This window comes from Conger conger, chromosome 1 (genome assembly GCF_963514075.1).
Source record: "Conger conger chromosome 1, fConCon1.1, whole genome shotgun sequence".
Lineage (NCBI taxonomy): Eukaryota > Metazoa > Chordata > Actinopteri > Anguilliformes > Congridae > Conger > Conger conger.
This window is the reverse complement of record NC_083760.1, coordinates 59,328,950-59,401,038: the sequence shown is the minus strand read 5'-3', so window position 1 is coordinate 59,401,038 and position 72,089 is coordinate 59,328,950. Positions and strand designations below refer to the sequence as shown.

Genomic DNA, 72,089 nt, shown 5'->3' with positions numbered 1-72,089 from the left:
TAGCTGGGGGTGCTACTAGCATCCTACCCTTGCAAGGCAGTTACTATATCGCTCCAGTAAACGAATATGGACAAATGAGTTGTATGCAAAAGAACGTATGTTGTTTAAGTCACTGTAGATGAGGGCCTCCGCACAGAAAATAAATAATGCAGGTCTCGTGTCATGTATGTGTTCTGCCGTGAGCTCACATGACAAACAGCAAGACATTGAGATACCGCAGGTGTGCCGTATCCATCATAACTCCTCTGGCATTTCTTCAACGTCTGTGACTCTAAACTTAAGAGAACGGAGGCTTTTCCCAACTGGTTTAGATTAGTAGAATCCCAGATCTGTCCCAGTATCTGGCTTCCTGCTTCCTGATGTCTATATGCTCAAAATAGCGGTATAACACAGCGAAAGGAAGAGCAAGGCAGGAGTGAAAGCAGATTTTTACACTTACAGACTTTTACACAACACTTTTACAGCAGGGATCCCCAACACTTTTCACCATTAGTCAGCACTTAGTCATCAATTAAAGCAGTCAACTACCCAGTACATCTTTTTTTGGGGATTTTAACATGAAAGCAAAAACCAGCAGACCCTGTGGCTCTCAAGGACCCTGGAGGACAGTCTTTCAGACAGTCATTCACAATCTGGGATTATTTCTCCTATATATATATATATATATATATATATATATATATGCGCGCTCATAATATTTTTATACGTGGCTATGAATCTCATGCCTTCAGAATGACTGATGATAATAATGAGGACCAGGATCTTGCTCCATGCCGGTGGGGGACTGGATAAGGGCAGACATTTTGGCCACGGTCAGCAGGGCTCAGAGACGAACGCTGACAGTAGCGTGATCTCATGGAAAGAGGATAGCACAGCCTGAGTTCCCCAGGCTGACAGGCTAAGGTTTGAGTCGGAGTGAGCCCATGCATTCTCCCCAATCAAACCGAGGCCTGCAGTCACAAACCTGACTCGTAGTTAAGGGGGGTCAAATATTCGGTCAAATAGACAGGAGTCAGCAGTCGGGCGTGTTGAGCCCTGCTGTCGGACAGAGCCTGCAGTCAGAGAGTCTGTGGTTTCTTGTGTTAATGCAGCGGGGGAAGAGTCCAGGTGCCACCATTCAGTAGATCGGTTACACACACTTTTACAAGGTGTTGAGTTGCACCCTGGCCTTACATGTACTCCTGCACCCTGTGTGCATTGTCACAGGCTTGAACAACTGTAACCCAGTCTACTTTGAACTGTAAAACTGATAAATATTATAAATATTTAACAAAATAAATAAAAGGCTGCACATTAAGCATGTACTCTCACTGAAACTCATTTAAGACCTCCTATAACCACAGAGAAAAGCATTCTTATTTTTCTGACTCATCTTCCTGTTTAGAATGTTTTAATTTAATATGTGGTTTTCATGTTTATCTCAAGTGGTTTCAATTATTTCTCAGACACAGCCTAGATTTTTCCCAAGTAGATGATTCACACAGATGTTGATGTGGCCAGTGTTGGCTGCATGAGTTCACTCCGCATCATTAGCAATTATAAATTCGTCCAAAAATAAATTCGCTTCAAAATAAAGGCCAAATTGTGACATGAAATAGGCCTTAAAATGCATTCAATTACAATGGCCACCTTCTTTAAGAGTTACCGAAATAAGAGTTTACAATGAAGTGAAAGATCGATCATCACATTTAAAGGGGGAGCTACAGGGATCTCAAGAACTAATTTCCACCTTAAGCAGTAACCTCTTCTCTCAAGTTCTAGGCCCATTGAGTGTCCATTAGGACCATTATCTACGTGTACAGTGGGCACAAGAATTATTGGCACCCCTCACCAGCAATGCACAAACAAGGCTTAAAAAAAAAAAAGAATAATATATAGAGAAAGGTAATACACCAACATGTGCCAAATACTGTACTTTTTTAATGTTTCAATGGAAACAACCAAAATCATAACAATCATTTAATAAAAAATAAATTTCAACAAAATCAAGGTTTCAGAATTATTGGCACCCTTCACCTAGTACTTAGTGCAACCAGTTCTGGCAAGGATAACAGCATGGACTCTCTTCCTGTAATTTTTGACAAGATTAAGGAACACATTTGGAGGGATTTTGGACCATTCCTCTTTGCATAGCCTTTCAAGATCCTTCACGTTCTTGGGTTGGTGCTTATCAACTGACCTCTTCAACTCAGCCCACAGGTTTTCGATTGGATTGAGGTCTGGTGACTGAGATGGCCATTGCAGAACGTTGATTTTGTTGTCACGGAACCATTTCTGTGTGGATCTTGAGGTGTGTTTTGGGTCATTGTCTTGTTGGAAAGTCCACGAAGTCCCAGACTCTGGCAGAGAGAACCAGATTTTCAGCCAAAATTGCCTGATACTTGCTGGAATTCATTATGCCATCAATCCTAACCAGTGCCCCTGGACCTCTGGAATTAAAACAGCCCCAAAACATGACTGACCCACCACCATATTTCACTGTGGGTATGAGGTGCTTCTCTTTTGGTCTCATCTGACCAGAGAACCTTGTTCCAGTCATAATGTAAATGATGTTTGGCAAACTCCAAGCGCTTTCTTCAGTGTCTTGTGGTCAGAAAAGGCAACCCTTCCAATGAGGCTGTGGTTATGGAGGTGGCGTCTGATGGTGCTTTTTGAAACTGGGTGAGCCCAAGATGCCACCAAGGCCTGCAATTCTTTCACTGTGATCCTTGGGGATTTTGTTGCTTCGCTCACCATTCTCCTCAGTATCCTGGGGGGCAAGATGCAGTTGCGTCCTCTACCCATGAGATTTAACAGTTCCATATCTTTTGAACTTTTTTATAATTGCTCTGACAGTGCTCAGTGATATATTCAATCGTTTGTGAATTTTCTTGTAGCCATTACCACGTTTATGAAGGTCTATGACCATCTGCCTCTTTTGAACGGCCAATTATTTTGTTTTCTTCATGGTGTTGGATGACAAAGGGATATTGCATGTGTGTTACCTCATTTTTATACCCTAGTGAAACAGGAAGTGATGTAATCACTCAATACAGTTCCTTAACACATGGATAAACTTAACTAAGTGGAATTTAATACCTGGTTTAATTTTAGTAGGTGTTATTTACAATAATCTTTAAGGGTGCCAATAATTGTGAAACATTGATTTGGAGGAAATTGATTTTTAATTAAATCAGTAAATGATTTTTGTTGGTTCCATTGAAACATTAATATAGCACAGTATTTATCACATGTTGGTATTTTGAGTTTGTCTATAAATATATTGTTTAGAATTTCTTTGAGTATTGTTTGTTCATTTTCTGTCGGGTGCCAATAATTTTTGAGCCCACTGTATATACGTAACTTTGTTGTGTGAAAGGTCTGTGGTATCTTAACAGCCTAATTACAGACAATCATGACAACCACAGGAGGAAACAGAATCTGACCAGTTCCTGTTGCTACTGTATATTGTATGGTATCTTTCAGAACCCCCTGCCTACTGTGCATAATTTGCATGCTAAACAGTTTGCAGTTGTTAATGTAAATCTGCTAAATGAGTTACAGCAGCATAGTGCAATGAAGGCAAAGAAAACACATTGTCAAACTGAATAAGCATTTTAGTTTTAGTGTAGCACAATATTTGCACTCAGAACAGAGAAATTGAATGAATTCATTTAGTTTTAATTTATCTTTTGCCTTATCCCAGAGTTGTACTAAAGCTTTTAATAAGCGGTTTCTTTAAATCATTTTGCAGTATATTCTGAATCTGGTGCTATATTAGTCTGGTTGTAATACAAATACAACTACAACCAATGAGTTAATGTTATCTGATTTGTGCTAAAACTAACATGAACTTTTTAACCAAACTTTGTGCATCACTTAAATGGACTGCCAATCAGACTGCAGTGCCAAAACCAATATGCTCTGCAGTGTCAGACCAGTAGCGCTCATGTTTAGAAGTGCAAAACTTCACATGAAATTGTATTATTTTTATACATTAAGATTTTGTAAATATTTTTTATCTTGTTGCTTAATGGACATTTTACAAAAAGGTTTATTTTATCATGGCATGGCTTGTTTGGAAACGTATATATTGTCTAATGAACCACAACAGTCTGTTCTCTGAGGCTGTATTTAACATTGACAACCTGCAAATATTTTACTCTAAAATATCCTTGTAAACATATGATGTTTCATAGGTCTAGAGGAAAGCCAGAATCTGTTGACCATGGATAAGTTCATTCAAGGTCAAGAACATTACAGGGAAGGGGAAGAAAATGAGAGAATGAGAGATTTAAAGGTCCAACCTTTATAGTGACCTCACCTGTTTGAAATGGAAACATCTGTTCTCAAATCTCATATTGAATGTCATTACATGTACCTGGGACAATGCTCTAATTGATACCATTTTAAACCATCCCCAACAACTGATGTTTTACAAAATGTGTGGTATATTTCTCAAGTGTTAACGCAGACTCTGAAAGCGGAGGAGTTTTTCTGTGTACCATTATTAAATGTTTGGTAATAGGGTGCCATTCAGTGGAGCGAGCAGGCATGAATAATGACCTCGGCACAGCAGATATCCAGCGAAAAAACTGCACCCGAGGTCGGATTGGCTGAATCCTATTTAAAAATATGTATTTTCCAAATCAGATGCTTGGAGAACCTTGAAGCGCCGGCCGGTCCCCAGTCCCCTTTGAGACAGACGCGGCGTCCCTGTCTCTGATCTCTCGCCGTACAGGACAGGGCTGCTGGCTTAGATTTCACACAAACACTGAGGTGAGGCACCGAGGCTGTTTCTGTGCAGTCTCGGGGGGACTTGGGACTGGGTCTATAAAAACCAGTCTAAGTGGTGGAGCCGACTGAACATTTTACTTACTGTAGACTGGAGGCTATAAAGAACAGTTGGGTGAGAGGGGACTGCAGGGATTGGGGGTCCACCCCTACCAGGTTACCACGGTGATGTAACCATTCCCTCCACATTGGAATCATGCTGGTATATGGTGTGTGCATGTGTGTTAGATACCTCCGTAGACCCTGGTGGGGGGGTGGGGGGGGGGGTCTCTGGTTGCTTCATATCCATCGTTTCCGTAACCTGAGATGTTTATAAGTATTTGCATCGATCCATCTGGTTACAATCTCTGCTTCCTGCCAAATCGGTGGGCTGGGCTATCTCTCTAGAGTTTGTCATTTTTCCATTTTCTTTGTGAAAGGAGGCAGGGAGTTTGGATCAGGCGCATTGGATAATGAGACACATTCAGTACCAAGAGCAGGCTGTGGACTATCCTGTCTGGAGCTATTTTCCCTGACGGATGAAACGCGATCCACGCAAAGCATCGGGTAACATGAGTGGAAAGCAGATGTATCAGATGCATGGGTCTGGGGCTATAACGCCTCTTTCCAAACCTTGGAGCAATGTTCATGGCAATTACACCCTCTCCAATTACCCGGCTATGTGTGGGTGTTGAGATGATTCTGATAAAAGCTCATTTAGATTTGGGTTGTTTTGCCTTTTGGGCATGTTGGTCTTTAGCCCAGACTCAAGAACAAAGACACTAATACTTTGATTTTTCTCACTGGTAGAGTGATAATAGCAATTGTCCTGCCCTTGTGACACAATGGATATCCAATTACATGGATCAAAGAGCTAACATTCCTTCATTTCAGAAGTGGTAACAAAACTCAACAGTCTCTCCTGCTCTTACACTGATCTTCATAATTTTTTTAAAAGTTTACTCTAAACAGAGAAAATGGCACTTTCAAGATGGATATTAAAATATCATTCCTTGAGCTGAAAATAGCTGGGAATTACACTAATGTCTCTAAATTGAAACTTCCTGTGGTTTAAATGCATTCAGGTTTGCAAATACTGTGGCATATAGTCCATGCCTCTAGCTGGTGGGAGACTGCTGATAACTGGAAAAGTACTGATATTTACAAAATAATACTCAAAGCAGCCAAATACCTACAAAGTATTGCTTCAAACTCTGTGTCATAGAAATACAAAGCACCATGTGAATGTTGCTTAACAGTGAATGATAATTATGTTTAGCTCTCTTGATTAACCAAGGACTGCATTCATGCTGACATCAACATCTTTTTAATCAAATTGCACCCACAGAGGAGCATCAGACTGCAGACTACAACAAAGAAGACAACATGGTTGACATCTGAACCATAGTGGGGAAATGCAGGCTGCACGCTAGATTATATGCAGACTTGTATCACTGGCAGGTGAAGATGGAGCAGAGGACATCAGTCAGAATCTGGTCCACTACAGGTTCTGAGCCTCTCTGCCCCAGACAGATGCTGAAATGTGAGGCGCGTGGTGCCAACACTCACCTGACAGCCAGACTGCAGTTACCACAAGCTTAGTAATGCAAGACACACAATAACATATGTGACCTTCAGCCAGGTCTCAGTGACTTTCTCTTCCATTACACAATGATGTAGCGTCTCTCCAATGGGAGAGAGAGGGACAGCTGAAGGAGAGGAAGAAAATGTTCGCTCTACAACTGGTGACAACCCGAGACAAGACTAAGCCTTCAGAATTTACTTCTTTGTTCTGTTAAACCTGTTTCTGCAATTAAAGGCCAACTGCATGCATATCATTTTCATAAAAAGAGAATAAGTAAGATTTCAGTCATGTGGCAAGTGTAGTGGTGGTGGTTAGTTGGTGGCTTTCCAAAAAAGAAATCAAAACGCCCAGTTTAAGTCATTGGAATGTCTAAGTCATTCCATAGTATAGAAGCATGTATCTATTGAGCTCCTCAAAAAATGGTCAGTTAATATAGATGTAAACATAAATATATGAGGTCCATTGCACTGGAAATTACAGTAAACATATCTCACTGCAGTAACCCAATGCCTCACACTGCAGAAATGTCACACATCATACTACAGTAACCCCAACACTCCATACTGCAGTATTTTTATTTTTTATTTACCCACGCAGGTAAACTTTTTTTATGACCCCAAACAGCCATGGCCTCAGTTTAACATCTCATCATACTGAAACCACAGTGAAAAAACAACTAGTAGTTGTTTGTTGGTATACAGTACGACATACAGTAGCCTCTAGTAGTAGCAGATAATATACACAGGAGTTTGGGGTGCAATTTGTGTTGATATTGATTTAATTGAATACTTGAACATTTATATTGCTATATGCTGTACTTTTTTTTTTTTCCGATACCACTATGTGTTGTGGTAACAGATAAATACACTGCAGTTTGAGCACAAAGAGCTGTGAATACACCTTTATACATTCACAGTGAGCTGAAATTGCTGTATTAATTAGGGTGAAAGACAGAAAGAGAAAGAGGTACAGAGAGAGAGAAAGGAAAAAGGCAAAGCTGAAATGATTATTTCTACCTTGTCCAATGTTATAAGCATACATACAGGGTCAGGTGAAACTGCTTTCCCTTTGGAGATTTCAGCTTGCACCTGACATCAAAAGAAAAGCAAGGAGCATTTTTAAGGTGCAAGGTGCTCTAAATCTGGGGAGTGCTTTGAAGAAGAACAAGAAAATGAGTCAACACTTTTCTTCACCCTCCTGATACAGGTCCTCTCTGTCCCTAGAATGTTGATATTACTTGGCCATTCACTAATGTATCCAGAGCGGACAGGCCTAACACTGATAAGAAAGAGGTTGCTATTGCAGGAGTATGAGGTAATGATTATGCCAGTCTGCTGTGAAGAGTGGACTGCAAGGCAGTCAGGAGAAACCTCTACAAGGTGAAAACACTCACTCTTCTGTCACTAAGGTCGACACTGGACTTCACTGCAGAAGTGTGAGGATTAATGATTAATCAGTGTATTAACATTAGAGCACCATGAGTAAACATTGTAAATGCTTGAGTGTTACCTTCATATATAACCAGAATTTTAACACCTTAAGTCTCACAGGTCTGGGCCAATGTGGGGTCTTTTGCATTCCTTTTTTTTTATACTACATTAAATAAAGTCATCTCAGTGTCCTTCCACAGCAAGGGTCCAGCAAACCAAATATAGGCCTATAGCATAGCACACACACACACACACACACACACACACACACACACACACACACACACACACACACACACACACACACACACACACACACACACACACACACACACACACACACACACACACACACACACACACACACACACACACCCACCCACCCAAGAGAATGAGAGCCGGTCAGAGGAAGTAATCGGACCTGACCCTTGGTTCCCCCAGTCTGTAGTGTAGTGGTTAAGGTAAATGACTGGGACCCGTAAGGTCGGGGTTCTAGCCACAATAAGATCCGCACAGCCGTTGGGCCCTTGAGCAAGGCCCTTAACCCTGCATTGCTCCAGGGGAGGATTGTCTCCTGCTTAGTCTAATCAACTGTACATCACTCTGGATAAGAGCGTCTGCCAAATGCCAATAATGTAATGTAATGTAATAATGCAATTCTAAAAACGTGCTAGCTTGGAGAAACGTAAATAGAATGTCCATTGTTTACTTAGAACTTCTCAGGAGGAATTATCATTGTTGTCAGCTTCGCCACTGCATACTTCTACAAAAGTACTTTCACAAACGAATTTTTGTATCTACATTTTTGTATAGGCTCTCTGGAACACGATGATGTGATCCCATTGTATATTGGTGTGCATCTAAATACATTCTCTAAATATGTTATTGTTATTCAATATGCTTATAAATAAGGAGCAAGCCTGCCTTCGAATAATAAATAGCATGTGAAGTTGTGGAATGTATTGGACTTCTTGCATATTTGACTAAAACTTCAATTGACCTCAATGAATATATTAGTATACAAGATGTTATTATTGTGATTATTGTACTTATTTTTACAATCGTATCGACCTGTTGCTGTCTGAGAAGAGCACAAGGAGAGGGAGGTTGAGAGGGAGAGGTAGGGGGGGGATGACAGGTGGGGGAAGTGCAAACACTTTTTCAGGATAAAAAGTGTTGTATACTTACACAATTTAAACCCCATAATATCATTTAGTTTCCATGTGTCCTTTTGGAGTCTCCGATTATCCTTTTTGGAAAACTGCCTAGACATAGCTCAGGAAAAACAATGCAGAATGCTAATCTTTCTCATCTATCGTCATCAAATTTGATTAGTTCAGTGTATTGGTTGTGCCCCATTGTGTTTCTAAGTATACCAGGCACAACCACAATTCACTCAAGAACAAAATCTTTTCAGTGAGAAGAGAATCTTCCATATCCAATATGTTTGTGCTCTTGTAATTTTGTAGTTTAAGTAATATTTAGAGTGATTCTGTCTGAGGGTTACCTTTCAGAAAAGACCAGGATTATGCCTACATTCAAAAGTGTTCAAGCATAGTAAACATTTTATTTTGGGTATGTCATTTTCAAGATTGTGTTAAGAAAAGGAGCAATACTTATGGGGTTAAAGAGTATTCATTTCAACCACCTAACCATCAGCAGTATGGTTTCAAGAAGAAGGAAGCATATAGTCTCTAGGCATACACATAAAATGGACACACACAAATGTAGAGGGTAAGACGACCGGCCCATGGGAAAAACTGCTCAATTTTATTCTCTTTTCAGAGCTAATCAAATGAGTACAATATTACCCTTGTGTCCTTAGGGTCCATTGCTTACAGATGCTATATCTACTTGCTATATCTCTCCCCATTCAACCCTGAGAGAAAGAAAGGGAGAGAAGGGCTACAATAGTCAGTCCTGGGCAGGAAAAGTAGATTTGAAAAAGACAAAAAATGACATACCAGGGAAGGGATAGGTCTCAGAGAAGGTAATCCGTTTCACTCTGGGACAGACCACAAGTTAGACATGTCAAGGTCCAACAATCAATGTATTAGTTAGCTGTAACATTACAGTGAATGTACTAAAAGATAAAGCCAAGAGAACATTTATGTCTTTTAAAAAATAAAATATTATGACATAAAACTTACAGGAATATTGCAAAAAAAATGAATCGCCAATTGTGCAGCATGGAACTAAGGGGCCATTATTTCAAATACTGATCAAATGCGGATACTGAAATGTTGAAAAAAAAAAAACTACATGTACTGTACCGTTTCTGTACACACGTGCCATGTGTATGCTTGTAACATGCTTGCATGTCTCAATTACTGTTGTTCTTATAATCAAAAAGATGTTTTTTTGACAATACAAATAATGATTTTACCATCACAGAAGAGAGAGAGAGAGAAAGAGAGAGAGATGTGTGCGTCAATGTGGATGTGTGAATAGTAGTAAATTATGTGCGATATGCAACTCCTCTGTAGTCAAACACTGAGACAGGTGTGGGCTTTCCAGTAGCAGCTGCAACACCAGGATGCCCAGTTTTAGCAGCTTAGATTGAGTCATTTATCTTGGCTGTGGGTGGGAACAGACACTTCTTGCCTCCATCCTGCAATTGGAGCCTCTCTGCGGGATGTCAGTGTAGTCCACTTTTAATTTGGCTGATGCCTCAGTGCATTCTGAGTGGCATTACCCCCCCCTTCTTCTGGGACATTCTGAGCATTCTCACCTGTGTCCCTACTGCCACCACAGCCATGGGTAACAACCTCCAATCACTCATTCCCCGTAAAGTACCTCAAAAAAGAGGTAATGATGAACCAAGCAATGCATGTTCTCCAAATTAAAGAATGAAAAGGAGATGCCCATAGAATGGTGGAATAGGCAGGATCTAATCTGAGCCAAAATGACATCCTTGAGGGTGAAATAGATAGAAGACTTAATCTCTTTTATATACACTCGCACAGAAAATCCATGCAGGGCAACTAAATTTTTTATTAGGAGCACAAATGTGGATAAAAATGACTAACTGTGCTATTTAAATTGCAATTGTAACCTTGACAACCATGCATATTTTTTTTCCAGGACTAGGCATTTAGCAGATACCAAAGGGAGGGAGAGTGGGGAAGAAGGTTGGTGGGGAGGGGCAAGACCTTTTTTATTCTTAGTGACAGTCTTGGAATTACTTCTTGCAACATTCCCATCTGCACACCATAGTCCACTGGCTACATGACCTTGACACTATTGTGTCGCTTGACATTCAGGTATTCATCTTCCGGTCAGCTTCACTTGACAGACGTTACCTCACACTTCACATGAATGAAAAATAAAAAGGGAAAAAGAGGAGAGAAACCAAAATATTTTATGGAACAACAGGTTTTACATCCATGCCTCAAAGTTCATGATAATCAGGAACACATTGTGATGACAGTACTTCAATCCAAAATGGTTGTTAAACAAGCAGAGGTCTAGAATAAACATATTATTGTTTACCACTAGTAAAGAGGAACTTACATTTCACATTAACCATGTGCCTATGTGCCCTTATATTTCCAAAACATATTGTGGTGTTATATTAGATTGCAACTTGGCCTTCACCTTAAGCAGACTGAAGGTTGGCTGTAGCTGTGCTCAGTCCTTGCCCAAGGGCATGTTCTTCCCATGCCTAGCCCTTGCCTGTGGGCATGGCATTTTCAACAGTTCGTAGACATGATTCATTGAATGCGTGGAGATCATTAAAAGTGCTAATGAGTCACAGGAGAATTTCAGACGGGGTGCCTGTCCTGTCGGCTTGGAAACTGTTGCAGAGCAAAGCATCACAGGAGGGAGGATCAGAAATCAAGCAGAGCGGGGAGGAGGAGGAGGAGGATCAGGGCAGGGTGAGGAGGGTATGGGGGGGAATGACCAGGACAGTGGGCAGGGATAGGAATAACTACAAGATGCTGGAGGATATATTCCTGAAAGCCTGACCAGGTTGTCTCCAAGACAGCAGTCCCCACTTGTAATGTTGGAACCAGGCCAAACCATAATACCATAATAGCTTCAATGAGCCATTCTGGTATAGTGGAAAAGTGGGGTATTAAACTTTAAAGTGATGTTGGAGCACTAGTTTGGTTTCAGATGTTCAGTGGGGTATCAGATGAAGAGTCGTTTGTTTCTGGAACGATACCAATTCCTGATAGCTGGGTAACATGACTGAGGGAAACTGTCCTGATTCCGTTACAGGGAAACTCAGGGATGTATCATCCAGCCAAAATGTGGGAAAATGTTGTGTGGTCAGATGAGACTAGAATTAAGCTTTATGGTCAAAATGCAATGTGTTACATCTGATGCATTACATTACATTACATTACATTATGCAGACTGAACACTGCACAAAACTAAACTGGAATAGCTCAATAATCAAAAGGTGAATGTCACCTAGAAAATATACCAGAAGTCTGCAAAGTTGGTCGATACCAGAAAACCATGAAGACATTATTGGGGTGAAAAGTAAGTAAAATAAAATAAAATATTAATGTGTATTATTTGTATTACAGCAAATTTTAAACAGGCCTAGGGTCAGCTTTTGCATTGCCTGTGTGCACTCACGTGTGAGAAAGAGCCAGAGATGGAGATATACACCACAAAGCTCAATGTTTGAAAACATTTTTTTAACGTTTTTCCCCTTTTATTCTATAGCTACAGATCCAAAGAAAGAATAATATTTATAAACCGTTCCAGTGGGAGCACTGACTGGAAGTTTAATCTCAGCTGGTGTTTGTCAGCTCCATACGCTTTCTGAAGAATACCGCCGCGTGCATCTCATTAGCTCTCTCTGAATTTTCACACCGTTGAGCTAATTTTAGTCTGCTTGATTTACTCGTGGAAAATGGCCAGAAAACAGCACTCACTGCGCAACATCTAAGATTTTTAATTACTTCGTCACTCCCCGCCTATCTCCCTCAATGAGCTCAAAGATTCTGGAAAGCAACTACCAGTTCCACATCCAGCCTAGCAAGCCTGCTTTGTGAAGTTCTTATAAAAATAACAACTGACTGCCGATACACTCACCGGCATCTTTGTAATCGTTATTTGTGATACAAAATAGCCAGGCGCTATTGGCTGCGAATGCCTACAGCTTTCAAGCATCCGCACTTTATTCTTTTTAAATAAAATTATTGTGATTAGATTTACGGGGTGAGATTACAGACCAAGAATCAGTTACCCGTATTGTGCTCTCCTTCACAAACTGCAGGACAGTGGATAATTCTATTTCTTACTCTATAAAAGCCCTCCTGCCTTATCTCTCACGATGCATGGACGTGCTCCACCCTAGTGGGCAAGGTAATCCAATTCCACTCACCGGGCTCTGCAGCCGAGTGTGTCCTGCGCCAGGCCTACCCGACAGCGCACAGGGTCAACCTCTCTCGACTGACACAGCCTGTTCTCCAGCCTGCCCCAAAGAGACATATACCACATTTTATGAGGTATTTATTAGACTTATTTTTTAGACTTCTACTGTAGCCTATCCACTTAAGAGTTATGATGCGTTGTGTGTTCAGAGATGCTCTTCTGAATACCATTGTTGTAATGTGTTACTGTCACCTTCCTGTCAGCTTTGACCAGTCTGGCCATTCTCCTCTGACGTCTCATTAACAAGGCGTTTCTGTCTGCAGAACTGCTGCTCACTGGATTTTTTTTGTCTTTTGCACCATTCTTTGCAAACTCGTGCAGACTAGTGTGTGTCAAAAATCCCAGGAGATCAGCAGTTTCTGAGATACTCAGATCACCCTGTCTGCCATCAACGATCATTCCACATTCAAAGTCACTTAGATCAGGTTTTTTTCCCCATTCTGATGGTTGATGTGAACATGAAGCTGAAGCTCCTGACCTATTTTACATGTATACCACAAGGTATATTTCCATGATGATAGCTTAAGAATTGTTCCACATGCTATCTTAAAGAAAATGTATCCTAACATCACGAAACAAGTGGGCTTCATCACTTCCAAGTAAGTTTTCTTCTGCAATGCATCCGCAACCAGAACCCAAGAGCCATTACCAGTCTGACAGATATTTGTCCCTGGTCATGACTCATACATAACATTCTAAGTCCCCATACAGCTTCTATACAGACAGCTATGCAGTGATACCAAAGTCATAATATTGTGCATCAGTGATTATACGGGCTTCTTTATGAAATGAAGGAAACTAATCAAATTTGTCTGACATCTTGAAATCGGAGTGGTAGACCTTTATGAACAGGCACATAATTAGTACCAAAAAAAAGAAGTCATTATAATCTTGGTTGCCTCTCCTGAATGTTGCTGGTGTAGAGTGTCACAGAAAATGAGGAAATAAAGGTAAAATTAAAAGCCTTGGCTTTTTCTTGAGTATTAAAGTCGGGGCAATGTCCCTGCCTGTCAGACTGTCACATAAACACCATCAATCTCTCCAACCACCCTCCCATATACCCTCACTTCAATACTGCAGTTAACATAACATGAAGATTGCTGGAAGAGATGCATAATGCATATGTGCTGTATTTCCTGTCCCTACGGGTCAGAAGGGCAGTTTACATCTGCTAACACCTGAATGCTTGGCATTTTAAAAGATGACGGGACCAAATGAGCCTTTTCATCCCACTAAAGGTCAATATTATTGGAGATTACACAGTGCAGAAATTCAGTGAATAACTCATCACGCAAAGACTAAAAAAAGTTTGTACAGTGTTTGTGGCAAAAATATATTTTATGCTTAGTAAGCATACTGTATTGGTTGTGGACAATCATAGGCACAAATTTCAGTCACCAGAGAGAAAACCATAAGGCCATATGTTCAGTCAAGTATGTGTTTGTGCATGCATGAGAACTTGTTCTGGGTGGGTGGGTTACTCGAAGTTACACTGTTTTTAATTCCAAGTTCACTTTCTGATGTTCTGACAAGTTATTTAAGTTTTAATGCATGTTCTCAATTGGCCCAGATAGTTTTTGTGTGCAATAAAAGCAATTTTATATACTTAAAGAAGTTTCTGACAAATAGCAGGGTTTATATTGGCAAGTATAGGGGCTTTTTTTTTTTTTTTTTTTTTCTTATAATCGGGTAATATACATATGTACAACCTCTGGATGCATAATGTTGCTGTGTAAGCTGCTTTGCTGTAATTTCAAGTGACTTTCTTGTATTAAACCATACATTCTCAATTGGCACTTAACATCTATTATATAGCCTGTAGGTCATGAGAAACTTCTGTATTTATCTAAATATCGTTCAGTGAACAACAAAACTGTCTGGGCTAATCAAACACATACAGAAAAAAACTCCAGAAAGTGAACTCTCCCTTTCATTTGTGCATCTTGCTATGCAGCTGCCATTGCATGCTGGGATGCTCATCACCAAAATGAAGGTGACAACAGAGTGCAGCTCTGTCCTGAAACCCCAGTAGCCGAGGCCCTTCTAATTGTCAGAGTTAATCAGCACAAATGGAAAACAATGGCACTGCACTTATTTTGAAATACAAAAATGATTACGCTACCAGAAAGTTATACCATATACACACACATGCATATACTGTAAAGTAGCATACGAGGTAGCTTAGTTTTTAATCCCACGGCGTGTATTTGTGATTGCACAGATCAGATACAGAGGGAGGGGCTGCGGGGTTAAACGGCTCTTTGTTCCTTCCTTCATCTGGATGGAATTTCAGTCAGCCAAGGGTATACAATTTCAGTCAGAATGACCAAATCATGGAACACTATCACCAGTCTTTACTACAGCACAATGTTCTGATTATTTACACCATTTACAACAGAACATGCTGGCTACAGTTTTTCAAGCAGGATGAGTTGGTTATATTCCATCTACAGCAAGATGAGCTGGTTACAGTCAGTCTACAGCAGAGTGTGCTGGTTATAGTCAGTCCACAGCAAGATGAGCTGGTTATAGTCAGTCCACAGCAAGATGAGCTGGTTATAGTCAGTCCACAGCAAGATGAGCTGGTTATAGTCAGTCTACAGCAGGATGTGATGGTTATAGTCAGTCCACAGCAGGATGTGATGGTTATAGTCAGCCTACAGCAAGATATTTATAGTCAGTTTATAGCAGGATGTGATGCTCATAGTCCCCCTACAGGAAGATGTACTGGTTATAGGTCAGTCTACAGCTGGATGTGCTGGTTATATTCCACCTACAGCAAGATGAGCTGGTTATATTCTGCCTTTAGCAGCAATATATACTGTTTAAATGGTACAGAGAAGTTTAAACAGGTTTCATTTGTTAAAATCCTTAAAAAAGAATGCTTTTGAAAACAGAATTACACAAAGAATATATTTAATTAGGAATGCAATAGTTAATTGTACATACTATCCTAAAACCACCTTCATCTGGTCTGTCACAACTGTGTCCGGGAAGGATGATTGCATGGTCTCACAGCCTCATAAATGCCACCTGCGAGATACATGAGAGAAAAAATAAAAATGATTAAAGACTGTCTGTACTGAATTATGAGAATCTAGGAAGTGAAATTTTATACAAGGTATAAAGTTTAAGGTCAAATAAGGTAAAAGAGTAGCACAGAAAAAGCATACCCAACAGTTGCATTTTGTTTGCACATAAGTATGAAGGTAAATGCTCATACTGTACCTTCTCAGGACAACAAATAATGTTGTCAAATAGGAATTGTCGTGAAATCAGGATATAATCATGTCAATTCATGAATGCTTACTGCTTGTCTGGAATTATGGCGGCTTTAGGCATTTAAAATACGACAACAAATTTGAACAATAAAGGTACTGCACCAACAGCACATTGCAAATGCAGCTTTTACCAAGGGTACTGGTGCCATTCACTAGTGAACAGGAGTTTCACTGTAGGTTCTTTTTTCTGAATTGCTTCAATGGGTTTATGCATATTAAGTAATGAATCCTATTTTTGGCCTCAGAGCACATTTAGACAGCAGCCACCTCACAAACACCCACACGGAGGGCTTCAGGTTCTCAGCCACGTTACAAATTCATGACTCGACCAGATCAAGAGACCCACACCTCAACTGGCTGAAGCACCCACTCCAATAGGGCTCTTTTTGTGCGGAGGAACATTTTGCGCAGTTTGCTATGTGGCTGTCATTGCATGCTGGGATATCTGCTCATTACAGCGATGAAGGTGACAGCAGAGTGCGTCCCTGTCCTGGAGCCCCCAGTATCTGAGGCCCAGCTGGTCTGCCAATTACCATGGCAATCAATTAAGACAGATGAAATCTGGGGAGAAACTGGGTCTCGTGCCACCTTCTACCCTCACCTCAATCATCTGCCTCCCATGTCCTATCCCACACCTCCTTTCAGAGTGCCACTGCTTTCATATATAGGCCACTTTACTTTATACAGGAGATATACAGTGTAATATACACTCACCAAGCACTTTATTAACTTTATTTCCTTTATTACACCTACTTATTCATGATTATCTAATCAGCCAATTGTGTGGCAGCAGTGCAATGCATACAATCATGTAGATACGGGTCAGGAGCTTCAATTAATGATGCAAAAAACAAACAAACAAACAAAACAAAAAAACCAGTGAGCAGCAGTTCTGCAGACAGAAACGCCTTGTTAATGAGAGACGTCAGAGGAGAATGGCCAGACTGGTCAAAGCTAACAGGAAGGTGACAGAAACGAAAATAACCACACATTACAACAGTCATAACTCTAAGTGGATAGGCTACAGCAGTAGAAGTCTAAATAAATACTGAATAAAGTGCTCAGTGAGTGTACTTTATATCACTTATTTAAGTGTTTATTTTATTTTGCCTATTACCTGCATTCCCCTTGTTGATGACAACCTTCCCTTGCAGATAGGAAACAGAAAATGCTGGAAAGTAATGACGCGGGCAAGGGATGCAAAAAACTTGCCTAGTCCCATAGCAATACTCCCACTGGCTTGGTATCAAAATTTGACCGTTTCACTGATGACTGGCAGCCTTACACGCAGCACATAATTGGCTCTATCATCTCCCAGAGAGAAAAGGCTCCACTTGGTGTGATTTTCTGTGACTCATTATGCAATGGTGGCCGCCGCTCCTCATGTTGGCCTGCAGTCTACCTAGGCTGGCTGCACAAGATGAGCACTCCTGCGACACAATGACTGCAGAGCCTGGCCGGTGGTCTGCGGCACGAGAAGAAGTGGTGTTGGCTGGCAGCACACGCTTCTAAGAGCCAGTGCTAATCTGCACCCTCTCTGACTAGACAGGGAATGCTGCAGATGAGACTGGCCCAAAATTAAAATTAAACATTCCAAATCGGGAGGGAAAACGGCCAAGATCTTGTTCCATGGCAGTGATCCTCACTCATGGTCCAGGAGAGTGCTGGTTTTTGTTTTCGCCTTAATATCAGCAACCAATTCAGACCCAAGAAACCAGGCGAGGGGAGTCAATTGTGTAATTAACTGATTTCATTGATAAATTAAGTGCAGAGTAACAACAAAAGCCAGCACATCCCTGCAGCTCTCCAGGGCCAGGAATGAAGACCACTGCTCTATGGCTAACATCCCCCCAGCATGCATGTCGAATACACTTCTGACATTTTGGCAGAAACTGAAATGGCTGAGGTTCATCTGTAAGAGTGTAAGAAATGGGGGAGCAGGGACACTGTGAAGGCCCTCTACCTGCCATGTAGGGACCAGACAAAACGGGCAGATAATGCAGTTGCACCACAAGGATCATCTGTCAGTATGGGGCTTGGAATGGATCCATCACACCTGCTCCGTACTCACCCCTGACTATCATCGTTGAATGCGGTTTTCATCTCGAACTTTTTCCGGACAACATTCATTGACTGCAATCCATGGCTGCGATTAATGAACTGCACAAGTGGCATTTTAAAGTGCAAGTTCTCCCAAGCCTATTAGCGTGCACTCTGAGGTAGAACACACTGTGCATTATTTCAGAATAATACAATAGCATGCTGCAAGTGATTACACTCTAGAGTGCAAGCCTGACGCACATCAACCCTCCTAGCATGGTAAGTGGGGGCAGGGCCTTGCAGAGGTGGGGCTTCTAAGGCACAGAGGATGATAGTGCCTCCCATGTAAACATGGTCTTTCATTTTACATTTTAAGTCAACTTCCTTTCCTTCGAATAATAAACCCACTTAACCGCAAATTTCCGTTTGGCAGCAAGAAAAGCTACAGTACATGTACTTTGAACGGAACAAGCCTACTCCTACAGAGAGGACGGGGCCTCCGGCATGCCTTGCACACAGAGCGGGTGGAATGTGTTGCGTGGAGAAGAGCAGGCCTCAGTCATGCAGCCCTCTGCACATGAAGCACTTAAATTAAGCTGCCGTATAGAATTATTCTAATTATAGAATTAGTATCAATTCAGAATTACAATAATGCACCGCATAACCTCTGTAGAGGAGTTTTCAGACAAGGGTTGGAAAGTCAGCCACTTTCTTGTAACGCAATCTGGCTGGTTTATCACATTAGTCTTTTCCTCTGCCCAGTGCTGGCTCTTTCCCTCTCTCTCAGACAGCAGAGAGACTGATGGTTTTAAACACATTACTACAGGAGTCATCCATCCAAGACTGCAGACGATGGAATCTCCCCCACTGTCACCTCTTCAAGCTATACATTCTTAGTGTTCAGGCAATACTTGGTCTATGTTCGGTCTGGTCTTGGTGCGAACTCCTAGTTAAATACTTGACAAGGATGTGTTGAAATTGCTGCAATAAGTAAATACAACTTGGAACTCTTTTCAAGGCATAAACATATATTGCAGAAAACTTAAAAACAAAGTACACACACACACACACACACACACACACACACACACACACACACACACACACACACACACACACACACACACACACACACACACACACACACACACACACACACACACACACACACACACACACACACACAAAGAGGCGCTCAAAACCTACTCAAGCCAACCAAAAAAAACACACATGCGATTCCTGCCGTCACTGGAAGTTGCAGTGAATTGTGAGAAGCAGTCCCTATAGGCTGAAGTGTAATAACATCTGAATGTGTGTTTATTACCACTTTCCTGCCCAGTGAGAGGGCAGAATGCATCCAAAGAGGAAAGTGAAATTACCAAGTGATGAAGGGTTTCTGCTTTAATTAGGGGAATGTCTGGTGGAAGAATGGAAGTAAGAGGAGTAAGCATTTTAATCAAAGGCCCATCTTGGGATTTCTCTATAATGAGACGGGTGGTAATGAGGGGACCTTAAAGCAAGGCTGCTTGACGGGATTATAAACATTTCTGCAGACCTGCTTTCTGGAAGCACCAGCTATTTTGGCGAAGCTGCAAGCTGCCGTCAGGAGACGGCAGGGCGTAGGAGAGGGAGGGAACCAAATGAGCATAAACTGTGTAATTACACTTAAGCCATCAGGCAGGTCCAGGGCCAGATATAAAGCCGCACAACTTATGCCTTCAGCGTTCCCCGCATGACAGCCAGATTCCCCAGGACCTAAAGTACGAGTCAGCCACAATGAGAAGGCCTGAACTTGCAAATTTCTGATCGACAACTCCGCAAAAATAATGGTGCGGGAAACGGCTTCTCCTCAGGTAAAGTGAGGAGTGACGGCTGCTTCCAAATCAGACCTCCTGGCTCTGCGCATCCCTGACTGTCTAAAGTACACCGGCCATACTCACCTGGTAGGAGTTCATCCTGCGCAGAGACGGGGGAAGACTCAAATTGCTGCAGGTCAGGAGCTGTATCACTTCCTGGCAGGTGGTTTGAGGCAGGATCAGAGGGTGAACGCTGACATCTTTCTCCCACGCGTCCGTAATACTGCAGGGAGACAGAGAAAGGGAAAGAAAAAGAAAGAGACACTCAAAGATTAAAAGTTACCACCGCTAGTGCTGCTCAGCAGAATACAAATAATCATCTCCGCTTGCTCCCAGAAGAATGTCCGCTGAAGTGACATACATTGCGCTAATTTGACAGTTTGAGGCATTGCAGTTTTAATGGTGCAGTTATTGAGTCGGGACTGGGAGAGAAAAACCAGAGGGAGCTACAGAAACAGGAAAGGGGGAGAGAGAAGGGAGACCAAGAGACTGAGGAAGAATAACTAATTGGCCGATTGATTTATCAATTGTCCTTGACATAAATCTAAATACAATGACGATCACTTCAGCATGTTTGTGGGATCTTTTTCCCCTTACTACTTCAGCTGTTAATCACAGAACACATACAGTACTTCAGAGCGCAATTCAAATCCTGCTGGACACGGTTCGTATAACACAGACTACAATGCACCTCAGAGAACTGAACACACCAGGGCACACCACTCACGACATGTTTCACAATGTTGTTAGACAATGTGCCGAAAGTAACGAGTGAGAGTAAATTTGGTTTCTAACACGATTGGCAGGCAGGCTCTCGATCACATTTACGATTTCAACTGATAAGAGCACCCCCATGAGTGCCGGCCAGAAGTCCATCAAACAACCACCTGCCGTCCCTCGCTCTGTCTCATTACAGATGCATTAACAACACATTCATCAATACTCAGAGAACACTGGCAGAGGTCCCATTGCTGACACTACTACTCCAAATGAATATTTGGTCTATGGCCAAACAATCACAAATTGTAAAGCATTAAAACGTCAGTGTTTAGACATGGCCCCTCCTCCTCCTTATGCTCTCAACCTCTGATTCAACCCTCTCTGGATCCGTGTCAGGTTCCCTGTCCCAATCGATGCTTGGCTGTGTATATCAATATTCTCACTGTGGCAGATGACACCCGAAACCCTGCCAAACCCTAAACTAAATCTATAAATATTAATCTGGAAAAAGGCCCAACCCATAGAATTTCACCCTGATCACCCAATAAATTATAGTTAAGTGACTGACATTTGGGTGTAAGCATTGGTATGCCTGCCATTCGCAATGCACTTACCAAACATCACTAGGCTCTGTTAACCATGGGTTTGTCAATAGGCCTTTAAACATCAAACAATTTACATTTATTGGAATTTGTTGAAGTTACAAATCCTTCTTGTTGAAAGCCTGAAAGAACATCCTCTTAGCAGTGCAATAAAGTATTTAGCAATCTATCTATCCAGATGAGTACCTCTGAAGTAGATGTTTACATTAGTTATTTCTCCTTCCTCCATTTTCCAAGTGGATCGGCCATATTTTAGTGCTGAAGAGCACGAAGAACCTCAGTGACATGTGACCCGGTAGACTTTGAGTTCTTTGCCCAAAAGCCACAAACCATCCCCTTTAATCCGCTGCATATGTAATTACGACGATTTACGTCATTATGTGGGAAGCTGTCAAACTCTCGAGGCAGGAATAGCAGATCGAGTCGCTCACAGAATGTGCCATTTATAACGATTTCGCCATCATATGCAACATGATGTAAACAGATTCTACATGGCTGAAAATCTTTTTGCTTTGATTTTATGGGTCACGTCATTGGCCCTCTGCAGGAGGGGTGGAGGGGGGTCTCAGCGAACACCCCCAGGCCGCTCCTCCATCAGACGTTCGGCCTCCGCTTTCCCAAGAAAAGAGTTGGTGCTGTGCCTGAGGAGCAACTTCGTCCTGAGTTCAGACCTGTAAGGCAGGGAGCTGGAGCGGAGCAGCGCAGTGGCTCCCTCAGAGTCTTATTGCATCTGTGTTCTGCTGAGGGAAATTAAAGCGATGGGGGACACACACATGGGCCCAGAGAACAGCGTGTGCTGCAATGATTCCCCTGGAAGTTTTCAGAGACAGCAGGACTTATACTGTTGGAAACTGAACACTGTGATACACTCCCGATCCTCTCCGTAGGGTACAGAAACAGCTATAGATTCAAGAGCGGAGTGATATGAGAGGAGTCAATGTACTCTACAGTCCCCCCCCCCCCACCCACCCACCACACCCCACCCCACACACACAGACCCAACACAACCAAATTGTTAGTCACATATAAAATGGTGGCATTTTCCATTGAGTCAGCACCTCCCCGTCTCCCTGTTACCTCCTTACTAGAGGGTGTCTGCTCCTTTACAGAGCGACTCCCTTGATGCCCCTCAGTCTAAATCTTCTTTCCCCAAAACATTGTAGATATTCCCATTTCCTACACTAATCTACAGATTTAATGGTCTGCAAGTGGTTAAATGACTTATACTGTAACGCAGCTCAGAGAGAGAGAGAGAGAGGAAAAAAAGAGAGAGAGAATGAATTTCCACACACTGACACTGATTAGGTTTCTGTGACATTACTAAGCTGGCTGTGAGAGTAAATTTCAAGCTGTCAGAGATACAAACCTGCGCTCCGTGTTCGGACAACCAGCCAGAAGGATGGGCTTTGATTTATTTTCTGCCAACATTCGTCTATAACAAACAGAGGTGCCAATGGACACCCAGTGTACATTGAATGAGAAAATAATCACACACTGACAGGGGAAATAATCGCACATTGCAAGGAGAGCTGGCCCAGGGAAAATAATATCACACTGAGAGGGGAGCTGGCCCAGGGAGAATAATCACACACAGAGGAGAGCTGGGCCAGAGAGAATAATCACACACAGAGAGCTGACCCAGGGAAAATAATCACACACAGAGGAAAGCTGGCCTTGGGAGAATAATCACACACAGAGGAGAGCTGGGCCAGAGAGAATAATCACACACAGAGCTGACCCAGGGAAAATAATCACACACAGAGGAAAGCTGGCCTTGGGAGAATAATCACACACAGAGGAGCGCTGCCCCAGGGAGAATAATAGCACACAGAGAGCTGGCCCAGGGAGAATAATCACACACAGAGAGCTGGGCCAGGGAAAATAATAAAGAGAATAAAGAGCAGAGTAGTTAGTTGAGGGATAATTATCCCAAGCATAGTAGAAGTTGGTAAATGTCCTGATTTGTTCCATCTCCAATGCATTTACTGACTTGGTTACTCCTTGCAAATTGCTTTGTGTACAACATTTGAAAACGCCTATTTTTATTTTTTAATAATTCCTGGTTTAACACCAATTTATACTCTGACAAAACAGTTAATCTCTCAACAATGTCTTATTATAGATTAGTCCACAAACACTGTGGTGTAAGATACTAAATGCTACAGTAAAACCAAAAAATAAGTAAATCGCAACAAGCATTTTAGTGTTATATTTAGACTTAAATTCATATTTCGATTACTTTTTAGCTAAATAAGACAAAAATATTGCCAATTAGGTTAGACAGTTTGACTCATTTTAAGATTTTCCACGGGGATAAGAAATTTTCACTTGTCAAGCAAACAGTATCTAACGCTAAGAAACTGATATTTTCTACTTGAGGGAAAAATGGGATGTTAAGCCTCACTACAAGACTGCAAGGGCTGGTTTCACAGACCCAGACTAAGCTTAGTCGTTGAATGAAATTGAGTTTTGCAAAGAGAATATTAATTCAATCTGGCTGTAAAACACTTCTGAACACAGACCCTTTGCATTGTAGCATCTTGCATACAGTGTAAAGATACCTTCACTAAAACCCACCAATGGACCAATGCTGACCTCAACAGAGTGATCGATCATATCACTTGGTGTAGCTTCTACGAGAAGACCGATAGGAGATATGGAAATTGAACCTTCTTATAGGAAGGGCAGGTACCTGAATGTTTTCATTCAATTGAATCAAAATTGAAACACAATTCCTTACTCTGTGTGTGTAGGCATTAAAGCAGGTAGGCCTCAGTGACTTACTGGTGGGGGCTGGGGGCACAGGGCAGATAGAGGACTTTAACTGCACTGCTGGCTCCACATGATAGATCAGCATGGACGCTGACATCATCTCCAGTGGAAATGGAGGAGTCGCCACAGACATCAGGCCAGGAAAGCGAGGCAACCAGGGAGTCTGAGTTCAGGAGCCAGAGCTATGAGAGGGAGAACATTATTCATCCTTCGGACACAATTCTCTCTTTCTCTCTGCCCCTCTCTCACACACACCTTAGATAAGGAGATCCTTACCAGGATAAATGCTTTTCCATTTGGAGTCTGGAGAGAAAAACGGAACATACTCTGTGTGGAAGACAATTCCACTAGCCTGGCAGCGATGGTCTGCTCCAGGAATAGCCATCTATTTCAGACAAAACACAGAGCATGATGTTAAAGTAGCTCTGAACTGCCCAAAGAAATCTCCACATTTCTGGGTGAAGCTCAGGAAATATTTGCAATTCCGTCTGTACGGGTTTGTATATGATCAATCTGTGATGTGTGCCTGATGGCAAGTTACCGGTGTTGGTTGCCAATGGCTTCTCCATCCTCATCACTCCGTTTCACCAGCAACTCTGTGATGTAGAGCTTCAGTGTCTCTGAAATTACAAGCCTCACTGTCCCGACACGTACTCGCACTCAATCACATCCTCCAGAAGGCTGACAGCAGTCGTTAATATGAGATATTATTGGTGGGATAGCCTCACCCCCATGTGACACGGTGTTTATGTACAGTAAATTATACATCAGTAAGCTATAAAGAAATGGCGATACATCTGCTGAGCCAAACTCATTAAGCGTTCTTTAATATAGCGACGTGTCAGAGGAACGTTTAACACCCTGATAGAGGGCAGGCATCCGATACAATCAGACGCAGCAATGCAGAGTTTGAGAGCTGCTGATGTGGACATGATTAATTACAGCTCTCTGCTCTTAATACCAAGTCGCAGAGAAGCAGGCTGCACAGAACACCACACTTTATCATATCATATTATAATTTCCATGTTGTTTAATACTAAGCAATGTCAACATTTCAGCCAGGGTTCTTAATAAATGCACTATACTGAGCCAGATGACTTTTAAAACATTTAAACAGTAATTACTTATTTATTTACAGTTCTAGTTTTGAGGTGATGAATTTGATAACTCGAGCCAAGGTTGTAACTACGGTGTTACGCTATTGAAAGCAGTAGACCGTTTAATTCTGTTTGAGGTTATGATTTAATACTGATGCACACTTGTGTGATGTCATGCCTTTAATTCTCTCATTTAAAACATTATAGTGTGTATGTAGTTACTACATAAGTGATATGTTTTTGGTGTGTTGTGGTTGAGCAGGAGGAGCGGGTACCTGCAGCAGCGGTCTCTCCTAGCACTGCCCCACAGGCTCTGCATAGAACTGAAGTCACCCTACTGGGCTTCTGCAGGGAAGGAGAGAGAACGAGCAAGAGCAGGAGCCAGAGAAAGACAAAGCGGAGATGACAAAGGAAGGGAGGGGAACAAGAAAGAATGAGTGAAAGAATGAAAGAAGAAAGGGAGGACAAATTCATTCTTCCCAAGATCCTGAGAGACCATGATGGAGCTTGGCAACAACGCAATGTAACAGAGGCGTCCATAAAACAAGGCCCACTGGAAGCACCTCTCTGTAAGTTCACCCCCCCCCCCCCCCCCCGACTCTCCCTGTATTACAGCATGCTCTGTAAGTCTCAGAGTCAGTGCTCCCTACACCACTGAAACAACAGCCATAACAAACAGTCAAAACAAACAGATACCTTTATTATACACGTTGTGCACATTAAACTGGTAACTAATATACACAGGATATCCCTCTACTCAGAGCAGCATTAGCACGCTGCTGAAACAATGGGCTTTAGCGTGTAAAATTTTCACTGACTTGCAGGCAAGAGCATTCACTTAAACTGCAGCGCTCCTGCTATGCGGGTGTGGGTGGCAATACGATTCAAGAGGCACAGTCAGGAATTTATCCACATCGGGAGGCAAGATAAACATGTTTGTTTGTTGTGTCTGTAACTGTGTGACTGACCATGCTTGTTGTCCCTGAATCAGACCACCATGGTACCCACCTGTGGCGAGCCCTGATTGTGACTGGTGTCTATGTGGGCAGGGCTGGGCTCCTGTCTGAGTGTCTGGTCACACTGGCTGTCTCTCAGCAACAGGAAGTAGGTGTCACCCAGTAAACAGTCCCCTGGTCTGGGCAGCAGTTTCCTGTTGGCAAATGGGTCTGCATGGCAGCACCAGTCCTCCACCAGCGTGTTCCAGTTCCCATTAGGCAACGGAAGGACTCGCTGAAACACCCTGGTAGACGGGAAACAATTATGATATTCTACATCTTGGTTTAGCCAGCTTTGTTTTTTTTCAGCCAACTGTCTAACAAGCTTCCCACTGACCTATGATGCTGAAAAGGACTGTTTGGGCCACTTTAATGCGTTTGTATCCAGAGCCACATTTGTCTCTCCTCACAGAGTGATTTTCTGTCTGCCAGGATGACAGCATTGCATTGCACACCAGCAGCCCCCACTGGTTGATTGAACGGCTAAAATTTGTCAACTGAGCAGCACACAGTATCTTCCTCCAACTCACGTCTGTGTGAGCCTGACTTCTGAACTGCATTGTCATCAATAACAGTGCCCGATATCCCATTCTTCGGAGGGCGCGTGGTTGTCTGAGCTCTCCTGACATGGAGGACGTGATGCAGCATGAACATGATTGGCCATTCTCAATTGGGGACAAAAGGAGAAAAACACTGGGGGGAAAATGACTAAATCACATTCCCTCTGACACTGGCCAGATGTTCAGCTATCTGCCTGGTGGGTTTTTTTTTCCCATGCTCAGTCAATCTACTGTAAAGGCGTGCAACTTGAAATCAGCTACTCAATCAACAATGTTGCAGCTGCTGCAGCTACCGTATACCGTATTACATTACATTACATTAATGGCATTTGGCAGACGCTCTTATCCAGAGCGATGTACAGTTGATTAGACTAAGCAGGAGATAATCCTCCCCTGGTGCAATGCAGGGTTAAGGGCCTCGCTCAAGGGCCCAACGGCTATGCGGATCTTATTCTGGCTACACCGGGGATCGAACCACCGACCTTGCGGGTCCCAGTCACGTACCTTAACCACTACGCTACAGGCCGCCCCTAATTCTGGGTATGTTTTGTGTTTATGCCAAGATATGCTAGCCTGTATTAATCTTGGTCTTATCTGATTGTGCAATGCGAATATTACACATCTGCACAGGTTTTATGAGTCAATTGTCCTCACAGTGCAAACCAGATTTCAAGATGGAACCATATCTGCCACAGCATATCTGGTGCTTGGCCATGTTAAAATATTGGCCTATGTATCGGTTCTAAATCCCCCCCCTCGTCTTGGTCTCGAATTGGACATGGACACTTGCAGTCTTGGCCTTGACTTGGACTCGCTTGTAATGGTACAGGAAAAACTCAGTCGCAAGTGAACGACAACACTGCTGAGTATTTTCAGACAGAAGATCGGGGGAGAATAAGACTCAAACTCAGACACAAACTACATTTCCCACACTCCGGACAGAGAGCTGCAGCTACCCCTTCTCTCTTTCCCTTGCTTGTGCCCTTGAGGTGAGATGACTTTGGAGAGCCGGCCAGCCAATCCCATCAGTCTTCCCTGGAGAGCTCATCTTCTCCAATGATAAAAGGACAAGGTACAGTCAGGTGTATCCTGTGGGGGAGGCGGCTGTTAAATAAATAAACTCTGCCCTTACCTCTCCGTCAGCACCCGCTCCCTGCACCTCTGACAGCTGAAGCTGTAACTCTTCTTCACCCCAAGCTTCTTCATCACGCTCCCAGGGGCTTCTGCAAGTTTGTAAAAAAAAAAACAAAAAAAAACAACCAACTGCATACTCTGTGAATGACAAGTGCCATTTAACCTTGTCCTCGATGGAAACGGCATGTCAATAAATATTAGGGGAAGGGAGATGCTTGGATTGAAGCTGACAGCCAATTTGCTTGGAACCTGATTTGTCTGAAAAGCTGGCTTATTTCAGGGCACAACCTGTTACCTTACATTCTCCATGACCCCCCTCCCCCCCCCCCCCACCTTTTCCCCAAAAAAGATGATTGAGGGGTTCATTACTTAATCAGGGCCCTTAAAAACTCTGGTCAGAAGACTGATAGTGCAAGTCTTGTTTTGTCTACATTACCAGGTAGTGTGTCCTTGAGCACAAATATTCCCCACTTGTTTTTATAATAAATCCTGCATGACTGCCATTATTAAAAGTAAGCAATATTAAATCACAGATGTTTTGTGGACTTCAATGATTCTGAGGTCAAAGGTCACAGAAAAGTGCTTCTACATTCAAATGTCTGATCTACCACAGTGAGGGTCCCACAGGTTAAACCAGTATTAATTATATTACACTTACTTATTTTGCAGACAATTTTGAATTGACAAAAGAAAATGACAGCCAAACAATATCAAATGCAAATAATCATATCTACAAGCATCAGAGCAGACATTAACTTGGTACTTAAAGATACTTGCTGGTGCACTGCATAAAGAGATGGACAAAGTGGTCTAGCAAAATATAAATGTAATGAATAAACAAACTCATAGTGCAAAAAAGAAGGAATGCATATGGGGAAAAAATGCCTGACAGGACAAAGTCCTCCAAATGAGATAGTAGTATTGGTGAAATAATTAGACAAATTAGAGCCACATTCGTTCAGTGTTGAAATAGTCAGAAACCAGCTAGATTAGCAAACTAGGCCTACATAGTGAAAATAAATTAGCTATAACATGAGGGATATAGAAGACACATAAAAGAAATACATTTAATTATAGAAACCAACTGAGAGAGGTTTTCTTCATGCCACAAGGTACCAAACTTCCCTTTTCAGTAATAAAGCATCAATGTCGCCACCTCTACAATGTAATGGAACCTTTTCTATGCCTAAAAATTCTAGTCCGTAAAGAGCGTATGCTTTTACCAATAGAACAGAGCCTGTGTGCGTGTGTGTCCTGTGAGCCAGCTACTCACCGACCCACACACACAGCATGACACAGGTGATGTCAGGGCAAACAGTACCTGTGTGCTGATTCACCTGAAGGCGGAGCCTCAAGTGTAGCCCCTCCTCCCCTGTGTTGGAAACCTGTCTGCAGGACCCCTCAGTGAGGGCGACCCCTGGTGGCAGCGCCACAGGCAGCATCCTTGTGGGCACCTTGATCTGAAGAGAGGACTCTCCGCCAGACACAGTGACCTCAGAGGGGTCCCCTGCAACATCACTCCTGGAGACCAACACACACACACACACACACACACACACACACACACACACACACACACACACACACATAGAAAGAAAGACAGAGCACCATTATTACTACAGAACGGATTATCAGACAAACCACAGTCTTTCACTAAATGAGGAGTGAGAAACTCAGGGCAGGGGGATATGGGAATGGGGCAGTCTCACTTCAGGTTCATATCCTCAAGAAGTATAAGGAATTAAGCCAATTACAGCAGAATTACACATTAATTTGTGGGTCAGGATCCATTACTATGGGGCGACATGGCTCAGGCAGTAAGACCAGTCGTCTGGCAGTCGGAGGGTTGCCGGTTCGATCCCCCGCCCGGGCTGTGTCAAAGTGTCCCTGAGCAAGACACCTAACCCCCAAATGCTTCTGACGAGCTGGTCGGGGCCTTGCATGGCAGCCAATCGCCGTCGGTGTGTGAGTGTGTGTATGAATGGGTGAATGGAGAAGCATCAATTGTACAGCGCTTTGGATAAAGGTGATATATAAATGCCTGCCATTTACCATTTACCATTACTACAGTATCAGCCTGAGCATGTATGTGTGTTTTCTGATGGTAGAATTTGGAGCTGATAAAATTAAATTTCTACTGCATCAGAATTATTCCCACATTTCAGTAAATAAACCTGGTGCAACTGATGCTCATGCCGTTTGGAAGCCACAAGCTGTTTATTTGGCGCAGCTATTCCACACTGCCGCGAGCTGGACTCTGATGTGGAGCAGATGTAGCGGGCCGCACACGCAATTATTTTCTCCAGCCTGGCAATACGTCACCATCCATGGCCAAGACACTGCCCCCAGGAGAATGCATCTCCAGTTTGAGCCAGCATCTTATCAACCACAGGAAGCATCGAGACCAACCTCACTAGTAGCATGCAACCCAAACCATCACAAATAAATGAAGCAGAATAACTCAAGTTATGTTCGCTTCTTACTTCCTCTACAGGAAAATTCATTTGAAACCAGTCGGGGAGAAAATCATTACCAATTATCCACCAGTGGTCTCATTATCTACCATCGTGTGAAACTAAATATAGGATATATTGATAAAATACAGAAAAATATGAAGGTGATGCGACATACTAAAATTACGACCTCTGATGTCTCCAAGTATGCAGGCAGCTCGTAACCATGTGCTGCCAGTGGTAATGATGGAGATTTGCTTCAGTGTCTGACTGACCGATACTACCCCCTTGTGGTGAAATTATATTGCATCACGTGGTTGCTCACTCTGAGGAACAGACCGCTACAACTTGCAAATAACCTGACAGAGGGACACTGTCCGCTCCTTCATTACATCGCCCTTCGGTTTACTTTGCCGGTTAGCTAACTAGTAATCCTGCGTAACAAGTTCGCCAGCAACGACAGATGGGTTCAATTAGTAACTAGCAAGCTATCTCGCCTTCATTCATTATTGTTCAGTTTGCTGGCAATAGCAGCGAATAAACTAACTCCGCGAGCATTTTCTTCGTTCATTCATGTTATTGGACTAATTTAGCTTTATTGCTTACCCAAATAGGTGTGCACCACAACACAATATCAACAAATATTTAATCTCATATGTGCAGAGGTAATTTACAGCAAACTACATCGGCGCACACGAGTCAGGATTCACTGGAAATTAGCTGGCTAGCAAGCTCATTGATTCATAACTTACCTTAAAATCAGGAGACCAGTCTGTAAACGCTGTCTCAGCTCCAGAAACATACCGGCTTGTTTGTGAATTTCTTCCATTTCCTTATAAAGACTTACTGAAATAAACACGTCGCTAGTTATCCACCAAGATTGTACTTCTATCCACTAGCAAGAAGCTTTCAAATAAGTAGTTAGCTTCTGCCGCCAGCCTGCAACTACAGCAGCACATGAAAACACGAACCAGGAAGTAAATATTTGGACCATGGCTTAAACGTCACGATGATGTAGCGTCACAGAACTGTCTGCGGTGGCGATTTAGCGACCTCTGCCGTGTGCAATATATAATGTCAGAGTGGTGGGCAACCTTGTGGTGGGCACGTTTGGACTGAATAATGTACGTTTGGTCATATTTCGAAAATTGATTCGAGTTGTTCACCGATTCTGTTGCAAAAGTGTACATCATTGACATTATTTGATCAACTCAAGGCCACTTTGAAACAATGTTTTTATATCTTCACTTTTTGGCTGTCTCGCACTCACTTTCAATATTTATTCTATCATGCTATCTAAACTCTTAAGAATCGTGCTTGTAATGTAAGCTATTGTATTATGTAAAGTATATTTAATTCAACAGATTCAACAGTGTTGATTCTCTTCATTAAACAGGAGTTGTATTATTGCAACTGTTCAATAAATTACTCATTTTACACTTCATTTTAGACTTCAAGATTAGCAAATATAGACAAACTTGACAAACATTCAACAGACCAGTGTTGATCCTCATCATTAAACAGGAGTTGTATTATTGCAACTGTTCAATAAATTACTCATTTTACACTTCATTTTAGACTTCAAGATTAGCAAATATAGACAAACTTGACAAGCGGCTGAATGGGGCTTTTCTGTAGGGTAGCACAGGGCTAACTCTCCTTCACAGGGTGAGGAGCTCAGCCATCTGGGAGGACCTCTGATAAGGATGCTCCCTGTGTATGGAGGACACTTTGTGACATATTAATAAATAAATCATTAAATCCATCAATAAATACTTGTAATACATATTTTTGTTGATGCTAATAAGTGCCTATGTGATTTCATAACGCTTTGTGCAAATGTGATTTCATATGTCGTAATTATCGCATGGGTTCTGTGTACAACTGTGTGGTAGAGAACCGTTAGCTATTCTGAGTGGGCTAATTAATGGGTTTTGCATTTTCTAATGCAGCACGATGCAGAATCGTCTGCAGGTTGCTCCACACAACCTCGTCCACATCAGAATCAGTCAGTGCTGCAATTTCTACAACGCTGTCTACAAAGTCTTCCACTGTTTCTATAATATTATTGAGTGGTACATTACCACTATCAATGGTATCTGCCAGTCTTAACATTTCATTTCTTAGCTCCGATAAAAACTCCATTTTGGTACCTAGCTAACCGGTAGTATAGTCACACTTGTAGAGAACTTGTAGACAATCCAATCCCAGCATAGGCCACTGCAGTCCAATCAGAACAGCTAGCCCAACTGAAACCCACCCCCTTATTTGCATGTTGGAGCATGAAATCCTTAAATAAATATATCCTTAAATAAATCCATAAATAAATCCATAACTATATCCTTAAATAAAAGTGTCAATAAATCATTAAATAAATAAATAAATAAATAAATAAATAAATAAATAAATAAATAAAATGGTAAATACATGATTAAATAAATAAATAAATGTATTTATTTCCGTATATATTGATGGATTTATTTATGGATTTATTTATTGATGGATTTATTGATGGATATATTGAAGTATTTATTGATGGATTTAATGAAGGATTTATTTATTAATATGTCACAAAGCGTCCTCCATACCTGTGCGCCTGCCTTTGGAGGTGTACAAGGCACATCCAGCTGGTAGGAGAGGCTGAGTGTGCATGCTGGAGGGATTATATCTGAGTAGGAGAAAGTTGTGAGGGATTGATCATTGATTTCTTATTCATCTTTAGCTGTTGAAACCAGATACACTAAGTGAGCACTTTATTAGATATTTATTAGACTTGGTTTTTAGACTCATTAAGTCTTCTGTTCTGTTGTTGCTGTTGCCTATCCAATTAGAGGGTTGACACGTTGTGTGTTCAGAGGTGCTCTTCTGCATACCACTGTTGTAATGTATGGTTATTTGCATTACTGTCACCTTCTGGTCAGCCTGCATAACTGCTGCTTACTGGATGTTTTTTGTTTTTCACACAATTCTCTGCAGACTATAGAGACTGGTGTGTGTGAAAATCTATGAGAATGTATGAGATACTCAAAGCCACCCTGTCTGGCACCAACAATCATTATACAGCCAAAGTCATTTAAATGACATTTTCTTCCCCATTCTGACATTTGGTCTGAAAAACAGCTGAACCTCTTGACCATATCTGCATGCTTTTATGCATTTAGTTGCTGCCACATGATTGGTTGATTAAATATTTGCATTAACAAGCTGGTGTACAAGCCTACCAAATAGAGTGCTCACTGAGTGTATATGGTTGAAACCACAGAGGTTAATACAGACTTTATATCTTTTCATCCTCTTGATGTGAATGTTGCTGTGTTTTATTTCAGTCTGAAAGCAATCACTGTACTGCATTGGGAATCATTTTAAACTCAAAACCTGGAATAGATTAACTAAAAATGAAGGCAAATTGAATAAATTCAAAAGATTATGCCAAAATATTTTTAGAACTGAATTTAGATTAAATACAGATCTCACAAGGCACATTCACTGCACTATTTTAAGTGCATATGCTGTTGTGTATTGTACATATGCAATAATTGAAATGAAAATGTAATTAAATGGGTCATAGGCTTGCAAGTTTTGGGAACCACTGGTCAACTGTTTGTCTACAAAGTATTTTAGTTTCTGTCTTTTATTACATGACAAAGCCAGAGCTTTCAGAAGAAATTGTCAACGCACAGGCCCAAATCCTTTATTTATTAAGTGAAAAGACATATAAATAGCAAATACATAGGACATTGGATGTTAAATACATTACAGGCTCTTTCTCCCCCTACGACTGTTTACTGTCTCCAGAAAAGGGTACAGTATCTGGATATTTCAGTGGAAAGGTGAGAAGATGATGTTTGCAAGTGCTGAAATACAGTAATCTATCTGACAGCTACAACTTCACACCTCTCATTCAGAATCAGAACACCTAGTTTTTTGATATAGAACCTCAAGAAAGGTTTTTAGTGACATTGTACATAAAGCTCAGCAACAAGACCTGTTCAAGTACTATTGCTTTAAGAGAGAAATATACAACATATATTTTTCACAACCAAAAATTATATTAGCTTTTTGGTCAAATTAGTCATGGAGTGAAACCTGGATATTTCGGCAATAGTTAAGGAATGGAATATAGCTACAATTTCTACTGCTTTTTATTTGTTTCCTTTACAAATTCAGAAAACTTTAAGATTTAATTTGATATATGTATTTAGCATTAATGTTGCTGTTATTCATTAATAAAATATATTTTATTAAACTGACTGCATTATGATTCAGTATATATTCTATTTGAAAATAAATAAGAACTAAACAGGTATACAAGTAAAATCACTTTTAAAATCGCAAATCATATTGTGATAAAATAGCCAACATCAGATTATACTAGAACAACACTGGGATGACTGCGAACGATTATTACCGAACAGGTAGCATCTTGAGGATGCTGTAATGTATCAACCTCTTGCTGCTGGAGGCCGAATTTTTCCTCATATCTTTGTGGAATTGATGAATGGATTAAATCCGGTACGCAGGGCCAAATGTAGCCTATACTGCACTTAGTTCCATTCATATAGCCGATATTGACATCACCACTGTATTACTTAACTACCAGGTAAACCATTCACCTGGAACCATTCTGCTGAAGCTGTCTTTGTAAAAGGACATTTTTAAAGAGAACACATAGTGGTCCGCAGTGCCGTCTGGGAGCTGTCATCTGGGTTCTTTGAGCTTTGTGTGGAGCTCAGCTCGCTAGCAACCTGCGGATCTCCGTCTCAGCTAATCTCGCGGCATGTATTCAACAAGACACCGAACAGGAAGCATGTAGCATACAGAATCCACACGACTACGAGCCTTCATTTGCTAACTGCGCCGGTGTCAACGTTTACCGGAATAACCAGGCCCAACATTTCCTTGATAATACATTCAACGCTGATTCCTGTCCTCCTGTTTTGTGCCGCTATCACCGACACACATCCTTGTTTGAGTAACCGATGACTGTGTTTTAAAGCTCAAATAACCGGGACACGGTAAGCACTGGTGTTAACAGATGTCGTTAAAAGATTATCTAATTTACAGTTGCTGCTGTCACTAGCTATAATCTGTAGTGTTGTGTAGGACGTGTCAGCCATGTACTTGGCCAGCTAGGTGCCTGGCTGCCATAACATTATCATCATACACAGACACAACGTTATCTAGCTAGCTAGCTAGCTAGCTAGCTAATGACATCACTGAGACATATTGGTTTTGTGTCGTGCGTGGGTCTGACAGTCAATAAGAAAAGTATACATAATTAAGATTTGACAGTGGCTAACTAACTACGTGGTTTTATATCTAGCTGTTCAAATGTAAGCTATTTTATCATTTAGAAGATGTGTTTTTAGGCCTGGGGTAAAGCTTGTTGCTACAAGTAATGCAACCTAGCTTGCCTATCTATCCTTTATTTTGCTAACCAAAACCGCCTTGGTGATTCACGTAAAATTCAAAATCCTGGTAAGTTAGCTTGTTAACAATTGTTCAAATCTATTAACTGTTATAGTCAGTTTGTCGTATAGCTAACGTTATTGTTTCAATGGTGTCATTGTTTTGTTTTGTTTTTCGTTCGGGATTCATTTAACGTTATGTTAGCCAGCTTTCTAAGTTAGCTTACCCACCACAAATAATGATTTTGTGTGTAAAGCATTTTTTCTCGTATTGCTAGCTAGCATTGCTGCTTTGTACTTGGAGAAATCTTGAATCTTTAGTTTGATTTTGCTGCCAAGTGTTCCAAACAAGAGCCGGTTGTTTCACACAGGTGGATTGATTAACGCTTTTACGTATCTGGCGAGGATACTTCGTTAATCTTTAAATTACCATAACGGGATGACAAGATAACAATAAATTGCTAATATAGCTGATAGATAGCTGTACGTTTATCATACACTTGTCTTATTGGTGCGAGTTTAATTAACCACTTCGCCAATATCTCACACACCATACACCATACACCTTGCTTCCAAAAATGTGTTATGTGATTAGGAAATATGTCTCGTGGATCAAAAACGACTTCGCCGCCTACATTGACTCAAAGTGGGAGGAGCTGACGGTCATGTATTAGATTCGAACGTGGAAAATCTTTCTTTTTAAATTATCCTTCAGTTTTTATGTCGGGCAAACTTACCGACGCCCCTTCTTCAAACTTGCACATGACCGACACCATTTGAGTCATAAACCAGTCCAGTGTGCAAGGTCCCCATAATGACTTTTATTACAAGTCTAAATGAGCATACTCAGTATTGAACTGTCCTCACGTCCTTAACGGCATTCCTGTCTTCTGGGTTTGCCAGACAGCCCGACCTATGATTTCTGAAGTTCCAGTTACCACTGCTGCTACCAACTGGAGCTGTCTCCACCACACCCATCGAACTTTACTGGATTCCACCCATTTATGAGTAAGTGCATTTTTGATAATGTATGCAGAAGCACATTAGCTTCGGAATACACATATATTATCGCAATAGCATGAACATATCACAGGGCTTTTTGTCTCAGCTGAGTGGAACTGCCATTTAATTTTTAGATGTAAGAGATTTGAAATCCAACAATGAACCTCCAAATGAACATAACTACAGCAAGGTTCTGCTTAAACAATTAAAAAGCAGTTCTGTTGAAAATGTACATAAAAAAACAGACATGTAAATGAGTGTTTGCTTGTGTGCATATGCCTGTGCGTGTGTTTGCATGGTGATCGATAACTGGTGGTGTATTTGTGTGCGTGTGTGCTGGCACACTTGCGTGTGCATCTGTGTTGATTGGTAGATGCTGTCCCCCTGCAGGTGATGCGTGTATGTGACCTTGGCTGTGGGCTGTAGCGGTATCGTACAGGAGGATGAATGCAGAAGAGCTGGAGCTCCTCAGTGACTCCAAGTACCGGAACTATGTAGCAGCTGTGGACAAGGCGCTGAAGAACTTTGAGTACTCGAGTGAATGGGCCGACCTCATTTCTGCGCTGGGCAAACTGAACAAGGTGCAAAACTGCTCCCAGTTAGCCTACTGTCACTTCTACTCTGTGGCACTGTGCTTTCTACAAATCAGACCACTCTGTCATTCACATAGCGCATCAGTGTAGCACTTTCCGCCAGAGCCTCCTAGTCATCTACAGTATATGAAAGCATTTCATTAAGAGGAAGCCAAGCTCAGAGTATCAATTAATAATTTATCAGTAAATGTCATTCAAATCTTTATGATTTCCTTGTGTGCTTGCTTGTCTAACCTCGCCCGTCAGGTATTGCAAAACAATGCCAGGTACCAGGTTGTGCCTAAGAAACTGACAATCGGCAAGCGTCTGGCCCAATGCCTACACCCAGCCCTGCCCAGCGGCGTCCACCGAAAGGCGCTAGAGACGTACGAGATCATCTTCAAGATTATCGGGCCCAAGAGGCTAGCTAAGGACCTCTTCCTGTACAGGTAACTGAGTGTCATTTTTCTGCACAAATCCTTCACTTCCTGTTCCTGTACAGGCTCTTCTTGATGTCATACTGTGAAAAGTTAATGTATATTGGTCTGTTTGCTCTATGACCTCTGCTTGGGTCTGTGTTTGTACTAGAGATGTGTGGTGCTGACACAGTTGTGTTTTCAAAGCAGAAAACTACTGATTTAGCGCTGATGTCATTAATCATGAAGTATATTAACATAATTTATTTTAAAGCTGTATTTTACTTGCATGTTTACCTTGATGTTTGGACTGCAACATGTATTCTTTTATCAGAATTCTGGTTTCTGTACCGCTACTCTACTCCCATAAATGGTGTTTCTCTTTTTGTTCAGGAGCTGACATCTAGCACATGACATACTGTATATACAGAATAAGAAATATAATAATAATAATGAATAATTAATAATAATAAATAACATATTCATCTTCCTTACTCTCCCCCCCTACCACGTTTCCTCTGCTGCTCTCCTTCCTGTTCCTCAGCTCTGGGCTCTTTCCTCTACTCACCAATGCTGCCATGTCCGTGAAGCCAGCTCTGCTGGGGCTGTATGAAACCTACTACCTCCCTCTGGGAAAGACACTCAAGCCAGGCCTGCAGGGACTGCTGACAGGGGTCCTGCCTGGGCTGGAGGAGGGCTCAGAGTACTATGACAGGTGTGTGAGTGAGTCGCGTGAGTGAGTCGCGTGAGTGAGTCGCGTGAGTGAGTCGCGTGAGTGAGTCGCGTGAGTGAGTCGCGTGAGTGAGTCGCGTGAGTGAGTCGCGTCCGAGTGTGGATGTAAATGTCCAGTTGAGCCTGGCCCATATCATCCTTTTACTTAAAAAGCAGTCTCCCTGTTGTCCAGGACCAACACCCTGCTGGAGAAAGTGGCGGCCGCAGTGGAGCAGTCGGCTTTCTACAGCGCCCTGTGGGGCAGCATCCTGACCAGCCCTGCAGTGCGCCTGCCCGGGGTCACCTTCGTCCTGCTCCACCTCAACCGCAAGCTCTCCATGGAGGACCAGCTCTACATCATGGGCAGCGACATCGAGCTGATGGTGCGCACACACCTCGGCTCTCCCCCCCTCACCGCCATTCCCTGTCAGCCACTGCTTTTTCAGCTCTCCTCTCTTTTTTATTTCATTTTAAAAAACAATTTTCACCTTAATTTTTGTCTTTTTTTTTTTTTTTTTTTTTTCAGTTTTGAATGTCCCATTCTTTTTAAAGGTCGGACTCCTCTGTTGGTGTGGTAGTGTGCAGACCAACATCTGTGTATCTTTAGTGTAACTGTTTAGTCTGGTTGTAGTTACAAAAGGGGCTGTGAATGAATACATGTTAGTGTAAAGTGGCATCCTCTGCTCTGTGCTGCTGTGTCATTAGTGTGGAGGGGCCAGGCAGGCTTGGGGCTCAGTAGATTGATGTGTAGCCAGGTTCCTTGAGTGTTTTGTGGTCTGTTGGCAGGTGGAGGCGGTCAGCACGTCGGTGCAGGACTCCAGTGTGCTGGTTCAGAGGAGCACCTTGGACCTCATCCTCTTCTGCTTCCCCTTCCACATGAGCCAGGTACCGAGCCCAATGGAGTCCCTTCCATCAGGGATCCTCTACAGTAGGAATAATGTCCACTCCTGCGTTTCTTTTGTCCTTTCTGCTCCTTTACAGTGCCAAATTGCTATTATTGTTAGGTAGGTAGATCATTATATTTATGTAGTGCTTTTCTAGACGCTCAAAGAGCTTACAGTGATGAGGGGGAAACTCGCCTCAACCAATGTGTAGCACCCACCTGGGTGATGCACGGCAGCCATTTTGCACCAGAACACCCACCATACCCAGCTAAGGTGGAGAGGGGGAGAACAATGTTTTTGGCAATTGAATCAGGGTGGTTTGAAAGAACCCAGGCTGGGAATTTAGCCAGGACACCAGGGAACCCCCTTCTCTTTGCGAAGAATGTCATGGGAACTTTAATGACTACAGTGAGTCAGGACCTCGGTATAACATCTCAGCCGAAAGACGGCTTCTCCTGCAGCACAGTGTCCCCATCACTGCGCTGGGGCATTGGGGTAATTTGACCAGAGGGAAGATCGCCCCCTACTGTCCCACCAACTTCACTTCCAACAGCAACCTTTCTCAGGCGGTCTCCCATCCAAGTACTAACCAAGCCCACACCTGCTTAGCTTCAGCAATTTAGCAGGAGCTGGGTGTATGATGGTATGACTGCTGGCTGCCTGAGGCCAGAACATCATTTAATGCTGGAGTTGACTGGTTTGTCTCTGGTCCCTGTAGGGAGGGCAAGGGTCGGAGGTCATATGTTATCCTCAGTGGGTACAATGAGGTCATCGTTTTTTGTGTTCTGCTCCGGCAGGCGACCCGTCCAGACATGATCCGCATCCTGTCCGCAGCCCTGCATGTGGTTCTGAGGAGAGACATGTCGCTGAACCGCCGGCTGTATGCCTGGCTGCTGGGTAAGACTCTCACAGTGTGTACTGTACTTACGCGTACATGCACACACACGCACGCACACACACTCACACACACACACACACACACACACACACACACACACACACACACACACACTCGCTCATGCACTTGTTTTAGATCATCAGACTAACCGCTCTGTCTTTCACTGAATGAGGAGTGAGAAACTCAGGGAGGGGGATATGTGAATGGGACCGTCTCATTTGAAGTCCATCTGTCAGGCTGTATAAGGAATTAAGCTTAATTAATGTAGCTACAGCAGAATTACACATGAATTTGTCGGCCAGGATCGTATTACTGCAGTATCAGCCTGAGTGTGTTTGTGTGTGTTTGTGTGTGTTTGTGTGTTTGTGTGTTTGTGTGTTTGTGTGTGTGTGTGTGTGTGTGTGTGTGTGTGTGAGTGTGTGTGTTTTCTGGGGGTAGAATTTGGAGCTGATAACGTTACATTTGTACTGCACTTTCCCAAATATAGGTACTATATCTCTCTGTAACATACGCATACACACACACACACATACACACACACACAGAGTCTGTGTTTATATGTGTGTTTTCGGGTGTAGAACAGCATACTTGGATGCTGTACTACACTCACTATTTGTGGGGTGCAGGTGTGTCCTACATGTGTGATAAAGTCATGTGTGGTAGAGATGTGGTGTAGACACGGTCATGTGTGGTAGAGTTGTGGTATAGACACGGTCATGTGTGGTTGTGTTGTGGTGTAGACATGGTCATGTGTGGTTGTGTTGTGGTGTAGACACGGTCATGTGCGGTACAGTTGTGCCCCAGGTTTATTTCCTCTTTGTTCTGTCTCTTGTTGCGAATCCCTGTGGATGACCTCACTGGTAAGTGTCTGTTCTCCTGTGCAAGTGTTCATGTTCTGAACAACTCTGGAGTGATGTTTTCAGACACAGCTCTTTCTCTCTCTCCTTTGTAAATGTCTGTATGTACTCTACTTGTGTGCCTGTTTCGCTTGTGGATGTTTGCTGTGTACGTGTGTTTGTGCACATACGTGTGTGTTTATATGTATGTATGTGTGTTTGTGTGTGTGTGTGTGTGTGTGTGTGTGTGTGTGTTTGTACATGTGTGTGTTTGTGTGTGTGTCTCTCAGGCTTTGATAATAACGGTGTGAGAACAGGCCCTCGCAGTCCGCGGAACAGCAGTCCAGAAGAGCACGCCACCTACTACTGCAACACTTTCTCCAGAGACATGCTGGTGCAGGTATACACGCATGCACAGCTTCACACCAAGACACAATCATACACGTATGTACAAAACACAGTCTCCATCTCTCTCTCTCTCTCATACATGCGCACATACAGTAAGTACACACACGGACAGATGCAGGATGCACATAAATGCCGACACACCCCAATATATTGGCACGCATACAATACATGCACACAAGCAGTTGTGCACCCAGAAATCAATTGAACGACCGAGGAGATTCAGGGCAAAAGTATCCTGTGTGAGGCACACCTCCTTGTGTCTCTGGAGTCCTTTGGAAAATTATTTGAAGCGGAACTTGATCTCTGTGTGAGTTGTTGATACTCCCTGCTTCTCCAGGGCAATGGGCAAGAGGACTGTTGTGTTTTTGTGAGGGTTTTTTTTGTGCACCATCTGCTTGGAGCTCCCCTGGTGGGTGAACTGGGCACTACAGGCAGCATCTGTTCCAAAGCAGATCTTCTAAATGTGACTGACAGACCATGAAAAGGTCCCAAAACGCACACTCACTGGAGCCACCGATTCTGAATAGGCGCAGACACACACGGCGGGAATAATCGCTGCTCAAAGACCTCAAAAACAATGATTTTCCATGCCCATTTGTTTTTTTACAAAGGCAAAAACAGGCATTTTTGTCATGCCTGAGATATTGGTTCTGCATGCTGTTTGATTAGCCAGCCAAGTGCCACAGAAGTCACAAAATATAGAAAAGCAGCAATTAGAAAATCAGAAGAACAACAAGAGCAAGAAGCCACAAGCTTACAAACACAATAATACACTATAAATTTTGTTCTACCGTTAGCCCTAGAAGCAGCATGTGTCTGATTCCATTGACAGTGTGTACATGACAGTAGGAGCAGAGGCTGGTTGTAGAGTGACTCACTGCGGTGTTTTCCAGGCCATGGTGGGGATCCTGCAGGGGAAGGCCCGCGGTGGGGAGGAGGAGAGCGTTCTGATGCACGACCTCAAGCCCTTCCGTATTCTCCTCAGCCTGCTGGACAAACCAGAACTAGGTACAGCGCACACTGTTCACTGTGTATGGTGTACCATTAACTGGGTACAGTGCACACACTATGTATGGTGTGTACCATTAACTGGGTACAGTGCACACACTATGTATGGTGTGTACCATTAACTGGGTACAGCACACACTGTTCACTATGTATGGTGTGTACCATTAACTGGGTACAGCACACACTGTTCACTATGTATGGCGTGTACCATTAACTGCGTACAGCACACACTTCACTATGTATGGTGTGTACCATTAACTGGGTACAGCACACACTGTTCACTATGTATGGTGTGTACCATTAACTGGTTACAGCGCACACTGTTCACTATGTATGGTGTGTACCATTAACTGGGTACAGCACACACTGTTCACTATGTATGGTGTGTACCATTAACTGGGTACAGCACACACTGTTCACTATGTATGGTGTGTACCATTAACTGGGTACAGCACACACTGTTCACTATGTATGGTGTGTACCATTAACTGGGTACAGCACACACTGTTCACTATGTATGGTGTGTACCATTAACTGGGTACAGCACACACTGTTCACTATGTATGGTGTGTACCATTAACTGGGTACAGCACACACTGTTCACTATGTATGGTGTGTACCATTAACTGGGTACAGCACACACTTCACTATGTATGGTGTGTACCATTAACTGGGTACAGCACACACTGTTCACTATGTATGGTGTGTACCATTAACTGGTTACCGCGCACACTTTTAACTGCATATGGTACCATTAACTGGGTACAGTAGATACTGTTCACTGCATATGGTGTGCACCGTTAACTGGGTATGGACACTGTATCTGAATATATAATACACGTTGTGTGTGAATGTATCGTAAGCACAATTCACTGTGCTAGAAGTGCATGAGGCCATTTGTTTATTGTGTTTCCATGGTTACTTCTCCAGGTCCAGCGATCCTGGAGGATGTTCTGATCGAGGTGTTCCGCACACTGTACACACAGTGCCGAGCTGAACTGGATCTGCAGAACCAGAGTCCCTTCAGCAAGGACCACACCCAGCTCAGCAGGTGGGAAACTGACGTGTGGGCGCAGGCTCTAGGGATGGGCCCAAGTACTCAATCACACAGAGTGTGTGTACAACATCTAAGGGTATATACTGACAAACACTGTCTGTGCTTGTGTGCATATGCATGTGTATCTGAGTATGTGTACAAGTATACAGTATGTGTTCATACTGTATGTGTTTCTGAGTGCATCTGAGGATGTGTGTTCACATGTATGTATATATGTGGATGCTTGTATATTCATGTATGTTTTTACATGTGTTTTATACATATACATTATACAGTATGTGTATGAATGTGTATGTGTGTTTGTGTGTTTGCATGTTTGCGCTTAGATGTGTGTATAGCAGCAGTTTGACTGCTGTTGTTTTGATGTTTTTTTGCAGCAAACTGCGGGAGAACAAGAAAACGGCAGAGCTGATAAAAACGGCAAATCTTCTTTTCAACTCCTTTGAGCCTTACTACATGTGGGACTACATCGCACGCTGGTTTGAAGACTGCTGCAGGTGTGTGTTGGCCAGGTTGTATTGTGAAGCATAGTGTTTCCCTGTGTTATAATGCCAGTCTGCGCGTGTGTGTACATAGCTCTTCCTCTTTAAATCCGTGGCTGACCCTGCTCTTCCCCTGCAGGAGGACCCTGAGCTCCTGTCCGCAGGCTGGGTCTGCTGGGAAGTGTGAGGCCTCCGAGCTCTCGCTGCTGGAGTTCTGTCAGCTGGTGGACTTCCTGCTGGATATCGTTTCCCTGGTGAGAGCGGCGCCCGTACTGGCACTCCCCCTACAGTACCTACACGCCTCATCTCATATTCACACCTGGGCTGCGCCATATGGCCAAAATATCATATCATATATGATGTTTGAAATGTTATTGACAATATCATCGCGTTGTACCGTATGTGGTTTTCCGATGTAAATTAGACAAGGAGTAAGCTGGAATATACTGTAACTGTAGAAAAAAACTGGTCAATCAAAGTGCAGTAATAATCCGTTTCACTGTTCTTATTTGGAGCATGAGCACTGAAGGGGGTGAAATATTGAATAAAATTCAAAGATATATTGTCAACAAAATAAACCTAATGTGTAACTGAAAATGTTAGGCTATACAAAATATTTTTTAATCCACACTATTTTTAAAATCAGTGTCTTTATAGTGCAGAAGAGGTCTCCATGTCTTGAAGGAGCCTTTCAGAGAGAATTTAATCTTTTAGTCTAATCTCTAAGTTTTACGCAATACAGATTTTGGATTTGAGGGCTATATTTGTCTATCCCTGCCTTAATCTATCTACAATGTGTTGGGATGGAATTTTCCAATTGAGTAATATGCAATGCTCTTTTTAAAGAAATTGTGTCAAAGTTTCATTCAGAGTAGATAATTCACTATAGTTACAAATTCTTCATCACACTATTGCCGTATGCAATTTTCCATACTCATTGGATGAAAAACAATTAAATACCATTGAAGATGGGATTGAAAACCCATATTCTGTTCAGTAAATCAATATCAGTATACCTAAAATGAAGGTATAGTGCCCAGCCCTAATTCACACTCGTACACACACTCACGCTAACGCACACGCTCACACACTTGGTCTCTCACTCACTCACCTTCTCTCAGCCTTGTTGCTGGTTGCTCTTTCAGAGTGCAGTTTCACAAACTCCATCAATGTGTCGAATACAATGGAGACTTTTTTTCCTACATGTTTGTTGTGTGAGTGCACCTGTGCTTTGTGTATGTGTGTGAGTGTATCTGTGTTGTCTGTGTGTGTGTGTGTGTGTGTGTGTGCGTGCGTGCATGTCAACAGTGTATACTGTATTTTGGTCTGTGTCTGTGTGAGTTGTGTGGTGTTTATATCCTCTGTGTATGCCTGAGCATGGGCATGGGTATAACTGAGAATGTGAGGACATAACCCACAATCTATATAGAAACGTTATGGCACAAGCTACCTTCCTGACTGACTACACAGGTGGTGGGAGCATTTGTGTTTGATCTGCACTTCGTTGTACGTCGCTCTGGATAAGAGCGTCTGCTAAATGCCTTGTAAAGTAATGTAATGTAATTTGTGATTTCTCTCATCCGCCTTCATTTTAACAGTATGATAATCATTGTCCTGTTCTTCAATGGGTAGTATAATGTAAAAGTGCAGTATCTCATTTAAGCACTGTCTCTTTTCAGAAGAAACACTTCTCCCTACACTTCTCCCTACACAATTCTCAATTGTTTTCTGAGCTTTTAAGTTGATTTAAATGCAAATTATTCTATTCCACCACAGTTTTATATTATTATACAATATAAGCAGTTTGTTATTTGGACAAGAGAGTTTTCTATTTCACTTTAAATGGTGGATGGAAACAGAGAAATACCCTGACTTGCTGATAGCTGAGTCGTGCCTCTGCTTATCTAATTAACTAGCCTGGGAGAAACTTGCTGACACTGCTTTAAGTTATTTTAAATGTATGAGTCATTGTCATCCGCCCAGTCTCCATATTATATTTATTTTCGTTCAGTATTGCTGTGTTTCCTTTGTTCAATGCTCTCTCTCTAAGCACTAAGCGCTCGAGTCAATTATAAGAATTCCTTTGCTCGATTCAGTGGCAGAATTTCTATTGCATTTGCATTTCCACAATGGTGTGCATTTAGAAGCACATTTAAAATGGAATTCATCCTCCATGACAAATTGACTCCTGAATTGCTATGCTCTACCCTCCATTTAAAGGCCTACTTTGTGCGCGTGTGTGTGTGTGCAGATGCGTGCGTGTGTGTGTCTGTGCGTGTGCATGCGTGTGTGTGTGTGTGGTGTGTGTGTGTATGTGCATGTGCATCTGTGTGCGTGCGTGTGTGTGCGTTTGTGTGTGTGTGCGTGCATACATGTGTGTGTGTGTGTGTGCGTGCGTGTTTGGTGTGTGTGTATGTGCGTGTGCATTTGTGTGTGAGTGTGTGTGAGTGCGTGTGTGTGTATGTGTGTGCATATGTGCGTGTGCATGTTTGTGTGTGAGTGTGTGAGTGCGTGTGTGTGTATGTGTGTGCATATGTGCATGTGTGTGTGTGAGTGCGTGCGTGTTCGGTGTGTGTGCATATGTGTGTGTGCATATGTGTGTGTGCATGTGTGTGTGTGCATGTGTGTGTGCGTGCGTGTGCGCGTGTGTGTGTGTACCTGTCTGTGTGGAATAATTCCTCTCTGTTCTCTGCTTGCTCGTCTCTTCAAATCTCTGCTCTCTCTCTTTAAAGCCCACTAGAAGCATGAGGGTAATCTGCCAGGTACAGTACACTGCCTCTCTTTCTGCATTCCTACTGCTGTGCCAATGCTGGGGCCATGTTTCAGCAGCCAGTCTGCACATCACACATGTGCTCATTTATAATACACATAATTCATATTATAATACACATGCCTGGAATAACTGCAACTGTGATAGTTTTTTGGGGGGGAATATAATTAATACTGGTCATTGGGAGTAACCTTTAGAAAGGCCGCAGTAAAATGTCACCCCAGCTTGGCTATGTCTGTCCTGCATGTGCTGCCGGTGTAACCACACCAAATATACGAGATGAACAAAATATAATATGAGAGGACTCTAAAGAAGTGCTTTATCTTAATGGCTGTTGTTTTGGGGACAATAACTGATTAATAATTGTTTGAAGTATGGGAATTAATTGCATGCACATAATTATTATTTATTATAAGGAAATGCTGACAGTTACAACACAATAGTATGTTGAATGGAAATGTAGTTCTATGGAGCAGTGTTGAAAGTAAGTAACACCAAGCTATTGAAAGTAAGTTGTTCGGAAGCTAATCGTTGTTCGGAAGTTAATTTTATGGCATGTTTTATGAGTGTAAATTGAGTAGTGGCATCATGGCGGTGATTTTGAGCCCTGGTTTGTGCTGCCCCCTGCAGGAGACGTACATCGAGATCCAGACGGAGCATCTGCCCCAGCTGCTGCTGCGCATGGTGTCTGCGCTGACCTCTCACCTGCAGACCCTGCAGCTGGGCGAGCTCACGCACTGCCTGCGCCTCTGCTCCAAGATCCTCAGCAAGGTGCAGCCCCCCCTGGTGTCCCCCCTCGCCCTGCCACCGGGGGGCGCCAGCGCCGCCAGGGACAAGGAGGAGCGGCGGGTGAGACAGTAGCGGGTTTTTACACACTGCCGCTTTTACACAGTGCGCTTTGCTCATTATGCGTTACTGACAACAGTGTGTTTTTACACTACAGAGTGTGCTTTGCTCATTATGCGTTACTGACAACTGTGTTTTTACACTACAGAGTGTGCTTTGCTCATTATGCGTTACTGACAACAGTGTGTTTTTACACTACAGAGTGTGCTTTGCTCATTATGCGTTACTGACAACAGTGTGTTTTTACACTGCAGAGTGCACTTTGCTCATTATGCGTTACTGACAACAGTGTGTTTTTACACTACAGAGTGTGCTTTGCTCATTATGCGTTACTGACAACAGTGTGTTTTGTACACTGCAGAGTGTGCTTTACACTCTGTGGAGTGTGATTCATTTTTTTCGAAGTACTTTGCATGCTACATAGTGCCCTTTGTGCATTACATAGTGCCCTTTGCACAATACATAGTATCCTTTGCACACTCCATGCTGCATAGTGCCCTTTACATACTACAGGCTGCTCTGTATCCAGTCTTATCTGAAAATGGCTGCTGTGGGCTCAGGTTATTGTTTAAGCCCAGCAGATTGACTCCTGATTCTACTCATCAGGAGACTGCTAATTAGTGCTGGGCTTAAAAAATAACCTGCGCCCACAGCAGCCCTTTTCAGATATAATTGGACACCCCTGCTCGATACACTACAAAAGAATACATAATGATGTAAACATGCTATTCATCTACACTGACTATTTACTACAGACTGCCTGTTACATACTGAATAAGAATATATGAAGAGGAGAAGAGGCCATTCAACCTCCTACCTTTCACCATTCACTATAGGCTACGCATAATACACTGTATAGCATGCTTTACATGGTATAGAGTGCATGTATGTGTGTGGTTTACACATTAGAGTGCCCTTTACGCAGCATTTACAGCTTACTTATACAGTTTACTATACACTGTTGTTTGGTCCTTGTGATTACAGTTGACTATACACTCATGTTTGGTCCTTGTAGTTAGAGTTGACTGTATGCTGTTGTTTGATCCTTTAAGTTATTTCTTCCATCGCTATACCAGTCCTTGCTTGTTTTCCACCGCTCTCTAAACCCTGAATACTGAATAGAATGGAAAGGGAAGGTTTTTGCTCCCATGACTGCGCTGATTAGTCATGTCAAGCTGCAGAATGTGGTTTGAATGAGAGCCAGCAGACACTGTGACCTTTGAGGTCGAGAGCAAAGCGGCGCATCGTTGTCTGGTCACTGTAACACTGTGGGCACATGTTTATTCAGCCTCATTAAGCCTGATTCTTATGTATTAAACTGTTCCCTGTTTTGTCTTGGACATGTAGCTTGGCCCCCCCGTAGTTCTGTCCCTGTCAGGGATGAATGGAAGTGTGGTAATTAGTCCAAACTCATTCTCTTTGTGTTTAAAACCTGGCAGCGAGACCTTCATCGTTCTTTCTTGTTGCTTCGGGGGAGATTAGACACGGTTTAGCCCTCCCTGGCGCGAGCGGTGGTGTACTGCACTCCTGCCGCTCTCTGTGTGTGACCCAGTAGCAGAACAGCAGATCCACGGGCGTGAGCCTGGTCCCCCCTCCGCCGGAGAGCAGCATCCCTCTGTTGCGGCCCGTGGTCGACCTTTCTTCACCGTCCGACCGCACCCTTCTGTGCTGTCATGGGACTAACGGGGGCAGGGCTCGCCACGTGGCCCCAGACAGATGCGCTTGGAGGTGTTTCAGAGCCTGGCTCTCCCTGGTCTCCTGACGCTCCCGCGTTTCAGACTCCGATGAAGCGTGAAGAGTGGAAACTTTGGGGACAGGTGTGGGGGTGGGGGCAGCAGATGTGGCTCTCTCTCTGTGGAGGCCCGCAGGCTGTCTTGCTGGCCCTGTGGGTATCTACCCCCTCCACCACCCACCCCCTGCGGCACTCACTTGGGAACTCTAGGAGAGCCGTACACCATCTGAGTCCAGAACAATCTGTCGGGAGTCTCAGCCCCCCTGCACAAGAGCATGCTGGGAATGTTTAATGAGATCGCAGCAGTGTAGAGAAGAGGTTAAGGAACAAGGCCCGTATGTTACAGGTTGAAATTCAGTGCCATTGTACCCAAGGTACTTAACCTACATGACCCCATTAAAATAACCAGCAGTGTACAAGGATTGTAAAATGTCCATGTGGATGAGGGCAACTCCCAAGCTGTTAATAATACCTGTAATGGTAACGGCAATGGTGTGGGCTGGGAGTCTGATGTCTATATAATCCCCAGCAGCAGTGCAGCAGTTTAACCTTTCCCCATTCCCCTCTGCCTCCATACCTCCTTCCCCTTCTCCCTCTCTCCTACTATACCACCCTCCCTCCCTCTGTACCTCCCTACCTCCCTCTCCACCTCCCTCCCTCTCTCCCTCTCCAGGCCTTGCCGACAACTCTGGAGCCCCCTGGGGGAGAGGGGGTGGAGGACAGGGAGAACGCGCCCAGGAGCCAGTCCTCGGAGAGCGTCTTCTCGGATTTCATCCAGTACCAGGCTGACCGGACTCAGGAGCCCGCTCAAACTCCTGATGCCCTGGGCACCCCTTCTGAGAAGGGCGGACCGATTGACCCCCTTCCCAGCCCCTCCTGCGACGGCCTTGCGGGGCGGGGCCGGGGTTGGGGCGGCTCAGGGCCGGCCCAGACCAAACCCCAGGACAAGCCGGTGATGCAGTGCTGCTTGGAGGAGTTCCAGCACTTTCTGAGCCGCCTGGTGACGCTGCACATCACGCCCCCGTTGGTGGGGGGCAGGGACAGGCCTGCGCTCTTGGAGGTGGTGAGGGCGGGGCTGGAGGGCGATAAGGCGACTGAGAACAATAGGGCTGGCCACCAAGGGGCGCAGCAGAGGGAGTGCCTGGGGGCCTTTACCGCCGCCTGCCAGCTCTTCCTGGAGTGCTCCAGCTTTCCCGTCTACATCGCCGAGGGCAACCTGAAGTCCACGCCCTCCAGGGAGGAGCCCACAGGTAGGACTCGAAGGAACAGTGAGCCCCCTCTGTAAACAATGAGCATCTCCACCTGCTCTATTACATTTCTCTCTGCCTGCTCTGCACTTCTCTGTGCTGACTCATGAGCGCTATAATGACCATCTCTACCCTCTTTAAATCTCTACTCTATGGCCAGTCATGACCATGAACTCTAATAAATATGTCTGCTCGATAACTCTTTCCTCTCTCTCATCCGTGCTATAATAGATATTTATTTTCTCGCTATAGTCACCTCTCTCCGCCCTCACCGCAATAAACATTTTACCCTTGTAGTCGACATCTCTGGTCCCTATAATAAACCTTTTCCTCCCTCTGTAACATCCAATGAATATCTCTGCTCCCCTATCATGATCATCACAGTCCATAATGAATATCTCTGTCCCTCTTTAATAATCTCTGCTCCTGATGTCTCCTGGGCCTCACACACACACTTATGTGTGTCTCCTGGGTCTTACACACCTCACACGCCTGTCTGTCTCTCAGACAGCGAACACGTGCGGCCGGCCGTCTGGCTGCAGACTCTGATGGACGCCTGCTGTACTGCGGGGGACTTTAGTGTGCAGGCGGTGGCCATCTCCCTTGTCATGGACCTGGTGGGCCTCACCCAGTCTGTCGCCATGGTGACTGCCGAGAGCACGGGCGGCCCCGACTCCGCCCACCAGCCCGTCAGCCCCAGCCAGGGCCGCGTCGCCGTGGTGATCAGGCCCCCCCTCACCCAGGGCATCCTGAAGTTCATCGCCGAGAAGACCGAGTTCTTCAAGGTCAGTGGAGGGATGGACTGACCTACGGACAGTTTCTTGTTTTGTAGAGCTGTGTTTCACCAACCACTTTGTGAGCAAGTCCATTTTCACACTATGTTGTTTTAGTCGCATTTCATGTAACTGCTGCAGCATTTAAATTTACTGGTGTCAAAGTCAATGGTAAGTTACATCATAACTTATGATTCATATTACGATTCATAAGTGTAAGGTAACATGAATTATATTTTTTGTGTGTATTACTTTTGACCCACTTTTCCCTTACAACCAGTTCTGACCCAATTTGGGAGCCATTGTCCCATCCCTGTCCCAAACTGCTTCTGGTGTCCCCCTGCAGCACGTGGCCCTGATCCTGTGGGACCAGCTGGGAGAGGGGACGCCCCAGCACCACCAGCGTAGCGTGGAGCTTTTCTACCAGCTGCACAACCTGGTCCCCTCCTCCAGTATCTGCGAGGACGTCATCAGCCAGCAGCTCATGCACTGGGACAAGGTGAGACCCGAAGAACATGCATGTGTGTGCTCCTCCAGCCTGCAGGCTTGCTATTCAATGGGGTCCCCTCTCTTCTAGAATGTCCTGATGTTATTTTTAAATTAAACTGAGGCCTAAAAGCATGTTTGATAAAAAAATGTATTTCTGTGGTGCATTGCAATTGATCTATGAGCAAAGGTTGTACAGCAGTTGTGCTGTCTTAAGGTTGCATGATTGTTCTTTCATGCCTGTGTGTTATTTAAAGACTGTGTCAGGGTTGTGTGAGTGTTGTGTGATGGGTGTATATGTTTTAATTAATCCAAAGCACGTGTGACTTGCAGAGAATCCGTCTGGAGGCCCACGTGAAGTTCTCTGTCCTCTGGCACCTGACCAGAGACCTCAACATCACCAAGTCTTCCCCTTTCAACCGCACGTTTGACAGGTATTTTGTTGTGTGTCATATGCCCAGTTTTTTGCATCCATAATAGTCTGTTAATTTCTCCTTGAGTGACCTAATGAATTAGCCGCTTCATGGTATTACAAAGTTTGTAATTCAACATGTTGGATGATAGCACCAACATACAGAGGGTATTTTTGGATCATATATTGACCAATGATGATTTGGTTTTAATGACTGTTTTCCCCGCTCTACTCTCTCATTCTCAGGTCTCTCTTCATTATGTTGGACAGTCTGAGTTATTGGGACGGTTCAGCGAGTGCGGTGGGTCGGGCTTGGTTGAACCAGGTCCTGCAGAGACATGACATCGCCCGAGTGCTGGAGCCCCTGCTTCTGCTGTTGCTCCACCCGAAGACCCACCGCGTGTCCATCCAGCGCGTGCAGGCACAGTGCCACTGGGCCCGGGCCTTCCCCGGGCCGGCTGAGCCCGATGGCTCCGAACCCATCTACATGAGGGACATGGCCTTCTCAGACCGTGAGTGCACCCAAATACAAAAACATACAAATAAAATAAATAAATTGTGTTGTATTATTACATTGTAATTATTTTATATTGCAGAAATACTTGCTTGCTTCAAAAGCCATAAAACTCACCTCTCCCTCTCTCTTTCTTCTGCTGCCAGACTTCAGCCAGATGGACGGTTCGAGGGCGGGGCACGGGCATGGCCTGCCCCTGGATGACATGGAGCCCTTCAGCCTGACGGTGAACCCTCTGAGCGACAGCCTGTCCCTGCTCAGCCTCAGCAGCGAGAACCTGCCGCTCGGCTCTGACTTCCCCCCGCAGGACCGCCAGGGGGAGCCGCAGAGCTCCGAGTCTGGTGCATCCCATTCCTCTACTGCTGACAACGGGAGTTTTGAGGAGGTCGACAGGCTGCCGAACGGGGAAGGCACCGACTGCTCCGCGGCCCCACGGGACCACGCCCTGACCACGCTTTCCGACGAGTCTGTGACGGAGGAGGTGACGGCACTGCTGGCTGACCTGCTGGACCGCGTGGTGCGGGAAGAGGAGGAGGACTTCTCCAAAACTCCATCTCCCTCTGACCCCTGGCCGGCCCAGGTCGACTCGGACAGCTCCAACTCCTCGGACACGTCCTGCGACCCGCAGTATGAACCCTGCCCCACCCGCGGCCACGGTCTCTTGGACCCTCGAGCCGGTCAGACCCTGGACTTCTTGTCGGTGACCTCTGACACGGGGGACGAGGAGCCCCACGAGAGCATTACCCGCCACAGCTCGTCCCCCTCCATAGTGACGCTCCCTGACTCTGTCCCCGACCCTGCCCTGCTGGGGCCGGACGACCGCGCCCGCAAGCGGAGCCACAGCAGCACCCAGCTCAGCCTCAAGAGCAAAATCATGGAGCGCCTGGCGGACAAGTCTCCGGGCGCCAAGCCCAAGGTGAAGAGGAGCAAGAGGAAAGAGGAAGAGCGGCAGCGCAGGGCCCAGGCGGAACGCGCCAAGCAGCCCAACATCTTCTTCGGCGACAGCCTGGACCTGGAGAACTGGTACAGCTGCGGGGAGGGGGAGGTGTCGGAGATCGAGAGCGATGTGGGCTCCCCCAACGCCCGCCGCTCGGCCTCGCCCGCCCGCCTCAACATCCACCCGCTCTACCAGCACGTGCTGCTCTACCTGCAGCTCTACGACTCCTCCCGCGCCCTCCACGCCCTGTCCGCCATCGGCGCCATGCTCAAGGCCTCCCCGGCCGGCTTTGTGGGCGCCATCTCCACCACCAGCATCAACAACACCTACACCCCGCAGTTGTCGCTGCTGCAGAACCTGCTGGCCCGCCACCGCATCTCTGTCATGGGCAAGGACTTCTACAGCGCCATCCCGCAGGACTCGCACTCGCACTCCTTCCGCAGCGCCATGTTCATCGAGATCCTCATCTCGCTCTGCCTCTACTTCCTGCGCAGCTACTACTCGGCACACCTGACGGCCGCGCCCCAGGACCTGGCGGGGAACCGCAGCATGCAGCTGACCAGCATCGAGGTCCTCACCCTGCTCTTCACCGAGCTGTCCAAGGTGGCCGAGGGCGCGGCCAAGGGCTTCTCCAGCTTCATCGGGGACGTGCTCTCCAAGTGCAAGGTGCAGAAGGTGGTGCTCCACTGCCTGCTGTCCACCATCTTCAGCGCGCAGAAGTGGCACGAGCAGCGGACCGGCGGGGCCAACCTGGCGGCCGTGGAGGAGGGTCTGTCGGAGGACAGCGTGGTCAACCTGTCCGAGGACCAGATGGACGGGTGCAGCGCGGTCCAGTCGCAGCTGCTCCGTCTCCTGCAGAGCCTGGTGGTGCTGGAGCGCCGGGTCATGGCCCCGCCCGAGGAGGGTGGGGAGCCGGGGCCCGGGCCGGGGCCTGAGCCGCCGGGGGAGGTGGAGCACGTGAACCCGCAGCAGCCAATGACCTCCCTGCAGTACCTCCAGGGCCAGCCAATCACGGCGCAGGGCATGTTCCTGTGCGCCGTCATCCGCGCCCTCCACCAGCACTACACCTGCAAGATGCACCCGCAGTGGATCGGCCTCATCACCGCCACACTGCCTTATATGGGCAGGGTGCTCCGCCGTGTGGTGGGCTCTGTCACCCTGCAGCTGTGCCGAAACCTGGACAACCTCATCCAGCAGTACCGCTACGAGACCGGCCTGTCTGACACCAAGTATGACCCTGTTTGTGTCTTACTTCACCTCATTTAAAATTAAATTTTTGCAAGGTAAGTTTAATGTTCTTGTGCTCTTACCTGTAGGCCCCAGTGGATGGCTCTGTGCATACCCCCTGACCTGATTCTTACTGTGCTGGAGGGAGTGACTGCCATCATTCACTACTGCCTGCTGGACCAGTCTTCCCAGTACCATCTGGTGAGCAATCACCAGAACCACTTGGTTACCACTACTAGTACCTGTATGAGTGCTTGCCTGTACCAATCACAGTCACCCCCACAGTCAGCTATACCTGGAGGTTGCAGCAATGAGTACTACTGAGGAATACGATTGAGCATTCAAAAATGGGAAGAAAAAGAAAAGCTTGTACAGGAAAAAACAAAAAAATAACCTCAGAGATGCATACCTGAATGTTAGAGACTGAACCTTCAGCCACATGGGGTATTAATCCAGCATATGTAGTTTAACATAGGTAATTCTACTGGATTTGGTTCAGTATTATGCTGACACCAATGACATCTCATTCTCCATAACAGCTGCAGGTGAGTGTGGATCAGAAGCAGCTGTCGGAGGCCCGCGCTGGGATCCTGTCCATCCTGCACACCATCATGTCCTCCGTCACGCTGCTGTGGAGCGTTCTGTACCTGGCCGACAGCTCCGAACGGCCCACCGCTGCCTCTGCAGCCTCCACCTCCAACATCAACCTGGGCTCCACCAAGGTACCTCCACCTGGGCTCTTATCCTCCTCCCATATCACTGTCCTGTACCTTACCTCCACCAAGGTTCCTCCACCTGGGCTCTTATCCTCCTCCCATATCACTGTCCTGTACCTTACCTCGAGCAAGTCATGTTCACAAAAGCACAGTCCTGTAACTCCTCCAAGTCACATTCACTTAATACATACCATAGCTCTGCACCTCCCCAGTCACATTTCCTCGTAAGCAAGACCAGCCTGGTACCACCAGCTGGTCACATGACTCTCAGCCTAGCCTATCCTGTAACCAAGGTCGCATTCCACCTTTCATTACATTTATTTAGCTGATGCTTTTATCCAAAGTGACTTACAGTTGATGAGACTAAACAATCCCCCCTGGAGCAGGGGTTAAGGGGTTAAGAGCCTTGCTCAAGGACCCAACAGCTGCGCAGGTCTTATCATGGCTCATCCGGGCTTGAACCACCAACCTTCCGCATCCCAGTCATGTGCATTAGCCAGTAGTTACAGGCTACATGCTAAATTTCCACACACTGTCCTCATCCTGTACAAGATTGCATTCTCTCTTTCCTGTGCACCAGGCATTTCATTGGTTGGGGGTTGCTGGTCTGTTGCTGGTCTTGTGGGTGTCGGTGTCATGCGCTCACACGTCTCTGATCTCTGCTCAGAACCTCAGACAGCAGATTCTGGAGCTCCTGGGGCCCATTTCTATGAACCATGGGGCACACTTCATGGCTGCCATCGCCTACGTCTGGAACGAAAGGAAACACAGCAAAAGCCCCGCCCGCAACAAGGTGAGGCACTAGGGGCAGGTGATGAGTTCATGATGTCTGCATGTCTTTTTATGTGCTGGTTCATGGTCTTATTTACCTACCGTCATGGCATTTGTGCTGATGCGTTTTATTTCATAGGATGCATTATTTTTACCACTTTTTGAAACCTGTTAAATAATATGCATACATATTGATCCTCATGCTGATTGTCTTTTCTTTTTTTTTTAAACGCTTGTTAAATCAGACTGGTACATTAATGTATTGTACCCAAGCCAGATCTCTTATTTGATTAGTCGTAATAAACATGTCCGTGGCTTGAGCTTGTCAGACACTAGTTGTGTGTATATGGTCTCATGGCTGTGTATAGGTTCAGGCTTTTCTGCACAAATCTGTGAATAAGCATGATGGATACAATGAGGCTGCCCTTGGATTAGTCTGCTATTATCTCAGATGCCACTAGGTGGGGCTGAGGTTACATTATATGTCTTCTGTGTTTGTCTGTTTCGTTTTCATATGGATTTGTCTTTTGCCAAACTGGACAACTAAAAAAAGTATCGATTTTTGTGAAGGGTTATCAATGGTCCAAGGAAGATATTATTTAATTTCAGGGCTGCTATGACCAGAGGAATGGCCTGTACAGATTTATTTAGTTTATTGTCTGCTGTCAAAGCATGATGCTTGATGTTTAGCTTGGTATGCACCCTCCAGGGTATTTTTGCTTTTCTTTCTCCTATTTTGTTTTGGTTATTTTTGCGTTTGCGTTGTGAGTATTTGTCGGAACATAACAATAGACACTGCTTCTTAACTTATAAAAAAGCTTATGAGTGGTTGAATTTATGTTGTTTCAGATTTTTAGTGGTCAGGTCTGTGCTGGTTCTGATTTTGAGTGGTTTGGGTCTGTGCTGGTTCTCATTTTGAGTGGTTTGGTCTGTGCTGGTTCTGATGTTGATTGGTCATGTGTTGGTACAGGTGATTCCCACTGCCAGTGATGAGCAGCTCCTGTTGGTGGAGCTGGTGCGCTCTGTTAGCGCCATGCGCACAGAGACTGTGATGCAGACGGTCAAAGAGGTTCTGAAACAGCCGCCTGCCATTGCCAAAGATAAGGTCTGAACTCGGCCCGGTCCATTTCACATACTGTTCCTCTCCTTTCACTGCTTCAGTAGCATAATTCTCTTAATCCCCAGGTTAATTAATGTGAGCTGCCCTTTGCCTTACACACACTGAGGGACATGTTTAACCTGACTGTGGCTTCAAACCACATCGTATGCCATTATTACGCATCAGCAACAGTAGTGAAATCAATTGCATTGCAATATCGACTTATATCAGTATGTCAGTGAATCACCCATTAACCCTATAAATGGCACACCAAGAAAAAAAACCCTCTGTTGAGCAGATTGTTCAATTAGTATGTACTAAAGCCCAGCTTGTAAGAATATGTGTATTCATATGCTACAATTTTAGTGTCCATAATAACCAAGTTGGACTGACATTCTTCTGTAGTGTGCTTGTCATGCAGTAATATTGTAGATTTGTGCTTGTTTTATTTGATGAAGGTTATGCCACTCATGTTCTTTCGTCTCTCTCTTCTGCCTTTCTCTCTCCTTTGTCCTTTCCATCTTTCCCTTCTTCCCTTCTCTCAATCTCCCCTCTCCTGTCTTTCATCTGTTCTCCACCTCTCTTCCCTCTTTTCTCTCTGAACAGAAGCATCTGTCCCTGGAGGTCTGTATGCTGCAGTTTTTCTACGCCTACGTACAGAGGTGACAGAGACCCACTTTCTGCCCATTCTGGCCCAATTACACGGTTTATCAGCATTAGGTTATACCACGATTACATTTTATACCAAGGTCTTTGAGAATACTCGATTCTGATTGGATGCTAGGTGGTGATTAAATTTGTGTAATCCTTCAACGTTTGGCAGGTAGTCCCGGTCAAGCCTAATCACACTTCCAAATTAATATGCTGTCTGCAGTTTTGCCAAGGAGTGACCAAAAGCTAGCAGTGCGATATGAGTTGAACGGGGTTAAAACTATAATGACCACCGTGTTGTGGATTATTCCTTACATATATCCGCTGTAGTGCACTAACCAAGCTCATTATACCCCTTATTCACTGTCAAGCTGCACGTGTGTACATGCAGCCTAATTTTTAGTAGAGAAAATATAATATAAAAAGCCAGGTTTATTGTGTAGCACCAATATATCACTGAGCAGGGGGCAGTTTAAAGCGATATAAAAGCAATACACAGTTCAGCTATTACTGCACTGAGATTAGACATAAGCATAATTATACACTCATAATCACATCTAAAACATACACATAAAACATAATTGTGTATCGTTATACGGAATGATGACTTGTTAGACTGGTGTTTTGGTGTGTGATGTGGGAGGAGACAGATGTCTGACCTCCTCTCTTACTCTCCCAGGATCCCTGTGTCCAGCTTAGTGGACAGCTGGCCTGCCCTGCTGGCTCTGCTGAAGGACTCCATACAGCTGGGACTGCCCTCTCCTGGACAGTTTCTAATACTGGGGTATGGCGGACATGTACACACACACACACACACACACACACACACAAACACAAACGTTCAGTTATATGTGCGCTTGTGTGTGGTTGAGGATTAGGCGGCTGTATGTACACCTTTCTTAGTCTGTCTCTGTTTCTTTCCCAGAATTCTGAATGAGTTCATCTTGAAGAACCCCAACCTGGAGAACAAGAAGGACCAGCGTGAGTTGCAGGTAAGAGCAGCCCATCCCAGTCCTGCTGTCTTCTGCTTCTATTTCTCTGCCCTACTTCTATCACTCCTCCTACACCTTCATCCCTGTCTGCGTATTGTCCTCTTTCACTCCATCCCACTTCTATTGTTGGATAAAGGGAAGGTCAACTAACCGAGGTGCCACAGGCAAGCAAAGTAGCAAGGTTTAATAAATGCACATATTGGCAGTTAAAAAGCAAAAATGTGTACCCATGTTTTGATGTCCGGTACCATCAGGACGTGACCCACAAGGTGGTGGAGGCGATTGGAACGATAGCAGGCTCTTCCCTGGAGCAGACCACCTGGCTGAGGAGGAACCTGGAGGTGAAAGCCTCGCCCCAGATAGTGGTGGACGGAGCCAGCTTGGAGGCGGATGTGGAGGGTATGGACGGGCGTGGTCACGCGTGAGCTCCAGTCCTGACAGGCTGTGCTGTCAGTGCCCACTGCAGGTCATGTCACTTCCTGTCAGACAGGAAGTGTCAGACCTTGCACTCCCCTCTGGACTGGAGCTATCCATCTGAAATGGAGAGCTGTATTTGTGTTTCTGAAAGCTCTGTTGTAAAATGGTATGGCCTGTCTGTGTGTTCCAGACCTGATGCTGACCGTGACAGAGGCTTCAAGCTTCACTCCATCTGTGTACAGTGTTCATGCCCTCACTCTGCTGGCTGAGGTAATGTCAACTTACTGTTTTCATAAAAATCAAGTAGCCACTCCATTGTAATATCATTCATTTGACTTTGCCATTTGAATGTGTACAGGGACCCCTGATGTAAGTTAATTGAAGTACAAGTTTAAATTTCTTAATGTGCTGTAATTTTTAGTGTTGTCAGAACGTAACAGCAGTAAGGTGAGATTGTATAGTGTTGCATTGTCCTGATTGTTTAGTATGCTACGCTATTGAGATATGCTATTACTGCACTTACACAGTGCAGTGTGTTACCTGTTATTTGGGCCCCTTTGTCTTTCTTGGAGAATGTGTTCATAGAATGGGTCAGGTGATTGCGATCAAGGACCAGATTTGGGCGGGTGGTTCGTTCAAGTCGTGGACTAGGGTGGGGGTTTTTGGGGGGAGAGATGGCAGAACGGGATGGCACTGTTGCTCTCTTGGGCCCTACACAACTGCTGAAAGCATTTTCACCCCCAGGTGCTGGCCCATCTGTTGGACATGGTGTTCTACAGCGACGAGAAGGAGAGAGTGATCCCCCTGCTGGTCAACATCATGCATTATGTGGTGCCCTACCTCCGCAACCACAGGTAAAGCTCCTGGCCCATCTCCACCCCGACAGCTATGTGCTGCATCAATGTCCTACATGCTTATGCTGTGTGTGCTCTACTTTGTGTGTGTGTGTGTGTGTGTGTGTGTGTGTGTGTGTGTGTGTGTGTGTGTTTGTGTGTTTGTGTTTGTGTGTGTGTGCGTGCATGTGCGTGTGTTGTCCCTACAGTGCCCACAACGCCCCCAGTTACCGGGCGTGTATCCAGTTGTTGAGCAGCCTGAGTGGGTACCAGTACACCCGCCGTGCCTGGAAGAAGGAGGCCTTTGACCTCTTCATGGACCACACCTTCTTCCAGATGGACTCCTCCTGCGTCAGTCAGTGAGTGCAGTACCGCCCCTCCCCCCATGACCTCACTCACACCTCAGTCTGTGTCACACCTCAAACATCACAGGGGTCATGTCCTCCGACTAAACAATTACGCCTTTGCTTAATTTTGATCTCTTTCAGCTGGCGAGCCATCATTGACCACCTTATGACCCATGACAAGACCACATTCAGAGACCTGATGAGTGAGTCTCCCTTCTCAGAATAACCCAGACGCCATAACCCAGACTTGACCTCCAAACACACCTCAGAAACACACAACAGCCTACCACAGACATACTCTCTGAAAGCACATATTTACAAATATTGCTGATAGTATTTACATTTGCAATTTTAGCATAGATATCTTCGGCCCTGAGTGTCCATTGATGGGACCGGCCTTTCTAGCAGATCTGAAAATCATCATGTCCGATGGTTAAAATAATTTTCATCATTTTTATATTGTTGTACCTTTCTCTAAACATCCTACATATCAAAATATTGTAAGCAGCCAGCCCACTAGAATTACACATTTACCCTCCCACTTGGTTTCTTCAATTCAATATCCAGATCTTCGAAGGGGGCTGTACAGTGTTTCATGTGAAAGGAAATTGCCATTAACGTAAAAACAGTTGCAAAGTGTGAAATGAATAATTATTCAGGTTAGATATGTTCAGAAATGAAAATCTTGTTGCTTAGTGACCAAATATGCTTGCAGACGGCGAGACCTTATACTTCCTTAAATGTTCCATTTAATATAGTGTTGCACATTTCTAGTCTATAGTCTGTTTTTATATGTGTTTGAATATGAAACAGCAGAAAGGTGAGATTGAAGGAACTGCCTATGCTACTTTTTTTGGAATTGTTTGTCTTGCTTGTATAATCTATGATTTTTAATGTCTGCAGATGCACGCCCCAATGCACAATCTCACACCCAACCACATTTGTCCCTGATTGCATGCCTCTGTGTGCATTTATATTAATTGCAGATGTGCATTGTGTGTTTTATTAACGGGCATGTGTGTTCCTGCGCAGCACGTGTAGCCGTAGCTCAGAGCAGCTCTCTGAATCTGTTCACCAACCGCGATGCTGAGCTGGAGCAGAGAGCCATGCTGCTCAAACGCCTGGCCTTCACCATCTACAGCAGCGAGGTGGACCAGTACCAGAAATACCTCCCCGACATCCAGGGTCAGGAACCATGCCCGTCACGTGCACTCCCTCACCTACTACACTGGCCCTGTCTCACTAACCTGATACACTAGCCCCCTCTCACTAACCTGCTACACTAGCCCCCTCTCACTAACCTGCTACACTGGGCCCCTCTCACTAACCTGCTACACTGGCCCCCTCTCACTAACCTGATACACTGGCCCTGTCTCACTAACCTGATACACTGGCCCTGTCTCACTAACCTGATACACTGGCCCTGTCTCACTAACCTGCTACACTGGCCCTGTCTCACTAACCTGCTACACTGGCCCTGTCTCACTAACCTGTTACACTGGCCTTGTCTCACTAACCTGCTACACTAGCCCCCTCTTACTAACCTGCTACACTGGCCCTGTCTCACTAACCTGATACACTAGCCCCCTCTCACTAACCTGCTACACTGGCCCTGTCTCACTAACCTGACACACTAGCCCCCTCTCACTAACCTGCTACACTAGCCCCCTCTCACTAACCTGCTACACTAGCCCCCTCTCACTAACCTGCTACACTGGCCCTGTCGCAGTAACCTGATACACTGGCCCTATCTCACTAACCTGCTACACTAGCCCCCTCTCACTAACCTGCTACTCTGGCCCTCTTTCAGTAACCTGCTACTCTGGCCCTCTTTCAGTAACCTGCTACACTGGCCCGGTCTCACTAACCTGCTACACAGGCCTGTCTCACTAACCTGCTACACAGGCCTGTCTCACTAACCTGCTACACTGGCCCTGTTGCACTATCCTTCTACGCAGGCCTGGTCTCACTAAGCTGCTACACTTGCCCTGTCTCACTAACCTGCTACTCTGGCCCTCTTTCACTAACCTGCTACACAAGCCTGGTCTCACTAACCTGCTACACTGGACCCGCCTCACTAACCTGCTACACTAGCCCCCTCTCACTAACGTGCTACACTAGCCCCTTCTCACTAACCTGCTACTCTGGCTCTGTCTCATTATGCTGCTACACTCGTCCTGTCATTATCCTGCTACACTGGCCCTGTCTCACTAACCTGCTACACAAGCCCAGTCTCACTAACCTGCTACACTGGACCCATCTCACTAACCTGCAACACTGGACCCATCTCACTAACCTGCTACACTGGCCCTGTCTCACTAACCTGCTACACAAGCCTAGTCTAACTAACCTGCTACACTGAACCCATCTCACTAACCTGCTACACTAGCCCCCTCTCACTAACCTGCTACACTAGCCCCTTCTCACTAACCTGCTACACTGGCCCTGTCTCACTAACCTGATACACTAGCCCCCTCTCACTAACCTGCTACACTAGCCCCCTCTCACTGACCTGCTACACTAGCCCCCTCTCACTAACCTGCTACACTGGCCCTTTCGCAGTAACCTGATACACTGGCCCTATCTCACTAACCTGCTACACTAGCCCCCTCTCACTAACCTGCTACTCTGGCCCTCTTTCAGTAACCTGCTACTCTGGCCCTCTTTCAGTAACCTGCTACACTGGCCCTGTTGCACTATCCTTCTACGCAGGCCTGGTCTCACTAAGCTGCTACACTTGCCCTGTCTCACTAACCTGCTACTCTGGCCCTCTTTCACTAACCTGCTACACAAGCCTGGTCTTAGAAACCTGCTACACTGGCCCGGTCTCAATAACCTGCTACACTGGCCCTGTCTCACTAACCTGCTACACTGGCCCTGTTGCACTATCCTTCTACGCAGGCCTGGTCTCACTAAGCTGCTACACTTGCCCTCTCTCACTAACCTGCTACTCTGGCCCTCTTTCACTAACCTGCTACACAAGCCTGGTCTCACTAACCTGCTACACTGGACCCGTCTCACTAACCTGCTACACTAGCCCCCTCTCACTAACGTGCTACACTAGCCCCTTCTCACTAACCTGCTACTCTGGCTCTGTCTCATTATGCTGCTACACTCGTCCTGTCATTATCCTGCTACACTGGCCCTGTCTCACTAACCTGCTACACAAGCCCAGTCTCACTAACCTGTTACACTGGACCCATCTCACTAACCTGCAACACTGGACCCATCTCACTAACCTGCTACACTGGCCCTGTCTCACTAACCTGCTACACAAGCCTAGTCTCACTAACCTGCTACACTGGACCCATCTCACTAACCTGCTACACTAGCCCCCTCTCACTAACCTGCTACACTAGCCCCTTCTCACTAACCTGCTACACTGGACCCATCTCACTAACCTGCTACACTAGCCCCCTCTCACTAACCTGCTACACTAGCCCCTTCTCACTAACCTGCTACTCTGGCCCTGTCTGACTAACCTGCTACACTGGACCCATCTCACTAACCTGCTACACTGGCCCTGTCTCATTATGCTGTTACACTGGCCCTGTCTCATTAGTCTGGTAAGCTGTTTAATGGTTGGTATATTCTGCAAGCTGTGTAAGGGCTGGTATGTTCTGTACGCTGGGTAAAGGCTGGTATTTTCTGTAAGATGTGTAATGACTGGTGTCCTTGCTCTCTGTGTCTCAGAGCGGTTGGTGGAGAGCCTGCGGCTTCCCCAGGTGCCCATCCTCCATGCTCAGGTGTTCCTGTTCTTCAGAGTCCTGCTGCTGCGCATGTCTCCCCAGCACCTCACATCACTGTGGCCCACCATGATCACTGAGCTGGTGAGATATGCATTGTACACACACGCGCACACACACGCACACGCACACACTCACGCTCACACTCACACACACACACTCATAGAGGCCCACTATGATCACTGAGCTGGTGAGATATGCACTGTATACAGCAAGCACACATACATGCACACACACACACACACACACACACACACACACACACACACACACTCATGGAGGCCCACCATGATCACTGAGCTGGTGAGATATGCACTGTACACAGCAAGCACACACACACACACACACACACACACTCATGGAGGCCCACCATGATCACTGAGCTGGTGAGATATGCACTGTACACAGCAAGCACATACACACACACACACTCATGGAGGCCCACCATGATCACTGAGCTGGTGAGATATGCACTGTACACAGCAAGCGCACACACACACACACACACACACACACACACACACACACACACACTCATGGAGGCCCACCATGATCACTGAGCTGGTGAGATATGCACTGTATACACACACACACACACACACTCATGGAGGCCCACCATGATCACTGAGCTGGTGAGATATGCATTGCACACACACGCACACACACGCAGACGCACGCACACACACACACTCATGGAGGCCCTCCATGATCACTGAACTGGAGAGACACACACTATATGCAGTACACATACTATACCAATATACACAATACATGCACATTATACACTATTCACACATAAACACATACGTAAAATTCATACTATACGCAGTATACAAAATGCATACTGAACACAGTACACACACTATACACAACATACACACTATACACAATATGTATAGTACGCACATTATACACAATACTCACACTTGCACACACAATACACTATATACACGCATACATCCGCACTATACCAAATTTAGACAATACACACACAGTACACACACACCTATTGAGTGTGTGCGCACTGAGCCAGTATACACCATACACAACCTACAAATACAGTACATCACTTTGTCACAGTATGTCTAAACTGTGTACTGTACATGATTGTTAGTTCTACTTGCATTTTAAATTCTTGTCTTTTGTGTGTTAATGTCGTCTCTTTTTTATCCTTTGTATGCTTTGTGTGGTCCCTAAGAAGAGTTGCCTGGTGTATCTGTATCTGCATCAGCTAATGGGGATTATAATAAATACATTATAATAAATAATGATGTTAGTTGTTCGGAGGTTAAAGGTCACCTGTTTTCCTACTCTCAGGTTCAGGTGTTCTTACTCATGGAGCAGGAGCTGATCTCTGATGATGATATCACCAGGTAAACACACCTGTGTCTGTCACTCCACTTCACTGAGATGGGTAGATGTGTGCGTGTTTGCGTGAGTGCGCATGTCTGTGTGTGCGTGTGTGTGAAGTGTTTATTTTCAGTGTTTGTGATATGCCATATGTCTGGACTTTGTTTTGCCAAGGGGCAAAAATGCAGTTGATTTTAATGGGAAAGGAAGATTACATTCTGATTGGTTTATCATATGTTACACCCTAGTCGCACCTATTAATTACAGTCAGGTCCATAAATATTGGGACATCAACGCAATTCTCATCTTTGAAATGAAACGAACAAGATATGCTTTAACTGCAGCTTTCATTTACATCCAAATCAGGTGAACGGTGTAGGAATTACAACAATTTCTGTATGTGCCTCCCACTTTAAGGGACCAAAAGTAATGGGACAATTGACTGCTCAGCTGTTCCATGGCCAGGTGTGTGTTATTCCCTCATTATCTCATTTACAAGGAGCAGATAAAAGGTCTAGAGTTCATTTCAAGTGTGCTATTAGCATTTGGAATCTGTTGCTGTCAACTCTCAATATAAGATCCAAAGAGCTGTCACTATCAGTGAAGCAAGCCATCATTAGGCTGAAAAATCAAAACAAACCCATCAGAGAGATAGCAAAGCATTAGGTGTGGCCAAATCAACTGTTTGGAACATTCTTAAAAAGAAAGCGCACCGGTGAGCTCAGCAACACCAAAAGACCTGGAAGACCACGGAATACAACTGTGGTGGATGACAGAAGAATTCTTTCCCTGGTGAAGAAAAACCCCTTCACAACAGTTGGCCAGATCAAGAACACTCTCCAGGAGGTAGGTGTATGTGTGTCAAAGTCAACAATCAATAGAAGACTTCACCAGAGTGAATACAGAGGGTTCACCACAAGATGTAAACCATTGGTGAGCCTCAAAAACAGGAAGACCAGATTAGAGTTTGCCAAACAACATCTAAAAAAGCCTTTACAGTTCTGGAACAACATCCTATGGATAGATGAGACAAAGTACTTCAAGTTTCAACTTGTACCAGAATGATGGGAAGAGAAGAGTATGGAGAAGGAAAGGAACTGCTCATGATCCAAAACATACCACCTTATCAGTGAAGCATGGTGGTGGTGGTGTCATGGCGTGGGCATGTATGGTTGCCAATGGAACTGGTTCCCTTGTATTTATTGATGATGTGACTGCTGACAAAAGCAGCAGGATGAATTCTGAAGTGTTTCGGGCAATATTATCTGCTCATATTCAGCCAAATCTTCAGAACTCATTGGACGGCGCTTCACAGTGCAGATGGACAATGACCCGAAGCATACTGCGAAAGCAACCAAAGAGTTTTTTAAGGCAAAGAAGTGGAATGTTATGCAATGGCCAAGTCAATCACCTGACCTGAATCCGATTGAACATGCATTTCACTTGCTGAAGACAAAACTGAAGAGAAAATGCCCCAAGAACAAGCAGGAACTGAAGACAGTTGCAGTAGAGGCCTGGCAGAGCATCACTCGGGATGAAACCCAGCGTCTGGTGATGTCTATGCGTTCCAGACTTCAGGCTGTAATTGACTGCAAAGGATTTGCAACCAAGTATTAAAAAGTGAAAGTTTGATTTATGATTGTTAGTTTGTCCCATTACTTTTGGTCCCTTAAAAAGTGGGAGGCACATATACAAACTGTTGTAATTCCTACACCGTTCACCTGATTTGGTTGTAAATACCCTCAAATTAAAGGTGAAAGTCTGCAGTTAAAGCACATCTTGTTCGTTTCATTTCAAATCCATTGTGGTGGTGTATAGAGCCAAAAAGATGAGAATTGTGTCAAAGTCCCAATATTTATGGACCTGACTGTATTTAAGCCTTGTACCTTACCTTGAACTATCCACCCTGGAACTATCAAAAGTGTGCCTGACCACACCCTAAATGGACTTACACACTGCACTATAGACTTATGCATTAAGCATATGAAAATAGAGCCCGCAGTGTGTATCTGCAGTGTGAGATGGGTTGTGTATTTTGCAGTATGTGTCTAGTGTGCAAGATGGGTTGTGTATCTGCAGTGTGAGATGGGTTGGGTATCTGCAGTGTGTGAGATGCAGTGTGTATCCGCAGTGTGAGATGGGTTGGGTATCTGCAGTGTGTGAGATGCAGTGTGTATCCGCAGTGTGAGATGGGTTGTATATTTTGCAGTATGTGTCTAGTGTGCAAGATGGGTTGTGTATCTGCAGTGTGAGATGGGTTGGGTATCTGCAGTGTGTGAGATGCAGTGTGTATTCGCAGTGTGAGATGGGTTGGGGTATCTGCAGTGATTGTTTGAGAGCTATATGTCTGATGCAGTGTGTTGTGTCCTCAGGACCTCAGGACCAGCGGTAGCTGGGCTGGAGACCACCTACTCTGGCGGAAATGGCTTCTCCACCTCCTACAACAGCCAGCGCTGGCTCAACCTCTACCTGTCAGCCTGCAAACTGTTGGATCTCGCCCTGGCCCTGCCCTCCGAGAGCCTGCCGCAGTTCCAGATGTGCGTGATTCATCTCTGCTCACATAATGCCCTCAGATGCACATGCGCACATGTGCATCTCTTAGCCTCTCATCCTTCTCATTCATAATTGTACACGGTCCCTTAGCCTCTAAATCTGCTTATTCATACCCTGCACATTGTTAGTTACACTCTCAACACTCCCTCACCTGTTGCACTGGTCCTGTCTGTTTCTTGCTCTCTGTGTGTGGGTGTGTAACCTGGTTCTGGACTGCAGGTATCGGTGGGCCTTTATCCCGGAGGCATCAGATGATTCTGGACTGGAAGTACGCAGGCAGGGGACCCACCAGCGTGAGTTTAAGCCATATGTGGTCCGACTCGCCAAGCTGCTGAGGAAACGAGCTAAGGTATTTCACTCCCCTTTCACTGTCCCTAAAAACGTTCAGTTTTCCTTAAGCCAAAATGACAGTTTCCTGTGTCAGTAAGCCTGTCCCATATATTTGGTGGGTCAGTCATATCTGCTCTGTCAGTTTGCCTGTGCTGTCAGTCTGATTGCAGCGCTCACCCTGTCTGTTTCTCCAAACAGAAGAACCCAGAGGAGGATGTTTCCGGAAGGACGCTGGCCTGGGAGCCGGGTCACCTGCTGCTGACCCTGTACGGGATCCGCAGCATGGAGCAGCTGCTGCCGTTCTTCAACCTGCTCAGCCAGGTGTTCAACAGCAAGCTGAGCAGTCGCTCGGGCACCGCCCGCACCCCCACCCCCAGCACCACCCCTTTCCCCACCAAGGACGGCAAGCTGGAGAGCCAAAAAGTGTTCTGGAGCCGCGCCCGGCAAAACATCGAGGAGATGGTGGAGAAGGACTTCCTGGAGGGCCTCATAAAAACGTGACGTGGCAAAAAATAAACACCAAAAAAAAAATCTCTTAACAGTGAAACCACCTCAAAAAAGAGGAAGGAAAACTCCAGTTTGTACATTTTGTTTTTGTATTAATAATGACTGTACTGTACTTTTCAAAGACTATACTATTTAATTTAAAATGAATTATTTGTATATATGGGGCAGCTGTGACTAAACTCTCCCTCTGTCTGAGTCTGGAGGCCCAAGTTGAAGATCACTGGATCATTCCATATTGTTGTGACTGAATAAAAGATCTATCATTAAACCCCCTTTTTCCAAGTGTCCTCATTCACCCAACCACCACCCCTTTTCTGCAGTGACCTCACAGGCCCCACCTCTTACAGTGATGCCATAGATGCTGGCTCCTCCTACCGTTTTCCCACAGGCCATCTCCCCTCTTATAGTGACAGCCCCGCCCACAGCTCCCTGCTGCAGTGAGATCACTATGCCTCCAGGTCTACGGTTGCTGAATAGTTGGACGAAAGCCACAGAATCAAGGGCCTGTTTTCCTTTAGCCATTTGTGCCTCCAGTCATCTTGAAAGTCTTTGTCTTACTTTGTGGGCCTTTGAGTTTTGGAGGTTGGGTGGGGTAAGTAACATTGAAATGCCAGGTGTGCTTTTCCATGCAAGTGGCTGGATCAGCCCTGCTGTGCATGCCAGCTGAGGATGATAAGGATGGTGGTTATTTTATTATTTGATATTAAAGTGTGGACAGTGTTTTGTATATTTACTAGCATTTCCATCCTTTGTAAGGCAATTCATGATGGACAGGTCACTACCACCGCCCTGGGGGTTGAGAACTGCAGTAATGTAACCAGTAAGAGCTCTTTCCAGACTTGGATGTTCTGATTTTTGTACCAGTCAGCACCTCGTAATTATGCCCTCTATTTTGGAGAGCTTGAACAAAGTAATGTGTTCAAAGGAATTCACTGGGGAACTTCTTGTGTTTACCATTTCAGATGAGAATTTGTATGGGAACAGGGAGAAAATAGTCCTCTTGTAGTGTTTTTGGAGTGTGGGGTCAGTTAATGTCTCCGATGAACCCTTTTCAACCGAACTTGCAACCCTTACCCCTTTCGTACCCAGTTCCATAATATAATGTAATTTATGTATATGACTATACCAGATGATAATGTATACCAATTTAAGAGGACTGACATTGGTTTAAAAAGATACATATTTTCATTGGTAAAGATTTCAAATCCCCCTCAATTTATGTGTATTATAAAACAACACCCCTAGCCTCAGGCTAAGCCCCCACCTCCATAACGACCTTTAAGACAGCCTGCAGGCCATCTGGGTTACATTGACTGTCATTGTTTGGTCACTCTGAGGTCAACAGGCTTGACCCCATTGTCTTACTGCATTGACCAGAGGGAGGAACCCAGGGCTAGGAATAGGGATGTTACCTAAACACTTTCATTAATTAAGCACATGCATGAAGAGATTATTATAAAGCTGGTTTCTTAGAAGCCAGTGTGTACAGTTCAATTTAAGGTTTTCTTATTATCTGAGGTGAGCACTCTCAGATATGGCAACACTGTTTAGCCAGGGGAAAGGATTTTTTAAAGACACTTCGTAGCTGTGGTGTTTTGTCCAGTTGCTTTCTTCCAGATGCATCTGTGCCCTGGGCAAACTGATAGTTGTGTCTAGGATTGACCATTATTTTGAAAACATCAAATGCATCCAATTCCTGGCCTTCTCTTTCATATTGCTTGAGATGTAATCAATCACATGATGTAGCACTAATCAGTTATACAAAGCTGAAATTAATAATCAGTCATGATGCTTATGTCAGAATGTGCTAAATATGCCGTATTTTTGCAATAAGGGACAGATGAGAAGATAAAATAACATTCCAACCATTATCTTGAAATTGTCTGTCAGAGGGCATGTGAATTGGCTTGGGTTTTACATTTTCTTAGCTGATTTATCATGAGAAGAAAGAAATTAGCGGTTAGTGTACTATAAGCTAGCAAACGATTGCTGAAAGAAACATACAGTACCAGTCAAAAGTTTGGACACACCTTGCCTTTTTCTGGCTTTTTTTTATTAATGTTCTATTTCCACACTTTTTAATCAAACAATTCGTATGTGGCCAAAGTGCAGATAAAATATTCATGTTTTGTATTTGGTTGCATATGATTGCATACCATGACTTTCTGATGTCTGTGACCTTTTAACATCACCTTTTAACATGTGGCTATCTTGTTTTCAAGTCCTATAAGCGATACTATAACTCATTGCATTTGAATCGAGCTCTATGGGAATTGGGGGGTGGAACTTGATTCAGCTGTAAATTATCCTGATACAGTATGGAACACATTTGTTGGCTAAATTGCTTTAAGTCACCAAGGATCCAAGGTATCATCCATTGTTTGACTGCAAACCGGAAAATTAAAACATTAATCGGAAAGGGCAGAAAAAGGCAAAAAAGGAGTGTCCAAACTTTTGACTGAACTGTATGTACGCGCATA

The 72,089-nt window shown here is 44.5% G+C and overlaps 2 protein-coding genes across 5 annotated transcripts; one reads left to right on the top strand and one right to left on the bottom strand.

Moving 5' to 3' along the window:
- Window positions 1–16,060: 16,060 nt before the first annotated feature.
- Window positions 16,061–31,669, bottom strand: ube3d (ubiquitin protein ligase E3D). Of its 2 annotated transcripts, none has more exons than XM_061223252.1 (10): window positions 31,424–31,669; window positions 29,540–29,739; window positions 28,217–28,307; window positions 26,538–26,769; window positions 25,805–25,871; window positions 24,974–25,052; window positions 24,709–24,817; window positions 24,445–24,614; window positions 20,423–20,561; window positions 16,061–16,194 (listed from the first exon to the last, which is right to left on the bottom strand). In XM_061223252.1, the coding sequence occupies exons 1-10, from the start codon at window positions 31,498–31,500 to the stop codon at window positions 16,174–16,176; spliced, it is 1,185 nt and encodes a 394-aa protein (XP_061079236.1). In that variant the 5' UTR covers window positions 31,501–31,669; the 3' UTR covers window positions 16,061–16,173. The 2 variants fall into 2 exon arrangements, with proteins under 2 accessions (XP_061079236.1, XP_061078925.1); XM_061222941.1 differs by having other exon boundaries at window positions 25,805–25,874; window positions 31,424–31,664.
- Window positions 31,670–35,355: 3,686 nt separating this feature from the next.
- On the top strand, window positions 35,356–69,877 carry dop1a (DOP1 leucine zipper like protein A). Of its 3 annotated transcripts, none has more exons than XM_061236673.1 (39): window positions 35,356–35,686; window positions 36,987–37,087; window positions 37,472–37,662; window positions 37,921–38,102; window positions 38,614–38,784; window positions 38,974–39,163; window positions 39,567–39,665; window positions 40,462–40,561; window positions 41,689–41,798; window positions 42,700–42,814; window positions 43,745–43,865; window positions 44,249–44,368; window positions 44,493–44,607; window positions 47,086–47,115; window positions 47,754–47,972; window positions 50,375–50,951; window positions 51,456–51,733; window positions 52,068–52,220; window positions 52,541–52,641; window positions 52,866–53,131; window positions 53,280–55,299; window positions 55,387–55,498; window positions 55,837–56,019; window positions 56,681–56,806; window positions 57,755–57,889; window positions 58,490–58,545; window positions 59,214–59,318; window positions 59,460–59,526; window positions 59,781–59,925; window positions 60,134–60,213; window positions 60,688–60,797; window positions 60,986–61,135; window positions 61,265–61,326; window positions 62,156–62,308; window positions 64,817–64,953; window positions 66,187–66,242; window positions 68,592–68,756; window positions 68,992–69,121; window positions 69,301–69,877. In XM_061236673.1, exons 3-39 carry the CDS (start codon window positions 37,525–37,527, stop codon window positions 69,601–69,603), a joined length of 7,380 nt encoding a protein of 2,459 aa, XP_061092657.1. In that variant the 5' UTR covers window positions 35,356–35,686; window positions 36,987–37,087; window positions 37,472–37,524; the 3' UTR covers window positions 69,604–69,877. The 3 variants fall into 3 exon arrangements, with proteins under 3 accessions (XP_061092657.1, XP_061092649.1, XP_061092667.1); XM_061236665.1 differs by having other exon boundaries at window positions 36,983–37,087; XM_061236683.1 differs by lacking the exon at window positions 47,086–47,115 and having other exon boundaries at window positions 36,983–37,087.
- Window positions 69,878–72,089: the final 2,212 nt, after the last annotated feature.

What these genes read in the sequence shown, in the direction of transcription:
- ube3d (XM_061222941.1), bottom strand. Translation starts at nt 31,500, where the DNA reads ATGGAAGAAATTCACAAACAAGCCGGTATGTTTCTGGAGCTGAGACAG. An exon ending in GAGCGGGTGCTGACGGAGAG is followed by an intron (nt 26,770 to 28,216) that starts GTAAGGGCAGAG and finishes CCCGTCTACCAG; the next exon opens with GGTGTTTCAGCGAGTCCTTC. An exon ending in AGGAGAGACCGCTGCTGCAG is followed by an intron (nt 25,053 to 25,804) that starts GTACCCGCTCCT and finishes TTGTAATTTCAG; the next exon opens with AGACACTGAAGCTCTACATC.
- dop1a (XM_061236673.1), top strand. Translation starts at nt 37,525, where the DNA reads ATGAATGCAGAAGAGCTGGAGCTCCTCAGTGACTCCAAGTACCGGAAC. An exon ending in GGCTCAGAGTACTATGACAG is followed by an intron (nt 38,785 to 38,973) that starts GTGTGTGAGTGA and finishes CCTGTTGTCCAG; the next exon opens with GACCAACACCCTGCTGGAGA. An exon ending in AGGACCAGCGTGAGTTGCAG is followed by an intron (nt 59,527 to 59,780) that starts GTAAGAGCAGCC and finishes CGGTACCATCAG; the next exon opens with GACGTGACCCACAAGGTGGT.